At 38.9% G+C, this 68,415-nt stretch overlaps 1 protein-coding gene across 1 annotated transcript; it reads right to left on the bottom strand.

Annotated features, from left to right (window-relative positions):
- Positions 1-9,568: 9,568 nt before the first annotated feature.
- sema3d (sema domain, immunoglobulin domain (Ig), short basic domain, secreted, (semaphorin) 3D) lies at positions 9,569-35,915 on the bottom strand (the record flags this gene model as incomplete). The annotated part of the gene is made up of 17 exons (XM_079257810.1): positions 9,569-10,303; positions 18,899-19,038; positions 19,351-19,415; positions 21,481-21,638; positions 22,305-22,346; positions 22,630-22,718; positions 22,972-23,194; positions 23,814-23,958; positions 24,042-24,111; positions 24,301-24,415; positions 26,259-26,395; positions 28,851-28,979; positions 29,690-29,783; positions 29,906-30,025; positions 30,162-30,224; positions 32,171-32,331; positions 35,783-35,915. Coding segments are annotated over 17 exons (2,343 nt in total), but the record flags the coding sequence as incomplete, so codon positions are not given.
- Positions 35,916-68,415: the final 32,500 nt, after the last annotated feature.

Below are 68,415 nucleotides of genomic sequence, written 5' to 3'. Positions count from 1 at the left end.
TAATTAAAATAATAATGGCATAACCAAATACAAATAAATGCAATGTTAAAACATCTATGAAATTCAGCGGTCTCTTGCCAGCTCCAATTTACTAATAAATCGTTTCTTTTTCTTTTTTTTTAAATTTCATTATTATTTATGAAACACAATTAATCAAGAAAATAAATGGCTGTTAAACAGAAATTGCAAAATGGCTTTAACTTTTTTCTTCTTGTTTTATTGCCTCAGTCTCTTCTGTTCTAATGATGAGTGTATTTGTATTTGGCTGACATGTGAAGAACTCTCCGTAATAACGGCTTTCAGGAGGTTTATTTGCAACACCACAGGGTGTATGAAAGATTTTGACTTTCTCTTATATCTGCAAAACATACACTAGTCAGATGAAATCTCAGATGTGGAGGCAGCTGCAGCTTTTGGAGCCAAGCTACACAACTGCTCTCCAAGAACTTCACAGCCTTATGAAATGAAATAAGAGAAAGACTTTTCCATCGTTAATATTTATGTCAGTCTGAATTCCTTCCTTGTTTACTCCTCTTTAAAGTTGTAATGATTCAGATATTTAAATAGAGCTATTTAACAAATATAGCAAATATCCTGGTAGTTGAAATGCAACATGTTCAGATGTAAAACTCTGTAAGTTCATATATCTGATGTAATGATCACATCTGTTTCTTTTCTGCTTTATTTTAACAATGTAACATTTTTTTAGGTCGGTCCGTTCTGCTTATTTGCTGAAAAGATCAATCTTCAATTTTAATTGTATTAATATAATTTGATCAAATTAGGCTAATAAGTCACATTTGAAACAGTATTCTGCGAACAAACAAATATGTAGTTCTCATAAAATTAGTTTTAATTTGTGTAGCTTCCTACACAGTTGATCATAAACTGTCCTGCTGTAATGATTGCTTTTCATGTCAGCCTGGTGTTGCTGCTACCTGTTTTCATCTGTTTCACGTGAGCTGCATGAATCCATAAGAGCTCAAAGCATTTCACCAGAAAAGGGAAGAAAACACGTATGTTTCCATCCCACGTATCACATTTCCAGCATTGCAACTTAGTGTTTGATTTTCAGTTGACACTGCAGATTTGCATTACGTGGGGATACACCCTGATATTATCCCTTGGGTTGTCACCCTACTATTAAAGTGGCAGCAGATGCAGGTATGACATGAAAGGGGGAATGACATGATATGTTTGTAGTAAAGAAGTTTCAGCACAAAAAATGGACTTAACCCTAAAAAATCTTGCCAAACTCCATGATGCGCACCCTTTGTTTCTGAACAGTTTAGGCACCCGAAGTAAAACCATGACAGGCACTTACACGTTTTAAGTAAAATAAAAATGGTTTTAAAGAGAAAAAAAGCAACAAATCTTCAACAAATGTTCAAATCTGTTCAAAACAGAATGTATTTCTCACCTACGAGTCAAACAGAGGCAGCAGAGGTGTTTGGTTTCATCTGTCAAACTCTCAGTGGTGTGATGAGGTGTGATTGATGATGGAGGAGCTGCCATCACATGCCGCCACACAGAAGAGAGATACTTATTCGATTCTACTTTTTCTTTTTTTCTACTCTGCTTCACTGCTTCCTTTCCATCCTAACACCTGATAGCCATGACCACTTGCCAAGTATCCTACTCAGTCTCCAAGATCAATATGAGGGAAAAGTCTCTTTCTGGACTATCAAGTTGCCTCTCTTTTTTGTCCTGTCCATTCCGCATCCCTTTGCTAATATGCTTTTGTATGAAAAATACAGAAAACTGACATAAATATGTTTTTCTTTAATATTTTCTGTATATTTTGAGGTCTTTAAGTGCAGCAGACACTGATGTTTAAATTTCACCACCATAGCAAGACCATCAATGATCAGAACAAAATAGGATTAAAGCTAAACACAGTTGTGATAATATGATTTTACCAACACTTAACATAAGACTAGAGCTGACTGAGAACATGAGAGTCAACCTGTGCATCTCGTGCTTACAATTGATATCTGTTATATAAATCAGGGAGATGTTTTTCCAAATGAGATAAGGGGGGTCCACTGCAGACCAAAAGAAGGATAAAGTAAAGATATGTGTCCAATTGGAAAAGCAGATTAAAAGGCTAAAGGTCAATGAGGTGTGGTATCAAACTGTACTGAAAGACATATCTATTTCATGCTGTGTTTACCCCTGAGATCTGCAGATGCCAGCAGCAACATGAGACACACACACACATGCAGATACACAAATATGCAAAGTCACATTCCCATACTGAAACACACACAGTTGGGAATGTGTTCTATCCTTATGTTGCATACACACAGCAATACTAACTCGGTGCAACCTTAAATTCAATAAGCCTCATGCTGATGCAGACATCTGCCTCAATATGTTAACACACTAAGCATGTAAAATTTAAGTGTTGCCTGCAGATCACATGATTCACACGAGTCCTTCTGCCCACATATCCACATCTAGGATTTCAGATGAGATACAACAGAGGAATCTGTCATCAGCAGACACAGTCAGTCCCCATTAATGTCTCTAACAGGTTTCTGAGTTGGGCCTCTGCTATTTTTATCACTGCTTTTTTTTTTTTAAATCTGCTTAAAAGTCTCAAAGGAAAACAGCTGTTAAGTAATGACTTTAAAAAGCCGGAGATTTCATCTATGCTCATTGTCATACAGTCTCTAGTCTATGAGGTTGTTAATGTGTCAAATAATATAATAAATATGTTATAACCTCCAGGAAATTCACATGGAATGTAAAATATAAATATAAACAGTATGTATTGTCAGCACTTTTTGATAAAACATGATGCAGTTTGAAAGTGATTTGAATGTCGAAATATCTACACCTCAGCAAAGAAGAGCTTCTTAGACTCTCAGGCATCTAAATTTCAATATAAACTAAATGCTGTCCTTTACGATTTGGGCAGTGATGAATTAACCTCTTAGTCTCATTAAATACTCTGTTTTTACACCCTGAGGTGAAACTTATGTGTCAAATTTAGATCAATACAATATTACAGCAGACGGCAACATCATGTTGGAATGTGTTAAAGTGCGCTGAGCAAAAATGGCAAGAATCTCAAGCTATGCACACATGCTGAAGATATTTTGACAGAGCTAAATTCATAACACAGACAGCCTGCCAGGAGGATGGGCCTGGAAGCTGTTTGTAACGGATATTTTGAGAAAACAAAGTGGAAAATGTGTGTGCTGATCTTTGAAATCAGGCTTGAAATTTGAGTGTTTCCTTCACACTTGGACATGGAAAATAGCTGGAAATTCTCTCTGGACCACATGGTTCTGGAAGATTTCCATGTTTACTGAGCTCATTAACCTTCATGGCACGTTGATCTCTCTTGTGGTTTTGTGTTTCCACTATATAGCACAGCCACAATGGTTAATACTAGTCATGTACAGCACTTCATCATTCTGCAATATGTCCTTCCTCATTTACATCTTCACTTTCTCAGCTCTTAGTGTGTCTTGTCTCTTAAAAATGACAAAGCAGCACATATAACACTTCTGCACTTTGCAGATTACAGTATGCATAATTGTGGCAAACATTAATGTAACTATAGAAACTACAGATTAAAGAGGAGAGTAGAAGGCCAAGAGGTTATTGAACCAGGTCAAAGTTCACCTATGGAACGTCGGTAACCAGCAGAGCTTATATAAACCAGACTTCCTTTAAACATGAAGTATTCTGCTTGAGGAAGCAGAATACACTTTTTTTTTACTTCAAAAGCTCTTTGAGTAAAACTAAATGCAAGTAAATATAAGGTGTTTTTCCAATTAAAGTTAGGCGGCTATCTTATTTTCAGACACAACATTTATGTGTTGATTGAATGAAATACTACTTTTTCAACTGAAAGGGAGCAGGATTAGGTAGTTCACATGCATGTTGAGTTAACAATTTGTTCCACCCTCAAAACAGACGTTGATCTCAAATCACACAGGTATTGCATCTATGCGCCAACTAAGGTTCATTTTAGCAATAAAGACAAGGGGGATTAGTGGTCATTGAGGACTATTTGTGAGTTTAAATCTTGCCGTTACATTTAAATTTTCATTATTAAGACTAGAAACAGCTATTATTGAAATAATAGCAACTGTGAATGCCCATTTATTGAACTATGCTGAATGATTGAAATGAAATTGCATAAGTATAAGAAATTGAAAAAAAAAAAAAAAAAAAAAAGCACAACTGACATTTTTTCAAATTGCCCCACATTGGGATTAAACCCATGAACTTCTGTATTGAAAGCACACTGACTAACTCAGTACACCACCAGTATACTTTTGGAAAAAGCCTTAAAAAATTTTCTAATTGGGACGGGAATGCCTTTTTTTCACTTCCATCAGGGTGTAATTAGCAGGATTGCAAAAACACCTGCAAGGTTGAACTAAACTCCAGTGAAGATGTCAAAGACTTTGTTCAATGTGAAAAACTTTTTTTTTAATAATGTGTTTAAGATTAATCAAAGTGTTGAAATGTTGCAGGGAGCATTGTTGGAACAAATCCTTCATATTTAACTGTGACATTTGCAAATAAATTCCTTTGCTCCTTGAAGTGCACAGCTGAGACCGATAGTTCACATTGCCTGCAGAACGGCATGCCATCACACAAGCAACAGCCAACAAAAGACAACGGAGCTATATGTTAAATGCTGCATTTGAACCCGTGCCTTGTATGCGTACTGTGTACCGCTGCACAAAATGGACCAATCACTGAGCTGACTTCTGTTTTGTCCAATCACTGGAGAGGATTTTAACATTTGGCAAAAATGTGAATAACTTGAAAAGTTTACTTGCTAGAAAGACCGAAAGTCATCGCACGTATCTCCCGAATGAGCTGAACAGTTTGATATTTGAATGGTTGAAGTGAGGCAAAAGGTGTTGGAGGAGTAGCGTGCCAAATATTTTGCAGGAAAGACAATGAGGACGGGAACTTGACAAACCAGACACTGCAAACCGGTGCAGAGCTCCGAAACCCTGTTGAAGCAGTTTTCAGCTCATTTTGCAAAAACCGACCAATCGCAAAGCTGAATTTTTGCAACGTCCAATGCACAGTGGGTTTGAAAGACTTTCATCCAATCACAAGGCCGTATTAATTTTTGCAAAATGTTAAATATCTCAAAAACTACAAAGATTTGAAATGACAAAATTCATAGCTCACATCTCCTGAACGAGCTGCAGGGGTTAAGATATGAATGGCTGAAGTGACTTGAACGGCGCAGGAGGAGTAGCACGCCAAAGTTTGGCAGAATACAAAAAATGGCCGAACAGGATCTCAATAATGTGAATGCCCCCTTGGGCAATTAATTAATTAAGCAAAATGAAATCCAGTTTAAACAATCTTTCATGGTAATGAAGACAGGACTTAGCATAAATATAAAATACTGGTTTGTTTTCTTTGAACTCCCTTTTAACTCATCATTCACATGTTGATTCATTCTGATAAGTACTATTGGAAGCTGCTGTTTTTTCTATGCACAATGCTTTATAAGTAAAAGATGGAAAAAGACAAGCAAGTTGAACTCATTCTGCGTATAATATCAGAAACATGTGTTTTATGGCTCTGTGTCTGTGTCATTCCCAAATGACTGATTCATTTTCATTTCAAGGCTTGTAATTAATTCGTAATTAGGAATGTTGTTTTATGTGAAAGAGAACCTGCTTGGAGACAAAACAGTCGCATTAGGAGCAATAATGGTGTCATCATAATGATGCATATACAGACCAAAGAAAATACATTTGGTAGTTCCATAAAGGATTTTCTCTGGAGACTGAAAATGCCTGGCTCAGTTTGTGTGGCTGATATTTTTATGTCACTTAAATTGAGGAATTTTTCCATGTTCCAGTAGAAAAATATTAAAATGAGCATAACCCACACACTAGGCAGACAACATTAAACTGTCACAGAGATGAAGGTCAGCCGTGTATTTGGAAGGGATTCAGCTCAAGACGCTCATAAGAACAATCAGTGTGGCTCCTGCAGACATCTTGGAACTTATCTTTACTTTTGATCAAATTTGAAGGAGCTTTCTTTTCTTTTTTTTTTTTTTTATACTTGCACACCTCAAAGACAAGTGTCTTTTGTGACCTCTGACCTATTGACAAGAACTCCTCAAAATCTTTCAGACAGAAGGTCTGCATGGACACACAACACCATTCAACACCAATTATCCAATTCGAAGAGATCATCCCACAGCAGTTCAAAAAAGATTTATCTCTGGATTAAGTTCCCTCTACAGAGCTCCAGAAAGAGCAACAGAACCTTAAAATGTCTCATTTTGATTTAGATTTTCAAAGCCACCTTATTCGCCACAAATGAAAACATCTATCATAGGGTGTGTTTAGAAATAACCACTTCATCCTGCCTGCTCTGTCTCAAATCCCGGAGTGATGAGAGATCACTTACATCCATAAATTAGGCAGAAGGAGCACAGGTAGTCATTACTCTGGTTGCAACAACTGTTTTTTACTCAAACACACATACCTCCCTCTTTCCTGTACCCTCAGGCAGCCATCAATACTGCCCAACCCGACAGCTCCCATACAACACTTGGCTGTCTCCATTCAGGCCCAGAAGTTCACTGTCAACGCCTTACAAACACGCGTCTGCACAGCTGTAAATACCCTGTAATGTTGAAGCAGAAGCAGCTCTGTGGTCTGACATCTCAATTCCGCTCTTTGCGCCTTTTTCCCTGCTCTGGTCTTCCTGTCGTGGTCTTTGATAACATCATTCTGACATGGCAAAGTGAAAAGCGGTTACAAAAAAAGAACCCAGGGGTGTTAAAGTAGAGAATGACAGACTTGTGTAACCTGATGTTACAGTGGGTTGTGACATCACCAGGGAGAGATGTTTCCAATCGAGACAATTGTTTTTAGCTGTATTTTAAATTGATCCTAACATTTTTGCATCACAAGAAACACTTGAATGTGTTACTTAGTCATGCTTAAAATGACCCAAAGTGTGAAAAACAACAAAAAGAAAAGGAAAACAAATGTCTGCGGTGCAGTCCTTGTTAACTGTTTTATAGTGACTGTAACAGCCTTTAATTATTATCTTTTTTGAGTCTTGTGGTGGTGGAAGATCAAGTAAATTTATAATAATATAAATAAATATATTTAAATATATTTTATCACAGGCCACATAAATGACAATTAACTATTACAAATACAAAGTTTGAACCATTTATAGATTGTTCTTTCTATAAGAGACTTCGCTGGTATTCACAATATTGGATTTCCTTTGATTTGTGTCTCCATTATTTCAATGGACACAATCACATTTTCTACAAATGAAAGTAATTGAAAGGAACTATTTTGCTCATGTGCCTTTTGTCTCCTCTGCAGGGGTTCTTAAGCAGTCTCGTTTGCTCATTGCACCAATCACATCAAATTAACTACTTGTTTCTAAAAACCCTGTGATTTTTTTTCCCATAATTTCCACTTCCTTGTTCAACCCCCGCTGCTTCTGTCTGCTTGCCAATTGCAGCAAGTCATCTTCACTCATTGGTTCTTCTCCAGCCAAATGTAAAGGTCAAATTACTTCTGTGTTTAGTAGTATGATGAGCAAATTTCTCACAAATAACAACATACTGAAAGTTTTCCCATCTGACAAAAGCTATCTTATTCCTCCACAGGAATAAAAAATATGCTGATGAGTAGCTTGTCGCAAATTATAGGTTGATACCGTTCAACATCAACAGTGTTTACTGCAACAGTGTCAAAATATTCATTTCTTATTATTTTGCTGCTAATAGGTCCTTAAAAACATTATATTACAGTTATTACAGTTAAAGCTATGATCCTACCAGACTTCTTCACTGCCTTCTTTCTACATTAAGCTAATATTTACAGCAGATGAATGAGCAGATGAATAAATGCGAGGAGGCAGCACTGAAATTTTGCCAAAAATTCCTAATTCAATTATATTGATAATATAAAGCATATAAAGTTGCTTTCATACAAAAAATATACTCTTTTACATGTTGGTATACATTAGCAGTAACTTTAATGTTTAAGCATTTAGGAGGGGCTTCATTACAGCTTGTTCTGCTGTCCAGGGGTCCCCTTTCTGTTTCCTTTTTTAAGAAGATGCGTTTTGTTCTTTACAGTTGACGAATAAATAAATTATAGACAAAGAGGAAGCATTTGAAATATTTATCATCTCTGTTACAACAAATAAGAATTTTCTATGTGGAGAAACATGAGATGTGTACACTGCTCAGAGTAACATATTCACTCAAAGGGCAGGTGAGCACAACAGAGTGGTTTCTGCAACGTCCAATTCAGGGTCTCAGGAAGCAGGGCCCTATCCCAGCAATCACTGGGCAAGAGGCAGGGTACACCCTGGGCAGGTTTCTGCAACATTTGGAGGAAATAAACACCCAGCATGGTGGGAAACTGTAAAAGCTCTTAGTAATGGAGGCAAAGAACACATTGATTAATGTGATACATATTTTGCTCTGTCATATATAATCACATTAAGAAGTTAATTCTAACCAGTTAAGCAGTGCCTTGTGATTGTAGTCATGTTTTGCACAGAAAGGATCCTTGTCATATTACAGTTAGATACGTATATGCCGTGCAAGCACTCTGTAAGCAACAATCTTCGTTATAATGTAAGTCACAATGCATAATTTAGGTCGGGGTGCAACGAGTTGCATAATCAGTGATTTCTGTGCTAACTTACACTCATGTTAGTGCTTTTTCAGCTTTAATTCCATTAAACCTAAAACCTACTTAGCTTTGATCACATGCTTTCATATTTTGCTAGATTTCTCCTGAAGTTGCCAAATTCGGCTGTCTTACTTTCCTTCTCGTGCACACACACATGCACACAAAACAACAGCAGCTGGTCTTGAATCATTCTGACATCTGTATAGCGCGTACAGGGACTTGTGTTACTATATCAGGAGAGGCTCAGCTGAACTAACATTCACCCAACACGGCCACTGTATGCCTGAAACTGCCTGAAACAGTACTGGAATGTATCACAGACTTATTTTGTCTCTTCACAGTGTAAGTAAGCAGTCACTTCAGATGTGTTTGAGATAAATGTATTTAAATAACTTTAAGAAACAGTAAGAAGTTACAAAATCTATTCAAACTTCAACAGACAGGAAGGAAGGCATTGTATGAAGATATGTTATTCTGTCAGCCAAACCGGATACTTTATTATTACTATTATTATTATTATTATAAACAGAATGATAGTAAGACAAAAAAAATGAGCATGCTGTATCTCCTGTACATGTTATATATTTATATATATTTACAGTCATTCAACATGAATGCAATGTCATTGCCAAAGGAAAAGTTTGTTTGTTTTTTTTTTATATGTTTTGAACCATTCCTGTCAAATATTCTGATATTATAAAACGTTTTATCCGTAGTTTTGGGTAAAACGTTAGAAATGAAAGCTGCTGAAGACTAGTCATCTTGCAGTCCTTCACTTCTCGACTGATGACGGATTTACTGGATAAACAAAATGGTTTTTTGCTCACTGCATAATTCAGCTTTTCACTTAAAAATCATTATGTTTAGACAAAGCAGAAGCATTTTCATTTTTAAAATGTTTTATATTAAAAAAAAAAAAATAAGAGCAGATATTCAGAAAAAAAATTCATCAATGAAGAGGTACTTTCCATGTCTTCTAACCTGGTTTGCAGGGAAAAAGTGGTACATCCGAACTCAGACACAGTAACACATTCACTTGCTTGGTGTTAATGTTGTAGATCTTGCACTGTTACTTCATCTCAAGTATGCAACAGATCTTTGTTCAACTTCAGCTGCATATCTGACATTGACATTTCACATGAATGATACACACAGCCAATTCAGCGTGCTGGGCCGTCCTGCTTACTCCCTCGCTTTTTTCTGTCTCTTTCTTCTTCCCTCTCTCTGTGGTGTCTCCTGTTCCTGCTTTTTTTTATTTCATGGATGTGCTTCCATTTCCCGATCCCCAAGCCTCGTCCTCGCACTCTTGAAGACCTCTTATCCAGCCACAGAGAATCACAGTACTCTTCCAGAGAGTGGAAGGGAGACTTCATGACTTTGAGGTAGTCTTTGTGACGCAGGCGAGAGTCTGCTCCGAGGTGCGGCTCCAGCGCCACATCGTCGATGTGCTTGGGCTTTTTGTCAGGTTGTGGAACGAGCTGCAGTGTAAGACGGAGGAGTGTGTAGGTGAACTGCGTGTGCTCCTGAGCTACACAGACATAGGCACCAGCATCAGAAGGGTGGAGGGAGCGGATCAGGAGTCCTCGGTCTGTGTGGACAACGCGGTCATCAAGTCTGACCTGAGAGACAAATGGAAAGATGCAGGAGGCATGTCACAAATAGCAAAATGAAGTGATTACATATGTTTTCAGTCAGACTAACCGGCGTCATAGTTTGTTAAAAGGCTTCTGAAAATCAAATAAATCATCAGATTCTTTGCTGCTGTGAAGATAAAAATGTGCATCTAAACTGTGAATGCCTAAAGTAAGTGCATCCAATTATACTTAATTATTTTTCATTATGCACTAATCCACTGATCATTTTAGCAAGTAATCAATTATACATTTAGTTTTAAAAGTGCTACAAATAGTTAGAACTGCAGTCTCCCTATAGTCAAAGTAAACATTTTTTTTATGAATTAATACACAAATCAACTATTTCAACAAAATTGTTTAGTTTGTAGTTCTTTAAAAATCTTTACACTGGCTTCCAGTCAATCACAGAATAGATTTCAAAACCCTGCTGATTGTTTACAAATCCCAGAATGGTTCTGGACCAGAATACATCTGTGATATGTTCACAGAATATAAACCAAGCAGAGCGGGTCAACTAGTCCAGACCAGAGTCCAGACTAAACATGGAGAAGCAGCATTTAGCTGTTGCGCTGCAAACAAGTGGAATAATCTGCCAGTGGAGATTAAACTTTCACCAAATGTAGAAACTTTTAAATCCAGATTAAAAACATTTCTTTTCTCATGCGCCTATGCATGACATTTGCACAGTAACTTTTACTTAATTCTGCTTTTAATTATTTTAATATAATTCATGATTTTATTATGATTTTGTTATTTGTATTTTCTTTTATGCTTTTTTTCCTGTAATGCTTTTAATGTTTCATATAAAGAACTTTGAATTGGCTTGTACATGAAAGGTGCGATACAAATAAACTTGCCTTGCCTCGCCTAATGTACAGCACAAAAGCTATAATGCAATTACTATAAAAAGCTGCATGACAAATGGAGTAAAAGAACGATACATCGATCTGAGAGGCCTTGTACCATAAGTAGAAGGTGGCAACAGAAGAAAATTTTAAATCTAAGTTGAAGTTTATTTAGTTCAGTCAGAAAAGTGAAGTAAAAAAAAAGCTTCAAGCTGCACTAAATTCCCAAATAAATGTAACTAGTTAGATTCTAACAGAGGAAAACACTGCAGGAGTACAGAAAACATCATCCATCCTACTTCTCAGACTAAATCCATCTAAACTTGAACATAACACCAGTCTGACCAACCTCCCACCTCGTTCACACATACATTTTCACGCTAGATTTATATCCAAGGTGTGCTTAACAAGGTAATGTTCTCTGAAACAGGAAACATACTGCGCTAGGTGTGGTGAGAATCCCCCACAGCCTGTGTGCATGTGTGTGAGTGTGAGGGGGTTCAGAGGTCAAGTGGTGTGGGCAGATCTTCGGATGCATACTGAGTATTTGGAGAACGTATGTGCTTGTCGTTAAGGTTTAAGAGTAAGTGGCATGCTAATGTTTATGGTGCTCTTTTCATTTAGCATCCTCAGTGATTCATCTGGTCATGTGGCTGCTGCCAAGGTTTAAAACAACACAGCTGTGTCGAAAAGGGCATTATAATGTGTGTGTGTGTGTGTGTGTGTGTGTGTGTGTGTGTGTGTGTGTGTGTGTGTGTGTGTGTGTGTGTGTGTCCAGTATGTGTGGCTTCTTCAAAAGCATAACTCCCAAAGCCTTGCTCTGACCTTCTCAAGGTATAATGGAGAAGAAAGCTAGAATATTACCATGAATTTTTCCATGTGTGTGTCATGGCTTTGTATTCCCTTTTCCATACACATGCGCGCGTGTGTGTGTAGTGTGTATGCGTGTTTCTGTGTATGTGAGAATGTTCCGGTGTTAGGGTCTGACACTGATGATGTATCATTCAGGGAGAAAGACTTTAAAGCTTCAACCTGTCTGAATACTGCTGCATCACTTCATGCCCTAACGTGACAAAGTGTCTTCATGAAGCACATAAAACACACATTACTCACGTAAACACCTCACTTGCACCACTCTATTTTCAAATCATACATTCAGTATTTATGTGCTTATTTGTGAGCCTCATAAGACCCCCTCAGCTATCCAACACAGAGGCATCTGTGACTAAACAGCAATGCCAGATATTTAAATTTATCCAGATGGTGTCTTTATTTGTGTGCATGTGTGTGCAATTGGCATGCGTGTCTGGGTGTGTGATTAAGTCAGCATCCATCTGCAAAGGATAGCAATGCATGTTTGAAAGTATTGAAAGGTTGTTGTTTTTTCTTTTATTTAAAGGCACAATTAATACACATTTATATATTTATTTGCATACATGAGGAGCAACTAAACGTATCAGTGTTTTTTTTTTTCAGTTAATCCTAAAGTTTATGTGATGTTTCAAGCGTCAGATTAAGATCTCTCCCATGCCTTTTGAGAAGATTTGGTTTGACATTTAACATCATTTTTTTAGTCGTAATTTCCTAATGGGCCAGCATTCCAGACTCCAGGAGATGAGTGCACACTCACACACTCACACACACACACACACACACACACACACACACATACAAATATGTTGTGAGAAAGACAGCTCCACTTTTTTGAGCAAAAATATTTATTAGCTTACTTTGACAACAGGATAGGAGTGAAGGGGAGTAAAAGGAGACAGAGCAGGTGCCCTGAACAGCTGGCTGAAGTTGCCTTCACTAAAACCGGAAAACACAGAGAGGAATGAGCTGCGGTGAATTGTGGAGACAACATAAAAGGTGTGAAAAAAAACAAAGTGGACAAACATGAAGGCAAGAAGTGAGCAGAGATCGGGGTGGGACTGATGAGGGACGGGGGAAAGAAAGGGATGACAGACAGAAGGAAACAGAGTGGGAGGAAAAAACAAAGGGATTGAAAGAGTGAAATGAGCCACACAGTGAAAAGATCACTTGCTGCTCAGCTGCAGGAATCAACTGACAAACAAGGACATCTTACAACTACAAGCCCATAAATCCAGATTCTTGTTTCACACAGATTAAGTTTTAACTTCTCAGCAAAGAAAAAATATAAAAAAGTCCCATTTCTGCAACACAAAATGAAATGCCCTCCTTCAAATGCTGCTTAGACACCACATTTGTACTGACAAGTGGAGGGGGGAAAATATTGTTAGCTAAAGAGGTCAAATAAAATAAATAATAAGATTGTTGTTTGAATACATGCAAGGATTTGCAACAATACTTAAATCCTGTAGTACTGGGAACAATACAAGTCATGCTTTCCAACAACCATAAAGAGTTATGAGGTGGTGTTTTTCCATATTTTCATATGTTTCAGAAACCCGTTATCTGAGATCCAGATGGAGAGTGTCAAGGAATGGGTGGAGGTGTGGACCCAGATGCAGGACAGGAGGCAGGAATGCAAAATCAAAATGTTTTACTCCAAAAAATCAAGGCAGACGACTAACTCAAAAACTGAAGACTGATGGTCATTAACACAAAGAAGCAAACTCATGAAAATAACAGAAGCAATGAACCAGCAAACTAGAACAAGAACCAAGGGCTATAAATACATACATAAACAGAACAAGACACAAGTGTAAGAATTCAACAAACTGAGTCCAGGTGAATCTAATGAGCAAGAAAAAAACAGGAAACAACACACAAGGAAAATAAACAAGGAAAACTACTAAATAAAACAGGAAACTAAACCTAAAGACACAACACAAAACATGTAATGTCAGAGAGACCTAAAATCAATGTGAGGATAGACTCATTCTGCAAAAAACCAAAGCTTTATTCCTCAACTATTTTCCATTGCTCCCATGCCAGATGTTGAAGGCCTTTCTGATGGTGGTTTTTAATCAGTTTCAAAGTACATACAGTTGGTACAGTGAAACTGCGAATGGCTCATTAAATCAGATATGGTTTCAGATCCACCATGCCAGGCAGGATCCCAGGTACAAAGGAGCCCCTGAAGCAATCCAGCACCTCACAGCAAGGTGCAAGATACTGGCAGGCAAAGAATACATGGAGCGCCATAACCAAGTAGCCGGCATAGTGTACAGGAACATCTGTGCACTGGACTGGAGACCCCTAAGTCCTAGTGGGAAACTCCCCCCATGGTGGTGGAGAAGGAGAGGGCTAAGATCCTCTGGGATTTCCAGATCCAGACAGATAAAATGGTGGTGGCCAACCAACCGGACAAAGTGATCATGGATAAGCAGCAGAGGAAAGCCATAGTGATCGTTGTACCCATCCCTAATGATGGTAATATCAGGAAAAAGGAGCATGAGAAACTGGAGAAGTACCAATAACCAGATGGCGGTTCTCCCTACCTATTTGTTGGCAGAGACAGCTGCAAGATTTAAAATTGTTCATCTAGAAGTTGATTCATGTCAATTTTACAATGAATCTAACAATGTGGAAACTTTCCAATTACAAATATCAATAAACCTGCTAACAGTATGTCATATTGTGTATATTTTACTTTGTGTTTACCTTCTGTTTGTTTAGCATCAACTTCTACAATAAGACAGTCTTGTGAGTGGAAGAAGCCCTGCATTCAGTCCTTCACCACTTCATCTACAGTACAGCAGTTCACATAGGATTGCATGCCTAGACACACAAACATAGAAAACACCCTATTGTGTTCATTAACCTAAAACACATGGCCGTCCCAAGGGAGTCCACTGTTATGATTTCCGTAGGAGGTACATAAAGACACACGCAGCCACACACACTCATGCACAAACAAAACACACAGGACTCTCTGTGGTGTGAGCCTGTAAAGAAACACATGGGTCTTTAGTGGTGTCTGCACCTGTCAGTGCTTACATTCACCCCCGATTGAGAGGACAGGGGACCATGGTGGGAGTGAATTAGAAGGGTTAGAAGTGGAAACACAGATGAGGACTGAGTGGGCTCAGCAGTTCGGGGGCTGTTCCAAGTGGGTGTAGGATGGTTTTGAATGTTTTGATAAAGAAGGGGAGGGCACTGAAGAGCTGAGAAAGCATGTCTTTGTTCTTCCATTCAAGAAACTCATCAATGACTCTCTTTTTTCACACTACAAACATAATCACTCTTTTGTTTTCTATGTCCATCCTCTTTTCTCCACAAGTTTTCTATGACTAAGTGGGTTTTAACACAAACATGAAACAGCAGCTAAACGGATTTTAGTTTAACGACGAAGAAAGCAAAAGCGGTGATTGTGGACTTTGGGTGTAAGCCAATCATTTGCAGATTCCAACAATATTTCCTTATTGGGATAATTGATGAAGATGGCTGGAGGCTACAAATACCTGAGAAGTCAGCTGCAGAACAGCATAGCCTGGAAATTCAAACACTAAGACTGTTTACATAAAAGAACTGTACTTCTAAAGTCATTTTGAATCCTTCAGTATCACCACCAAGATGTTGCATATCTTCTTGAGGTGTACAGAAAGTGCATCTGTTGGTGTAGTGGCATCAGTCGGTTGCTATAGAAACAAAACAAACTGATAAAAAAAAGCTGGGTCTGTGCAGAGGACAACTCTGGAGCTCATGGAAATGATTGTGTTGGTAATCATTTGCTGTGGAACTATCTCTACCAGAGTTTTCCAAACTGGAGGTTCTGACCTCCTGGGGGTCATGAAATGATTTTCAGAATTCTCTCAATATGACCCTAAAGGTGTTCATGACAGACAGTACTAGTTAAGAGTGACAGGTGACTTTAAATTACCAAAGTAAATCTGACAAAAACCACCATGTAGCCTACCAGTACACAGTTCAGATCAATACAGTAGGCTTGGAGCATGTTATATTATTTTGCATATTGAAACACCGGCTGATACCTACCAAAGACAAGGCAGGGGTCAGCAGTGAATGCAACAGAAGACAGCATAGGGACTGCCATCAGAAAGGCATTCCATTTCTGTTGTCACATGATGAGACCATCAGGGGCTTCCTGAGCAGCTGGACCTCCAAAAATCATAAGTATCAAGAAGAATATATCCAATATGGATTCACATGCGTTGTTACCCATTAAGTACAACACCTACTGTGTATAGTGGGCTCTGAGGTGCACATGAAAATTTCCAGCCCTTAAAATGCTAAGACAATTGCAAACAAAGCCTCCCTCTTTTGCAGCTAAACTAGCAGATTTTTTTCTACCAAAAAGTGAGAACTGAAAGGCCAAAAAAGGTTAATCCCTACAAAAGCTCAAAAGGCATCATGGCAGTTGGCATGCTTCTCTCCACAGACAAAAAAAGCCACATAAAATTGAGGAAATCCAAATAAAACCTGCTGCTACCGTTACGAGTTGGACAACGCAGGGATAGAAGGCAGTTTCTCTGTGTGATGGGACATCATCCAGGCGCATCACAGACAAGGCCCAGGATGTCACGGGTCAGTTATGAAAGGGAAATATGCTTTAGATGAATTCACCGACGTCTCAAACGCTGCTCATTTTATCAGATAGAGTTTTGATAGAAACCTTAGCGAGGACATGCTGTTTTGCACCCTTCTGAAACTGAAGTGCACAGATAAGGACAATGTCACACCACCTGACAAGAAACTCAAAGTACAGGGGCTGTCTTTGAATCAGTGTAGCAGTGTGTACACGCACTGCGCTGCAGCCTGCTGGGGAAAAATTAAGGACTAAAAGAAAGAATTTCTCAAGTCGTTCCACACATAAACTTCACGCACTGTATTACTCACAGAGATGTAGTCGCTTGACTCAGAGCCTAAAAGTGTTCTTTACACTGCTATGCAAATTTTAAACAACATCTGATCACGTCCTCTCAACACCAGGTGATTGGCCAAGTGGGATTTGAGCATCAGGGGCTGCTGTTCTACACAAAGGTTGGAAGGGTTTCACGTCTTCAGCTACCTGTTTGAGCTCGGGGGTAAATATGCAAATTTCTGCTGGAGCGTGGATCTCAGCTCACAGATCACCTGGCTGAACCCAACTGGTTAACAAGGCTTGCTCATTTGTCTTAGATATATGACAGGTTCAACGGACTTAACATGTAACTGCAAGGTGAAAATACAAATGTAATATTGCTGAATAATAAATGTCACATGCAGGTCATCCAACATGGAGGACACACTAGGTTAACTGTCAAGGTGTCACAGTGAAAACGGCTTTTATTTGAAGATGCTGCATTCTGGATTTTCATTAAAAAGATCATATCCACAGCTATCCAGGGATGCAAAGGACATACTGATGCTGTTTAGCTCCACATGCTGTTATCCTCTTTCAGCTTGTCCTCTGAAGGGATCACCACAGCGAATCATTGCACAGGTGAACTTGCATACGTTTTACACCGGATGCAACCTTTGCATTCATCCGGGCTTGGGACCGGCCCTCAGAGAACATTCGTGGTCACTGACCAACAGGTCACAAGACAAGCAGATCTACCACCAGAGCCACTGCGCCCCCCCCCCCCCCCCCCCCCTTTGTTTAGCTCCACATACTTATGCAAAAGAAACTTGTTCAACATGGAAGTCAAATACAAATTGACACATGATAACAATGTTCACTGATGTATTTTGCTTCTATCTGGGAGTAAAGTGTTAAGTGTAAAAGGTTTGTCAGGCCGTTCTGTTGCTTTGCATTGTCATTGTGCCTGTATTTCCATACATGAGTCTCATGCACACATCTTGTGTTTTACTTGTCTGAAGGGATACTGGGGGAGGTATGATGAGCGGTAGGATTGTTTCTACCTTTTACTGCAGATACTGCGCAGCCCTACATACATGTTATATACTATTTTACACAGTTACAGATGGGGACGGAGCTCCTCCTAGTCAGTATGTCGGGAGACGCCTCAAACTGGCACCACTTCCTCACAGTTCTAACAAAGACAAAAACTTTGCCACATCCTGCTGCTGTCAAAGTTCCACTTACTCTAAGTGTGTACACACCAGTTTTTCCACCAGCCCAACCCCTTTTTATCAGGATCTTTACCAAATTCTTCCATGTCTGACCGTGAGTTATTTCGCCTATCGCCCTACACACACGTGTGTTTTGATTGAGTTAAGTCGCGATGCCATGCACAATGCACTTTGTGTTGTAGCTCCTATATTTTGGTTCACTTAAAACAAGCCTGCATTTGTAGGCGGACCGAGTCTGCATCTTTTATCCAAATCAGAGTTTGTTTACACATTCATGCATCCCATATGCCGAACAAAGCGGACTTGGTGTGACTGTGCCCTGATTCTGCCTCTTCACCATCCCTTTGGTTTGACCAGATTTAGTGATTTCATACTTCCCACAAAAACAAGCTGCAATTTTCATAGAAAACCATGACAATTCATAAACCTCAGCAAGAAAAGGCAGTGACTTGATTTGTTGCTGAAGGGTTAAGGCTCAGGCTTCAGTGCCAAGGAGGCTTAAGTCTAGTATGATGTTTTTGGAAGCTGCGAACCCCTTATGTAATACATTTTTGTCTTTTGCTCCATAACATTCTTGCTTTATGAACTATCCTTCAAAACACAAACACCCAAAAGTAACAAAACCTGTTTTTGGTACATGCCAATAACAATTTTCACCTTCACACATCAGAGAGACAGGAGTAAATTTAAATCCTGGGAGAAACAAATGATTCATACGAGCATTAAGGTAGCATGTGCAGGAAGATTTGTGTGGATGAACAGGAATTCTGACCTCCTCCTTGCGCTCAGATCCTGGTCTTTGTATGTACCACCGAATCTGGGCTTGTTGAGATTTAGGGATACATTCAAGGAAGGTGGAGTTGTTCTGCACTCCGAAGAGAACCTTGCCCTCCACTTTTCCCCCAGCAAGACCTGAAAAAAAAAAACAGGATTGTTGTTCATCTGAGAATCTTTTCCCATTTTCTAATAAACTGCTGGTTTCCACATGTGAAGGACGACACAGTGATGTGCAGAAGTTTTATGCACCTCTCATCTCATCTATAGAATGATTTTCATGCTGCATATCGACACTTCCTCTTCACTGCATGAAACACATTAAATGTTTTTCATCCACATTGAGCAGCACTGTATCTGTTGACTGGATGTGTATTCACAGATCGCAAATCAATAAAGGTCTCCATACAAAGGCAGGAAAAATGTGTTGCGCGGAAAGAGGTCACATACTGTCTTGTGTGTCCCAGCACTGTATGGCAGGATCTCCGTGCTTGATGTCTTGTCTTCTGGCTCGTCTGTAACACAAACACACACACGGATTAGGGATAAAAGGCATTCATATCTTAATTTATAAAGTGTGTTGTGAAATACTGATCATGTATCATAACTTGATCAAAGGAATCAGGAGGACAGCTTTCCAACCTTTATTTCATAACAGCAAAAAAAACTGGTTACCAAGCCGTGAAACCCTCACCAAGATATCTCTAATTTGTTGGAACTGATGTTGTTTAAGAGTTTCAAAGATCACTAAGTGATCGCTAAGTGCTCAAATGTTCTCACGCTAAGGGAAGCCAAGATCAGAAACAAGCCTGATCATGATGCCATGCGATATTAAAATGGTGATGAAACTTATAAATAAGTGCTTTGCAGTTATTACAGTGGAGATTTTGGTCTGCATGATGTCATGACAATTGAATTTTTATCTTTAGTTGAGTGCATTATTGTTTAAAATGGACTGAACAATAGCCCATCATAAGAATGTGTTTTATTTTTTAGATATATATGCATGTGTGCACAGTGCACATTTTAGACAAAGATTTAACTTTTTATAGCAACTCTTTAAACAATTAAATAATGACAATAAAACATCTTAATGTTATTTTGTTAATTATTACTAGCACTTAATTACATAGTGATTTCTGATGGCTTCTTGTTTACCAGCTTAGTATTCTATTCTTTTTTTTATTCTGTTCTATTCTATAGTCATTTTAGCAGATACTTTTCTCCAAAGCGACTTACATACAATATGAGAGTGAGAACAACACAAGCACAAAATCAAACAGTAGAGAACATCATAGGTGCAAGTCGGACTCCAGTTGCTCCTTGAAGCACCGAGTCTTGAGCTTGCTCTTAAAAGTATACAAGGACTCTGCAGATCGGACAGAGTTTGGCAGGTTGTTCCACCACCACGGAACAACACGGGAAAAGAGTCTGGCTAATGATTTAGCCCCACGTAGTGGTGGTAACGCCAGTCGTCTTTCACTGGTAGGGCGTAACTATCGAGAGAGAGTGTAGCTCTGAAACAAGGAGCGAAGGCAAACAGGAGACGTTTGAGTTACAGTAAAGAGCAACTTAATGGCTTTTTTTTTTTACCTCACATAGATCCCAGGGGAATGTTTTCCCACATTTCTTTCTTAAATTGTTTGATTATTATTCCTAGAAACAGTGATGATTCAAACTGATAACTCTTAACTCTTTTATTTTTATTATCCTATTAATGAATTCTGTATAAAAAAATATTGTATTCCAGGGAACTTAATTATGCCTCTTTCTGATTTCTTTCAAGGGCACAAGTTTGTTTACCACATATGTGGTGTTGCTCACTTGGGCTCCATTAGTTTATATTGATTTCTTCCTCCACTTCCTCGTGGTCCTCTGTGATGGGACATCTGTAGCCCATATTCACTGAAGATCAGCTTTCAAAGAGCACCAGAGACCAAAAGCAGGTCCTCCACTGATGCCAAAACAATAATAGCATCCCCGCTGGCAAATAGTATGGCAGTATGACCTACACCCACAGGGTATATGTTTTGTACAACTTGGATACGTGCAAATAAGCATGAGACTAAAGACAAACGGAGTGTTTGCACCTCCAGAACTATGCAGAAGGAGTGAAATGACAGTTGCATTTATCAAGTAAAGTAAAACCAGCCTCTCTAATTTCTGCCCCCTAAAAGTATACTAACAATTAAAAGAAGGAATGCACCTGGCAAAGAAAAATGCTGAGCAGGTCAAATGAACCAAAAAAGAAAGTATGAAACAAGAACTATGAATTCCCGACAGCTCTGATTTTATAGAGCTACAGATATGTCATCCGTGTGCTTTTATGTTGTCTTTTTATTTGCTTTTTGATCACTAATATTAAAGTTCATTGCTTTATCATACACAATGTTGCACTATATTTTATGCTAATATGACTTTTTTTTTGTTAATTTTACCTGACCTAGTTCTATATTTGAGTGTTTCTCCTAGAACTGGTCATGTGTGGAAACAAGGACTTTGTGAACAACTAAAATACAAAACAAATACAAAACAAATAAATTACTGCAAAAAGAGCAGCTCATTTATGATTCACCCTACCTTTTAGATGCAGGGATGTATCGTGAGCATGTGTGTCCATCCCAGGCACAGTAAGGGTCTCGTGCCAGGCAGCATTCAGCACAAGCCTGACCGTACAGATGACATCTGCTGAGTGAAACCTGGGCTAGCCCTTCACTCGATCCCACATAGAGCTGTTGCTATGGTGAAACAAAGTATCAAGTTAGTAGGGCTAAAAGTTGGGCTCAATAGAGTTGCCTATGTGCTGTGTAGACATATACTCCGCTCTCCATTATTCAGGGTTTTTTCTGCTCTGTTTTATGCATCATACATCAAAACTAAACCTAAAAGATTTTTGTTGTGACTTTTTTCTTCCTTACACTTTCACATATTAAAGTTCCAGCTCTGAAGTTAAGTTTAAGAGTAAGTTGTAGTCAAAGTATTTATTCATCCAAAATATCTAAAGTTTAAAATAGTGTCTGTCAGAAGGAAATGGTAATTAGCAATTTCTTCATTTAGAGAATGTTCTCAAATCCAACCCTGATGATCTGGTCTGACTTGCTTATAAACACAAGGGAGCAGGCGCACACATGCATTCACAGGTTCAACAGTGCCGGAGATTAATGGAGGCTGTGATTGAGGCTGAAGTGTCTGCTGACACCCCATGACCTTCAGTTAATGAGGTGGAAGGGTGAGAGAGCTATGAGAAATCATGGGCAGCTCTAAACAAGGAGGAAATTTGTATACACATGTGAACAAGGAGCAAATAAAGCAGTATGTCTTCTGTCACTTCAGGCTTGTGCACATGTCTGAATGCATGTGGCTTGAACTAATGAGTTAGAAAATTGAGGAGAACACGGACAAACCTGTTTAGAAGAAATTTCCAAATGATGGATGGGAGAGGGCACCTATAAAAAAAAAAAGTTAAACTAGTTTGAATACCTTCATAAACATAAATGAATCCACCATCATTTGGAAAAAGAAAGAAAGAAAAGGAAGGAAAGAAAAGTAAACTTATATTAACTCACTGATTAACACTATAAAATGCATCATCCTTTTAGAGTTTCCATCACAAAACGGTGCCAAATATTTCAGTTTTATGAAGCAGCTGTCTGACCATCAGTTAAAAAGCAAACCTCACAGACAAATCTGCACGCGTGTTTTTGTCAGTGTTTATGTGGTGCACCGCACCTGGAAAACCTGAAGCTCCTCAAGAACCACTTCCTCTGTTGACCAGTTCTCCTGGGTGATGCTCACCACCTTCAGAACTGAGCCAATATCTATAACAAAGACCAGCGAAGAGGACGTTGAGCCTTTACATCATCAAAGCTTGAAGACCAGACCAACATCAGACTGGGTTTGTAAAGAGTTTTTTTTTTTTTTTTTTTTTTTTTACAAACAGGTAAAGATGTGCATGTGTGTCAGTGCTGAGCACGTCTCTTTGGGGAAAACTGAATTGAATGTGTAACTACTGCCCTCTGCTGTTTGAAACTGAACTTTCAAGAGCCAAATGAGAGAAAAAGACTTTCTTACCTGTTCCCAGGAACATCACCTCATACTGTCCATCATCTGCCGAAACGCTGTCCACCACAATGTGAGTCAAGGTGTAGTCTACTCGGACACGTGTGAACACAGGGCGACCAGTGAGCGGGTACACAGAGCGGTACATCAGAGGATGGAAACGAATGAAACTGATGACCTCATCTGGAAAGTCTTTGGTGGTCTTTATCCTTGGATCATATGTCCTGCTGGGACACTAGGAGACAGAGCAGAAATGTGTCACACCCTTAACTTTATTAATGTCTTTTTTTCCCTTGCATTTCTTATCAGCTTTTCAAATATCAAGCGGTCTCTCCAGAACATTTACTGGAGTGTGTCTCCTTCTGGTGGTAAATGTACAAACTGCAGGAAAAAAAAATCGTGTGGAACATCTGTTGAACTCCTGCCCCCTCTTTCTGCACATACAATAAGTCAAACTGAGATCTGGCTCAGCTATGCACCTGAAATTTGTACAATGTGTCCTTCAGGCATCCGTTTACTGTCTTGATTGCATTTCTTGAACAAATTAAAATGAGAATCTGATGGAACATGTTTAGTAACTTCATCAAAGCCAAGGCTATGTCATTTATAATGAGGCTGCCTGCGCAGATGATGAGATACCCTGCAGCATCTTGAGCTTTTCACCCTTGAATCCACCTCATTTCAGTTACGTCATGTTTATTATTTTGTACTCTGAAATAAAACTGAGGATGTTTTCATAGTTTAGTTTCTGAAAATAAAGTTCTCTGTAGCTAGAAGGTGTAGAGAGCTGGTGCTTTTTTCATCTTTTGTCTTGATTTTAATGTCTCAGGTCCTCCATGAGGTAATCAACATACCGTTCCAGGACGGGGATATGGTATTCGGCCCTCATATTCTACCCATCTGTGGTCAGGTCCCTCCTTGTGGGCGTAGGCTCCATTAAACACAGCCCTTATGTCTGCCATGCTATACACACAGACTGCAGAACCACGGAAAATGGAACTGGGAGGAAAGTAAAAGCAACAAATCAGGATAATCCATGGGTTGGTGTGTTGGAGGTAGATGATGGCATGATGAAAACCTACCTGGAAGTCGTGAAGACTGCATATACAACAGGGTTTTTGTCATCTCTGGTCGGCAGCAGAAATATGTCCTCTTCAAGAGAAAGGAGGGGGATAAATTATTTAAGTTCTTTATCACCTTCTCTGCACAGTAAAAGATTTATCTGCACATTCATCCTCATGCTTGGTTCACACCATCATTTTCTCAAAGCTCTCAGGCCACTACAACAAGATATAAGCCATTTCATTGTCTTAGAAAACTTTCAATCTCACAGTCACTTACGGAGTTCATTAAAGTGTGTATCCACACCGTCCGGTCCAGGAACAGAGCATACCAGCCTGGCTTTGAGGAAAGTTGTCCATTTATTGGTTAGACTCCTCAGCCCACCCACATCATTCTGCAATGCAAGCACATATTCAGTAACAAAATCAGAGCAAGAAAAGTGCAGCTGTCCAACGCGAACATGAGACAATAACAATTAATAAAACACAGTTTGCAGTTAGCCCCAGCTCGACTGTAATCTGTCTAATCGACTCGCACGCAGACAACAACACACACACCGTCCCAGCCTGACTCAGGTTTCTTCCATTAATTAGGAAAATAAACAGGTGAACCACACGTCTCTAGCTTAGCGAGCACAAAGGAGACCGTCTACGTAAAATTATGTGCAGGAGAACAAGAAAAGGGAAAAAACAGAGAGAGGGGGAAGGGGGCCAATCAGAAAAGAAGATGAGAAACCAGATGAGGAACAGCATGTTTTAGGTTTCTGCGCGACAATCAAGGCTTGACCTAACATATAAAATGCTTTTGTAAATTACAACCTTCCACTGAGCTATGCAAAAAGAGTTCAAGTGGATCGCTTTGTAATACCTGAAAAACGTAGGAGAAGCCCCTTGTCGAACTCAGCCGATATATGAGTGGCATTGAAAAGGTTGTTCGGGTTAAACACACACTAAAACACACGTATGTTTAAGCATACACTAAAATATGCAAGCACTTAATGACAATGCTTCACATGGTGACAATCTTCAAAGAGCATTGATCTTAAGTGCCCCCAATCCTTTTACACAGAGAAAAACACACTGGTTGATAATGCAAGTAAGAAAAAACACAAAGTGCACTCGAGACACAGAGAGAGAGAGAGAGAGAGATGGTAAAGAGGAAAAACAAAACGAGCGCTCTGTAATGTGGAGGCATCTTCTTTCAGGCTGCCTTACAGCTTACTCCCAAGTCATAAACACGCTGAAAGCTTTTCTCGAAGAATTTAGCAATAGATCTCTGAATGCTGATAGCAAACTGCAGTGTCAACTAATCCCATTTCAAGTGAATAATGGCGAACTGTAGTATACACAGGGTCCACAATCATGCTCTGCTTCTCTGTCCATCTTAACTGTGGGGAGAATTCTGCAAACTAAAGAGACGTGGAGAATCAAATGAAGGTTGCATTTGATGTGAGCTTTTGGACAGACAAGCTGTCTACATCTAGGAAAGACATTGTGTTATCATACCTGTAGATAAGCAGGACCAAGTTATTTGGGCCAGTCTGAAGGATAGTGTGTGACAGCACAGTCACAACATAGATACATTTTAAAACAGAGCAAGAGCACCGCATACACAATCAAGGCAAGAACATAGAAAAAACAAACTTTAAATCAGTTTGACATTTTGTTAGAAAGAATTTATCTGCATTGCAACATGATCAACAAACATCTTACAGCTTCGATCAACTGACCAATGAAATAGCCTAAAAGGTTAAGCTCATGTGTGCATTTGAGGTTTAGTAATTGTGCACCTTTGAATTATGACCTGTAACTTTTGCCCCATCGTGGTTAAAATTCTAAGGAGGCAAAATCATCCTTTATTATGGAAATGCAAAACATGCCAGCAAGCATGCACACTAAACCGATTTAAAGCAAACATTTTGGTGCAATTATTTTTTTTTTGTCTTTTCTTTAAACATCCTGATATTTGTCCTTTTTATGTGTCAAACGCTATTTTGACAGCACTTCACATGGAAATACATTTTTAGATACCTTGAAAAAAATAAAAAGACATATGTAACAAGGATGATCCCTACCACCTTTAGCTGATCAGATCACTGCAGAAGTCACGACTGTTTTGTATGTTTCCTAATAGTAAACATATACATGGTCTCCTTCCTGCTCCCGTGGTGGTTATATCTTCTCTTTGTCCTTTTACACCTCCCACACTGTACACCCATTTCTCGTGTAATATCTCACCTTGCACACACGAGCCACTCGGGAGAGGATGCTCTTGTCATTACCCTCCCACGACACCTCACGGAAGAAAAAGTATATCTTATCATCATCTGGATTGTACGTGTCAGCAATTGGATGGGCAGAAATAAACCTGGCCTCTGAGGACAGAGAGAGAAAAGAGAGACAGTAGCGTTTATAAAGTGTAAGTAATGGCTTCACCATCAACAGCAGTCTCGTGGTAGCTTTAACACATCACTTAACATGTGTTTATTTACTGTCTCTCACTACTTCGGCAAGGAGCTGTGATTAATTACTGCTACGTTTCTGCAAGTAAAAGCTTAGCTGGCCTGCATGTAAATATCCAGTTTGTCCTGCAGGTTGCAAATGCAACCTGAAGTAGTGTTGTTGACATTTACATGATTTTCTGTTTGTCTGATAATATACATTGAAGTGTGACACACAGATCCTGAATGATTCAGAAACACCCTGGTTAACACATTTGTATTGAATTTAAACACATAACTTCAAGATTCAAAATATTTTCAAAGTAAAGTTAGCAGTCGGTCCAAAAAAAAAAAAATCAGATTTTTTTTTTTTTAAGTCAGAATTTAAATATTTTAACGTTGTGTCTGCTTTTTATTTCCATACTCTATGACAGTTATTCTCATTTTAGTAACCAGATTTCTGATTTAATAGCTCAGCATGAGATATCAAGCAACATGAAAAAAATAAAACAAAACCAAAACACACACTAGTCCAATATCTATATGTTGATTACATTTTAAAGCAACTTAAACAAGCTTCCATCTTAAAAACTCCAGGCTTCTGACACATTTTAATTGTATGTTTGACATTTATTATGCACATTCTTGTAGCCATCATCGCCCTGCAGTGTCCCGGGGTGGAGCTAACACACCTCACAACTTTTTTTTTTTTTTTAAGCCTGGGGCTTCAAGTGACAGCTGTGTTTTGTTTTACAGCACCATGTCACACACCACCAAACATTATCAACACACTGGTCGTTTTGAACACATACTGTAGGCGCTTCAGCAAAGAAAAGAAAGTGGACATTGTAGGGGAAGGCGAGAAAAAGAAATAAAGAACAAGAGATAAGACGAGTTAAGATGGGACTGACTTTTACTGGCTGGACAGAGTCATAAAAGGAAACAGGATGCAAGACAAATGCCAGACTGGCCTTCATTAGGCGGTGTTAAAGTGCAAAAGTTCAGTCGTATCACTTTAAGCTACCAATTAAGGATCGAAAGTAATGTTATTACTGATAATAACACATGAAATTTAAAAATTAAATCACATCAAATATGTGATTTTAATACCTTAGATTTTGGCTAAATGTAATGCCACACACTCCAACAAATGCTGGAGAAAACTGCAGACCACACTTTGACCACCAGACACATGTACTCTGGCCGTGCCCGAAATTAAAAATTCAGAAAAGATGTGATGGTTGATTTAGTAACTTTTATTCTGTTTATAGGTTGGTGTGCCATGGACACCATTCATCAGAGTGCCTGGCCTTAGTGGACCTGAATATAGAAACTCAGGCTCTCTCTCTCTCTCTCTCTCTCTCTCTCTCTCTCTCTCTCTCTCAGTTTTCTATATACATATATATATATATATATATAATTTATTACATGTTTTTCTCTCTAATTATACTTAACACAAATAGTTTTTTATAGTATAATTTATACCTAAAGACAGTCTGGTGTGATGTAAATGGTAAAACAAATGAAAGTAATTATTTCTTTTTTTCTGGCTTTGATCAGCACGCTACAACAACAGAGGCAAACAGCACATGATGTAAGAAAACAGCAGAAATGAGAAGGACGCCAGAAACAATGTATTGCAGTGTCCTGATTCAAGGGGGAGCGAGTCCAAAAGCTTCAAAGTTGCAGTGACATTACATCAACATTAGCTCTACCCCTAAAAGCCGAGCCAAACACCAGAAGGTGATTCCCCAACTGCAACAGCTTAATAAACCACAGAGCTCGACAGAAGGTCATTGTTAGTCATGCAGCAGTGGAAAGATGTGCCACAGGCTCACAGGAAAAGAAAGAGCCACAGAGATGCTGTGTTCTTCTCTCTTAACACACCCTGTTTATACACACCAAGAGACAGGGAGACAGAGAGAGAAATAATTACTCCAGACATCTCTGACCGTGTGGTTGTGAAATGTGAAGACCATGTGTAAGGATTTAGATCCTGGAGACAACTGTTGATACACCACAGCCCGTCAGTGGCTGTAAAACACTTGAGGCAGAAGATGCTTGCAGAGAGGTCTCCCTCGAGATCACATGTGCGTGCGTGTGTGTGCGGAAGTGCATGCATGTGGCACTGTGACTAAGTCTGCGAACTTTGTGGTGCACTGTAAATTCGCTTGTAGGTGTGGTCCCTGTTCGGCCATAGCATTCATATAAAAGTTCCAGCTAAATGAATAAGTGGACTGTTTCCTTCCCTCTGGAATGCCAATAACCCTCCGAGGGCACAGAGAGGCTCTTTGTATCTGCAGAGAAGCTGGAAGTTTTGTGAAAAAGCAATAACAAATTTTGAGTGCACTCTGCGTGTTAATGTGCACATATGCAAACATGTGTGTACCATTGATCCAGTAGTCTTCAGAGATATCTGTGCGAATGTAGTGCTGGTCAGGAGGGGGGCCAAGGGAGCGTGTGAACGTTGTATCTTTTCCCAGGAAGTCTGAAGATGTGCCCGCATACAAGTGTTCATCTGCAAAGATGTTAGGGAGTTGTCACTTAGAAATTCACAAACACAATTATTGCTATTAGCATGTTCTATTTATAGAATTCAGTATATATCTGTCCATTTTCTATGCTGTTTATTCCACTTTGGAGTCATGGAGGAGCTGGAGTCTATCCCAGGAGTTACCCAGAATTACTTAAAAACAATCTGACATTTCACCTTTTGCTTTCATGATTTTATGAAATGAAATGAAAGATACTTTATTAATCCTTTCATATTTTATATTCAACCCTTTATTATATTTAATATTGAATATATTAATAATTTTATTTATTTATTTTAATTGATAATTTAACATAATTACTATTCAATCCTTTGATACTTGATGAATTAATAAAGTATTAAAAATACTTTATTAATGTATAAATTTATTCATCACTTCATGATGTCAGTGGACTAAAAAGAAAAACTCATGATGATAAAGAGGCTTTAAAACACTTGCTTCCTACAGATATCTCCACAAAAGCTGTGTTGTTACCTAAAAACTTTAGATTCTTTGATTCTCAACCAAAAGTATTTGGAGTAAAAAGCTTGGGGGGGGGGGGGGGGGGGGGGGGCGGTCTATAAATGCAAATTTAAACAAAATAACAGAGAGGAGAAAAGCATTTATTTCTAGGAAAGCTGAAAGTGTGCTGCAATAAAGTTCCAGCAAATTTACCCACAACGTGTCATCTTACCTGTGAGAACGGAGGTGAACGGCTGCAAGGGATCAAAGGGGCATTTCAACCTGCCAGAATCAACTGTGTCAGACAGCAGCTGGAACACACCCCCCTACAGGATGAAGAGAGGGATTATATTTCTAAATATTTAGGCCTATTTATTGTCAGTATTTAACCACTGACAATTGTTTGTTTTTTTTTAATCCAGCTCCTATTCACTCATATGCATTTTACCTCCCTGTGGCCAGTGATTTCAATGAAAGCGCAGATGGGGTAGAAGGCTCCTGTCCCACAGGCATAGACATGTGTTCGGTTGTAATTGTGGAGGACTCTGATAAAGTTAGCACATTCCAGCTGGGACAAGTAGGGACAGAAAGAGAGGAAGGATGAACTATGATGGAAGACCTGATTGAACAGGATGGTGAATTTTTATGGCATGCAGATCCACTAGAATCCATGGACGAAGTGAACTTTTCTCAGATAGACTTACATTTGCATTTTTTCCGGCCAGTTGGCATGTTTCAACTCTTTCCCTTGGAGCAGGCCAGTGGATCTAGTGACAGAAAATAAACTGTAAATGTTTCACATTTTATGTGCCAACAAAAACAGTCATTCAAATAATAGAAGATTTTATTCAATATAATTTATTTATATTCCTGTCAATGTTAGTTATATTTATAGAGCCCTATACATTTGTGTAAGCCACAAACAGGGTTAGAACTGACCTACAAGACAGAGCGAAAACAGACTCAATCTGAAAAGCAACTGTTTATTTTGTGTCTTCTTTACTTGTGCATTGAAATGTACATGGTTTTATAGAACTTGTTAAAATGACTTCTGTGTAAACTCTTGACCCCACAACCTGATATTAATGATAAGTGCAGGCCAAGAGTCTTCAGAACCATTTTTAGTGCCTTTTTAAGGCTTAAAACAAGAGTAGACCCCTCAACTCTGGAATCAACAAACAGACAGTCTGAAGCCAGACACTTTTTTTAAGTGCGTGCGTGTGTGTGTGTGTGTGTGTGTGTGGGGGGGGGGGGGGGGGGGGGGTCATCTTAGCCAGGACAGGAAGCAGAAAAAATTAGGTATGCTGTGCAGCAAAGGTTCACAGCCAGAATCAAACCCCTGGGTACTGAGTAAATGGTAACTTTGTCGGCAAACATTATAATCATATTTTTTCTTTTGTTACTTTTTGTTTCTTTGTAACCCTAACCTAACCCTTGTTATATGCATCTTTTGCACATTTTGGAACATCAGCATTTTCCAGTTTGTTTTTATTGAATGGTGCATAAATAAATGTTGAACAAGAAAAAAAGAAAACAGATTTGTGTTTCCCATTTCTACCCATTTCTAGGCGACTGCTGTCAGGTCATAGAGTGATTAATACTTCCAGGTGCTGGTACGAGAGATCACTTATCCAGTGTTGCTTCAGTGTGCTCAATCATGTTCATACATGTGTTATAACAGGCTTATGTGCTTAGTGTGTTCCCTCTACTAAACCCTACCAAGGAGCGCTATCGCCAAAACTTATTCATGGATGAGGAATTCATAAAGAAAACCAGCATGTTTCAATGTGAAGTGTTGACTTAGTACAGCGTGCCCATGTAAAGGATTAAACAGGTTGTGAAACACTGAATTTGAAATGAGTGACCGGTTTAAAATAGCAAGCGGGCTTGTATGAACAACAAATGTTTCCCAAAGAATCATGGTTGAAACACCTGGAAATGCGAGCCTATTATTTGTCTCTATTGGTCCAATCCCAGTTATGCCTCTTTTCTAACTCGTAAACACCAGGTCTGCATGTGGGGATCGTATTCACTGTCAAGGCTGGTCCCAAAAGTCTCACAGAGTTGCACTTTCTGTGCATATCTCTTTTACATCAGTATCAATGACCCAAGAGGCAGCAGAAAGGCAACACTTTGAGCAAGACTATGAGTTAAAACAACTAGATAAAGATCAAATAAACAGTCTTCCCACTGATGGATCAACTTCAGCTGCATAAACACACACTCACATCTACAAACTTTAACATGTGGCATCCATCCAAATGCATGTGTTTGTGTAAATGTGTAATGGTGAGTGTGTATACTCTGCAAATGTTTATGTGTTCAGTTGCCTGCGAGTGCGTGCGTGCATGTGCCCTCCAACATGATGACCCTGACCTTAACAGACAGACGGCTTCAGACTGCTGGTGACTGAGAGGTAAGCGCTTCTCTAAAACAAAACATCCCTAAGTGCCTTTCAGCAACGCAGTAATGGAAAAAAACACCTTACGTCACCCCTCTTAATGGCAGAACAGGTATAAGTGTCATGAGATGAAGTTAAATGACTCTACAATGCACTCTACAATGGACCATTCATGGTGACTATGAGGTCAAGTGTCTGTGGGCATGTGTGTAATCATGAGTTTGAATTCACTACATTATTGGTTTAGTTTTCCTACACAATCATGTCATTCTTTCTCACTCTGTATGTCACTTCCACATTGTGCGACTTTACCTTTCTGGGGGCTTTCACCAGGTTGTCAGCATCAAAAAGGTAGATGTGATCCCTGGCTCCCAACAAAAGACGACCCCTCTCCTCGTCCAACAGCAGCGAGTGGGAGTGCAGGCCATCGGCAGGACCCAAAAACAGAGACAAACTTCCAGCTTGCAGCAATTCTGCCCCAAAATGAGAGAGAATAGGGGTCAAATACTTTGCAGAATTTTAGAGGGAAATAACTTACATTTTTAAAAAAAAAGCACCATCTTGTCAAATTGCAATACACAGTTTGGTAGGATCCTGTTGTTGTGACAAGTAGAAGGCTGCCTGCTGTAGAGAAAAACACAGTACGTCATGGCTTAACTTGAACTGACTTAATCCTCAGTGGTTCAACGCCTCATTGACTCTTGCTGATAGAGAAGAGTTACAGTAGCAATGATTTGGACTGTATTATACCCATATAGGTGCACTATCAGATGTCTACATCAGGGTATTTTCAGTGGTACTTTGTTCTCTGTAAGTACCATGCATTAACATCTTGCAATATAATATCTTGCGGTTAAAAAGCAGGTACATGTTTTCTTCGTCCTTGCTGTTGCTCTACTAAACCCACATGAACCTCATTTGCAGATGACTGAACTTAACTGCAAATATGAACTCTGCTAGCAGAGTATGCCATGCGTAATAAACATAAGATTATATTATGAGGGTATAGAAATTCCTGGTGTTAAGCTATTGCATGGGAAGTGGATGTGGAAGACCATGAAAAATAGGGAATTCAACATGCATGTTTTCTCCAAGTCTGTAGTTAAAGAACTTAAATCATTTTAACTCCATGACGGTAGTTTGCTCTGGACTTGCATTTACAGTTGTAGCACTCCTCATTCTACCGTATACAAAGAATTGGCACATGTAGCTAGTTCTGACCAGCTGGCCTTCCACTCTGTGTCCAGGGATCATATTAAAGAAGGTTTTTCGGGGAGCTGAATGTAACTACATTCTCAGCTCAGCACTGTGTCCTTGATCTCCTTGATCTGAGGAAATCTTTTCCATCAGCAGGCTCTTTTCAGTGCACCAGTATAGCGCCATGCCTTGAGTAAACACTGGGTCGGAGCAGGAGAGTCCTGTGGGAGTCACTCTGAAAGGATTGACATTGTGATTACCCCCTTGGTGTGAAGGATTGGAGGGGTTAGCAACCTTCAATATTTGAACTTCTGAGACCACTCTACACCACACAATCTTGCTTAATACCTCCTCCTATACACATGCTTTCACACACAGAACCCCCACATGCTGATATCTCTGTCCTTCATACACATCATACCCAGTAGACTCCTCAGAGAGAGATTAACCCCCTCCCCACCTCCTGAATAACAGTAATCTGTTCTGTACACAGTACTATGAGTCCATAGGAACAGTCTGCTTGGATGCTGCTGCTCAGCATTGTGCTCCACACCTTTACTTAAAAAAAAGGGGCGAATCTTTGACATCTTGATTAGCTTTTGATGAGCTTCTCTGGAATCCTAAGGATCTGTCAAACACTAGAGGCCGACTTGATTTGGATTTTTTTAAGCACTGCTGAGGAATATCTAAAAAAGTGATGCATAGATCTGTAATCATGCTGTTGTTGTCTGTTGCAACTAGTCAATCTTTTGTGCTTGTAAAGAAAAAATGGTCAATTTTAATCACAAAGGATGTTTAAAAAACTCTCACAACGCAGATGTCTGCATCTGGTTTTTGTACATGGGTTAGGGTTAGGGGGTCAGGGTTAGGATAAGCAGCCCAATTCACAGGTGATATTTGACATTTCTATAATAAATTTTGGTCTTTTTAAAACTGCAAGCCAGTGTTGTATCCATGATATCAATCTGCCACACGAATTGATTTGGTGCAATATTAGTTAGAAACAGCCTCACTGTACTTGGTATTTAGATCAGCTGATTGTCTAGTTACTAAACATATCTGTTTAGTTATGTAGAAATTAACATGAAAATGAACTTTTTTTTTTTATAATAAAGAAAATAAAGCCGCAAGAAGATAAGAGTTGTTTCATTGTTTTCATTTCATGTCAATCCAAATGCAAGATGACAATTTGACTATGCAGCATGCAAAAACAATATATGTAGTCAGATCTTTTTATTGGCAGAAGGCCACATCTCCTTGTCTGTGAGTCTGATTTAGTTCATTATTCAACATGGGATTTTACGGTAAAGCTAATGCAGTGGAGGGTACTTGTTTGGAAGGTGTTAACTTAATCAGGGATGATCTCACTTTGATCATTTCAGCCTTCACTCAGCGAGGCTGTGCTTTCACACGAGGGGGTGATGTTTGAAGAGTGGTCACTGCTGGGTGGTGTTGCTTTTGAACAGTGTGCACTGATGAGATGATGACAAGATGTGTGCACTGGGTTGAGGATTCACTTTTGATGGATGTTTTTCTGCCTCAGTCATCCTGACTACTAAAGCCAAATATGGACATTGGTCTGCCGTTGTTGCGCCGGGGTTCACAGGAAACCACATTATAGTCAGATGACCATTTGCGTGAATGAACAGTAGAGTTTGGTTAGCCGTGATCATAGTCAAAGCCAAGGGGCACACCCTGGTAAAGTACAAAGAAGATGTCTCACACACACAGTCCAATTAAAATGCAATCAGAAATGAACTACTTTGTGTTGGAACGAACATAAAATGAGACAGAGAGCTAAATGTTACCCTAACTGCTGAGTAAACACTGACCCACATAATCATTATTCCTGCAGCTACTTGAACTTATTTATTTTGGACACTGAAAACACACGTGTATATCTCTTTCCAGCCATGCTGGGCTTTGGAAGTCTTTCCCAAAAGAGAGCCTTTAGAGGCTAAAGTCAGACTGAGTTTAGTTTTGGGTCACAGTGGGGATTCAGTTTTATGGAGCAAGACTGAAGTTCATTTGTGTGGTTTCTTGTGGTCCATACGCTGCACTAGGGATGGGGACTTTGAAGTGAAGTTTGCACTGGAGTTTAAAGTGCGTTTTAAGGGTGCAATAATGTTACTTTCCCCTAGCGGCACAAATCAAACTGACTTAGCTGATGCAAAGCAAAGCACATAGACACAGTACACAGATTCTATACATGCAGGAGTCTGAAATAAAATAAGTGCATCAAAATGTTCAGCAGGCTCTGCAGTGAAGATGACAAAACTGTAACAATGCAGTTTTTAAATTAAGTCCAACATTTGCATTTTCAGACTGCAGGCACTTTTTTTCCCCTAAAAACCTGGCTTTGGTTTTGCATAAAAAGGATTTATGCTACGAGGGGGATTAAAAGATTGTGTTCATTTTTCACAAAAAAGCAACCAGAAAAGTAACAAAAGGGACAAACAGAATTAGGATGGGGGCCAATGGATCATTGAGTTTTAAATCTTTAACTCCACTTTACTGTGATGTTTTAACTAATGTTTAATTTAACATGAAGGCTAAAAAAAAATCCATGTTTAAACTCCTTGTAAACACATAGCAAGTATAGTAAATAAAATTAGGCAAAGATAATAATGCCACAAACAGACTAAAAGATGATAAAGACATTTTTACAGAATCTGGAAATAGATTACCTCTAAACCTGAATACAAATGTTAGCATGTAAGATCTTACCTCTGTGGCTGAGTTTGACCCTGGGCACACTCTGTTTGATGCTTGCTCCAACAGGGAGGATGGCCAACAAAATCAGCCCCACAAATGGGAACCCTGGATGGGACAGAACCAAGGTCCTCTTCCCTTTGCCAGTATAACTCCAGTCGGACCAGCAGAACAAAACCCTGGCTTTATCCAGGCTCCTATTATCACAGTCGTCTTCCTTCATGGTGTGTAGTAGTCTGTTGTGACTCTTCTCTGTAAACCTGAAGAGAGACCAGTATGAAGAGTCAAGCTAGGGAGGAGCAAGCAAGTGTGCATGAGGGTGTGTGCACTCTCATCTAACTTCACAGAGGATGTGTACATTTGTATCTGCTGTGGCCATTCAGCTGTTTCTCCATGGAGCCTTAGAGGCATGTCCCCTTCCTTTGCCTGCCCTACATCAGCTGTTGCCTGTTGCTGGCTTTCCTTTTGTGTTGCTTTTAAATCTGTTTGCCCAAAACAAAGGTCACAGTAACAAAACAGCTGCATTCTACTATCTTTCTGCTGGGCGTTACTCTGTCAGGTTCTCCCACTCCTTTTCCTTTTCACATGGATATCTTATTTAATTCTTGGCTTAAAAGATCCAAGCCTATAGTTCCAGCAGTGGCTGATCAAACTGTCACTTCTTCTTTTATAGCATGTAAAAAATAAACCATATCCTTTTTAGGACTTTACAGTGAATAGAAAGAGGCCTGTGGGATAGGCGTTCACACACACTGAGAAGTGAGCTGTTTGAGCAAGCCAGCATGCAAACATCAACTTTTCACATTGAATATGGGGGAAACTAGTATTACTGTCACAATTTATTAAATTAAATGATTGAAAACTAGAAACTGGGCACTGAAGTCAAGTAGTTCTATGTTTAGATTCATGATGTTTTTTCATCTTTTTTAATGGAACAGGAAACTTCAAATAAAACCAAACAACCAACATTTAAAGAGTGACCTTGGATCTACTTTATTTCTTTTAAATGATTCTGTTGTGAAGTTATAGTACCTAACAGAAGACGCTATAACGTCATGACATCCTTACTTTAAATGACAATGTTTGTATGTAGCAAGTCATACTTTCAAAACGCAACTTTTTACCACGAGCATTTTCACACATGCATTCCAGCATTTTCCACATTCACTGGGCTACTAATTAACCCAACATTAGATGAAAAAAGTAATGAATGCCTCTCCCTGAGACCTTATTCCTGCCCTCATTACTTTTCTTCCACCCCCATTGCAGATAACACACATCAGCCTGTCAAGCGACATTGCAAACACTGTCAAGATAAATTAATAGATCAGATGTTGATGCAGCATACACACCAAAATATCTCGTGTGCTGCTTTCAAATACAGGAGCTGGATATGCCAGCAATAGAAGGCATATCTGTCAGCTAAAACAATGTTGTTTTTTTTTATGTTTGAAGCAAATGAGATATCATTTATGTTGAGATTCTGAGCATGCAGATTTTCATTGCATGCTTCAGCTTAAGCAGAGATTTTCTGCAAAACTGCATCTTTAAGTAGTTCATTCATCTTTCTTTTTTTTTTTTTAAACTGACGTAAGTGCAAAGAATCATAGCATGCTGGACATCCTAGTGGTCTGCAGCTTTAAAGCAACTAAGATTATTCCCCGATAAACAGACTGCTGTTTATTTAGGATGACAAATTGTGGTACCTTCACACCTTCAGGGTTAGAAACACAGATACAGAGTTCTGCGTGAAGGATGAGCAATCAGCAAAGAAAGGTGGCAAAGTGAGGTTTAAATCCATGTGGTCTGCAGCACTTTGAGTGACAGTGATAGTGCTGATAGCAGGGATTAGACTCCCTACAGTGTCTCCAAGAGAGCAGCGACACAATTTCACCCAAGTGAGAAACATTTGAGTAATGTATCCCTCTTTACAGCTTGAGTGCCCACATCGCTCAGCAGTGTGGGCCTGTGCAGCCACCCTCTGCAAGAATGCCCTGCAAACAAAGAGGGAAAAGCATTTGGTAGAGGAGCTTTATCTGCCGACAAAATGACACATAATGGAGAAAGTAATACTTTGTAAAATGTAAAAAGATTAAAAAAAAACATGAAGGATAGGTGGGAAAGAGGAGAAACCGACAGCATGTGCCATGTGGGTTAAGCTAACACCCCTATTTCCTGGCGACTTGAGTCCCTGTTGTCTTTGGCAGCATGGCGAGCACATGGTGTGTGGGGTGATGGGAAGCAATCCTGATAGAGATGGTGACAGATTTAAAGCTAGCAGCCAAGAGCTGCTGCTTCTGATCTCACATCAAAATATAGCATCTTTTCAGAGTCACTAAAATAAACTGGCTTCTCTAGTTTGGGCTCGACATCAAACAAACGCACTGTTTATATGATATAAAGCATAACCTCATTAGTTTCCATTAATTACCGGTGATGTACATAATCTGGAAGCTGGGATGGTTTATAAAGATGTTTGTAGTATCTGAAGATTAAAAAGTTCATCGTGAAGACATCACATTAACACCAGAAGTTGCCAGCAGACATGAGAAAGCAGCAGATGGTGAAGAAATGCTTTGGCTGTGGGCATTTTCACATAGAGACCACCCCTAATGAGGCATTTAGCAACACCCAGGTGCCCTGTAGAGTCCACTATTATCAAATCCCTCCATCTCCCCAGAACCAAGTGCATTAGCAAAGCTATTTGTCTTCATTCCCTGACCACAGGCACTGACCTGGCAGAACAACATAGGTAATTGTTTCTAGCTCTTGAGACATTAGTTGTTTTTTTTGGCAACAGTCAATCATCTTTTTTTAGCTTTGCATTTAGGCAAGCATGTAACTCCCCAGTGAGTCTGTGTGAGTTCATGTCTCACATGGAAAATACAGGACCGCCACCAGGACATAGTGTTTGTGTACGTATACAGGAGGCATTAAATATAAAAGTGGAACTGCTGGCTCTAACTCTTGTTGTGGGCTGTAGTAAAAAAAGAAAAGAAATGGAGACAACATTGTTCAAGCACAGAACATTTATAATCTTGATGTTTAAGCACATTTACTGTACTATGTATTTTGGAAAAAAGGGTCAATTGTTTAACTTTTAAAAACAAAGTATTTCCAAAAGCTTTTCATAAAGTTGACCTGAAGGGTCCAGGATTTATGTCAGCCTTGTCAAAATAATGCTCATGCTGCACACATTTTTGCAAGGGCGCCAGGAATTAACTGTCAATATGGAACAAGTAAATATGAAACATGTGATCTTTGTGGAAAAGTAAGATCATAGACACAGATCAAACGCTCCGACCCTTATTTGATTATGCTAAAAGATTTTTGGCACCTTTTACATTGTGTAATTTACTTATTTTTTCTCTAATTTGTTTGGTCAGGTCATAAAATAAACATAGAGGCCACAAGCTGTGATTTGTTTCAGATTTTAACCACAAACATTACTTATCAGATTGAAACACAGTACCTCTCAGCACAGCATGACAATCTCTTGGGAAATTATACCTTGCCCTAAAAAAACTGAATGCAAAATAAATTGCTAAAATATCCCCTTCCACGCAAATTCAATCATCTAAACACGCTGATGGAGACAAAGATGAGCTTTGAAGTAAAAAATACTGCAGGAGATTACCCTTAAATACCAGCTGACTACATCACGAACAACATTTTAGGTAAAGATATCTAATACTCCTCTAGGGACGAGCATGCGAATTATTTGATCCTTTTCCTCAAGGAAAGCGAGTGTTTCCTACAGCTATTTGTCTTCTAATAAATCCAATATATCTTCAAACATCTGTTGGCAAAATACCTCTCTAAACTGCTCTGACGATGCAAAACAGTGCACTCCAGCATCTTGTAGTTAACTCGTTAAAGTCTGACCCATGAAAAAGTGGTAAGAAAAGTCCAAATTTTTGAATATGTGGCCTTTACTTGGTGCAAAAATCGACAATTGTTTTGGGAGGATATTTACCATTTATTACTATGTCATATGTCAAAATTATTATAGTGTAATCTTCTCCTTACTGGTATATATTAGGAGGCAAACGACTAGTATCAGATTGTATTCAACAGGATTTCAGACAAAGTTTTAATCATGATGATATCCATCACAGTTTTATCCACCCATCTCGTCCATCCCAGACATTTTGCATCATGGATGCCGTATGTATCCAATATGATATGTTTGGCTTTGGTTGATAAAGCATGTGACTAAATCTGAACTTTTAAAAAAAAAAAGGTCTTCATATTAACATTAGAAATATCCAGCATCATGTAAAGATTGCATGTTGATTGAAGTCACTTTACATAAAAGTTGTGAATGGGAATGGCCAACCATGAGGAAATCCTCCCTTTTTTCTTGGCTTGTGTATGTTTGTTAGAAGAAGACATGGATAAAATTTCAACCTTGAGGCTATGGCTGTCCAGGTTTTGTAAACCCTTCAGCTGTTATCTCAAAACAGTGGTAAGAGAATATTGCAGGAATCTGCTGGTATGGTAACCAAACACAACAATGATAGATAATGCTGCTTGTACACTCTTTATTTAGGTTTCACTTTATGCTTAATGTTGTGATTTAATCCCCCAGGCTTCAATTGCAGCTGGGCCAGTGCCAGTTCAGGTCTGCTGTCTCACAAAAGGGTTCACGAAAGTTTGGGGAGGTGAGAAGTGATACTTGATCTCTGATTCAGCTCTTCAATGGGCAAAATGGGGGGAAAAAAGTGGAAACAAAGTCAGGGTCGAACCAAAGCAAAGAACAACCCACGTAACTGAGCTGGTGACATACAGATAAGCATACAGCCATGACTTTTTGATTATTGATAACAAAACAAGTAATTCTACACATCTTGAACAAAGCATGACCCGGACAAGCAAATCTGAATGTGTATGAGTTTCTATCTGCGAGGATGTTTGTGTGCATGTAAGCTAATACCATCCTGAGGTAGGCAGATGGGAGCAATAGGGCATGAAACAGTCTGACTGACAGATAGAAGTGCTCTCACTTGTCCCCTGATAGCCTGAGGATCTAGGGATACACCCATGTGTGCTATGCAACAACTCCTCTCAAGAGCACTACTGGTGTCTACAAACTTGAGAAGCTGTGTTAAGATTTCCCAGTGAAAGCAATTCAGTTTAAGCCCGAGCAAAGTTAATTTACTGACAGAGGATACAGAGAGACCACAGAGCTCCAGGGCAAGCAAACCCAGCCAAGCTGTCTGCCTGCAAGTCATTGGCACCTAGCCGTTATTGTAGACTCTCTAAACATGCTAACAGCATCACTGCAGGAAAGGTAGCATGGTTGCTTTGTGTGTCTGCACTGAGGGATTCTGGACAAATGACCATATTTGGCAAAGCAAGTGCACAGCATGGGTTTAGTATGTTTTTATAACACTTTCCACAAAAAAACCTGTTGAGTTTTGATAAAAACACTCTTTCAGTTTTTAGTTTTCATCTCTGTCCAGGAAAATTCTTCCACTTGAACTGGATGACGTGTCATAGAGAGAAGAAACAGTGCTGTGGGCCAACTGAAACATATGAATACTAATTTTTTTTAGGGTGCTTCTGGATCAGTCTAAGCATGCCATACAGAAAACGGAGTCAATTAACTTGCCCAAGAGGCTCAACATGGGTTTGAACTTAGGGCAAAACTGCACATACTCAAAACAAATATCCCTCATCTGGTCTTTTATAACTTACGTATATTAGGTGTTCTTATATTGCTAAGGTTTCAGCAGTAGTCTATAGTGTGCTCCATTTCCAGTATAAATAGCAGCTGGTGTTAAGTATACCTTGCACCCTCTGAGCGACATGACATTTGGATAGTTTATATAGGAGAAAAATCTGACAGTATTTTCTGAGGTGTCTTCCGAAAGCAGAAATAATTTATTATCTGTGTCATGCAGATCGAAAGCCCTGAAACACAGTCTGGGAAATCAATACCCACACAACAGCAGCCTTCTTCTACCTGCCTTACTTAATCAGTTTCTTTGCTTCACTTGCAGAACAACTCTCAACTCAAAGCTCCTTGTAAGGAGTTAAATAAACCTTCAGAGAGGCTGTACGTAGAGAAAGAGTCGCTAGGACTGTTTGATTTACAGGCAGGGATTCATAAAAAACAGCACAATTTATTTTTCCCTTCCAGCTTAAAGTTGAACCCCAGAAAAATACATTACTTGTGAGTTCCATAAGTATAATATGTTAGCAATAATCTGAGGTAAACCCACTTTTACAGTTTTCCACATACACTAGTACTGCTTCATTACATTCTGAGTTTTGACTCTTACCTAACCTGGAGTCATCTGTGTCTTAGTGCATGAGACTGCATACCCAGATTCAACCGATTACAAGCTTTAATGGATGTTGCACTTTAATCTGATATCAACAGACTGACTGGGAGACCTGGTAAGTTTTGTAATACAGCACTTTATGCTCCTTCTCGCATAGCATGTAGCAGAAACGAGTTAAACAGCAGTGTAAAAAAGGAGGAACAGTGGATCATGTCCCCATATCACATTCTGCATGACCTTGCACATAAAATCTTTTCCAAACCATGTCAAGCATTTTATGTTGTTATGGCAAAAATAAAGTTTTTTAATTGAGAAAAGTTGTTGAGAATTTTAAAATGCTGAGATTTTACAGATTTTAAAACTGATGAAACTTTGACAGGTTTATAAAGCTTTAAGCTAAACAAAGAATAATATAAACATAATTCAGGACTTCCAGATTAATATCTTCTAAAGAATGTCTTCTATACAGTAAATCATCTAAAGCATGTCTGTGCTCAAACCACAGAGAACATGAAAGTTGCATAAATGACAAGAAAACCCTTGAAGTCTCAAACCCGTTTACATTTACATGCCTCAAGTCATATTTAACTGAGTTAAACACAGCAACATCATCTCAATGACACCCGAAGACACAATAAATACAATCCTTGTATTAATTTAGCGGTTTCACCTCACCTCCTCGCGCTGAACTTCTTCTCCGCACGTGCAGCATAAAGCCAGCAGTGACTCGTGGAGAAGCGCGTCTCTCGTCAAGAAAGTTGCCTGCGGGATGCGACACCAGGCGCAGCCTCACACCCTGCACTGAAAGTAGACAGATAATTCTGAAAACTTCCCCCAGATATTTCCACTCGCTCCAATGTGAGTCACACGGAAAATAGCGCTCTTGAACTCTGAATTCACCCTGCGTGTTTGTGTGTGTGTGTGTGTGTGTGTGTGTTTAGGGTGGACGGGATATTCTGTGGCAGCTCTCCCCGGGAGAGACAGACGTCAAATTCTCAGTTATGCTGCCGCTGGATGGGGAGGGGTCCTCAGCATCTGCACCGCTGCCAGCAGCAGCAGGATCGTCTTCCAAAGATTGCAGTGCGTTTAATTTGCAGATATTTCACTTGTGTATAATATTTTTAAAAGAAGGCAACCAGTTGCATGCAAATATAGCAACATAAACTTCTTTTCTGCAATAAAATGTTAAATGTTCAATGCTTAATGATTAATAGCTCATAATCTGCTCCTATATAATTATAGTAAATTCATCTTATACCAATGTATGTCTATGTGTGACCTATAAAGAAGTTTTCTCATCTATTTTTAATGTAATTAAAAAAGAAAGGGGACTCACAATGACAAAGAATAGTAATAAGGCAGAGACAGCCTTGCATGCCTGTCTTCCAATGAAAAGGAGTGACTCACATGAGTTTGAGCAGGAAATGTGTGTCATGCCCCTGGGATAATCCTATCATTTTTGAGCTTATAATATGTGTGCATGCATGTCCAGTCAAAGGTAGTTTGATTACCTTCATAAGCCTCAGCTCACAGAAGTTCTGGAAAGCAGGGACAAACAAGAGCTGAACACTGATTTAGGCAGCAAGTCGTGCAGGTTGGGATATTCCGTGACCACATGCCTGACAAACCACAGTGTGATCTAGCAACTGATGTTGAATTAAACTTGACACCCTCGTGCACTCAGACATGCATCTTTCCACACTTCCTAAAGTCAAGTCAGCAGGTCACTTTTACTCAAACTCACAATGCTGCAGTTGGACTCGGAAAAGAGAGCTACAATGTGTCCAACTTACATAAAATAAGATAAAATATGCTTGTTATTGCACTCATGACAGTCAACTTACTGCTCCACCAGCTCCAGTTGTTTTTCTTCAATCCGCGATTCCTAAGAGGTTTATAGGTGATAGGTTAACAGGTTAAAACTGTATCCTCCCTCTCTGTTGGGACAGTTCATGTCAGGGTGTGCACTTCCTCAGTATAAGTCACATGCAAGAGTAAAACTATGTGCAATGAACAGCACTGATGACATACACAATGCAAACCTTGTCTATTTCATCCAACTCCCCTCTGCAGGGAGTTGTGCTAAACATTGTGCAAGTTTGAATATTGTTAGAATTACTTTTTTTAATGGAATCAAACTAATCCTAAGGAGCAAATCTATAAAATGGTAAACTGAAAATATGAACTTTCAATTCAAATAAAGCTCTGTGGAACCAGATTTGAAGCTATCATATGGCAACAGCCATTTATGTTGCACTTTAACACACTTCTGAAGTGAATTTACTTTTCACACAAGACGACTTGATCCATATTGCATCTGGTGAAAGGATAAGGCAAATTGAATTTTATGTAACATCCTTTAATGCTAACTGCGTTTGTGTGTAGACACCTGTAATTTTAGCTGACCACATTGTTGCATGTTAGTACGATAAAACTTCTCTTAACATTTTCAGAGCCCCGTGTGCATGGAGCAGTTTGGAATGAATGCCATACAGAAGAGCTTTGCACACGGAAGCCCCTGTCCTAACACGTATCATACAAAAACTCAGCTAAAAGAATCTACTATGCATTGACAACCAAACTAAACAGGGCTCAGACTCTAAGCAATCACATGGGCAAGCATAACAAAAACTTTAAAAAAAAAAAAAAAAACCACCACGGTCCACTTTAGTGCTTCTTCTAATTTCACACTTTCCAGCAAATCACACAAACAAGGAATCATCTGAAAGCAGAGACTGTTTCTGCAAGCTGATTCGAAAGATGCCTGACTCATCACTGAGTGAGAATGACTCTGACAGCTGCCAGCAAAAGGGTAGGAAACAAAATAAATCAAGTATGTCTTCTACTGCTTTATCATCAGAAGTTTTACTCCACCTCAAACAAACATGGCAAGTGTGTTCTTATATGGCACTGCGTTAGTTTGAAATGAATCAGCAGTGTGCTGGTTTACATGATGATAAAGGGCCTTTTTTTTAGTGAAGTATTGACTCTTTCTAATATACTATCATAGGGGGGACTTCTTTCTGGATCCTCATGGGGTTTCTAAGATCAGAGACTATCCTTTTGTTCTCTGACAACTGAAAAAAGTGTCAATCATCAACATTGGTAGATTGGTTCCTGAGATATTAACTTCTGTTAGACATTTATTATAACATCTGTAACACTGCTCAGGTTCATCCATCCATCCATCCATCCATCCATCCATCCATCCACCCACCCATCCATCCATCCATCCATCCATCCATCCATCCATCAATCCATCCATCCATCCATCCATCCTCCCGTTGGGACGTGCCTGGAACACCTCACCAGGGAGGCGTCCAGGAGGCATCCTGACCAGATGCCTGAGCCACCTCAACTGGTTCCTCTTGATGCGGAGGAGCAGCGGCTCTACTCTGAGCCCCTCCCGGATGACCAAGCTTCACACCCTATCTTTAAGGGAGAGCACAGCCACCCTGCAGAGGAAACTCATTTCAGCCGCCTGTGAGTGAGATCTCGATCTTTCGGTCATGACCCACAGCTCATGACCATAGTTGAGGGTAGGAACGTAGAGCGACTGGTAAATTGAGAGCTTCGCCTTCTGGCTCAGCTCCTTCTTGACTGCTCAGATTATTTTCTTTATTTATTCAGCTTTTGGTTTTCTTTTGCTTTGTACATTGACACATCAGACATTACTTTACTAAAGACAAGCTGGTTTGCTTTGTAGTTTACCATTTAAATATTCTGCCACATTTGTGGTGAATTTGCACTACTGTTGTTATCTTGCATGCCTCAGCTTTCTTTTGAGGTCAATATTAAATATAAAGCCCTCACAGTTGTAAAAGACATAGTTAATTTATTTTGGTTATTTAATTTCAGACAGGAGACTGAAAAATAGGCCTCGTGATGAAAAGGTTAAATAAAATCAGGGATTATAAACTCAATGTAATACAGTAATACTTGTTAAAATCACAAGACATTATTTTGTTACATACTATCAGTGATGAAGGCTTTCGAACTGAACTGTGTTAACAGGCCAGGTGGTCTCTTGCTTCCTGTTCTGGAGGACATGATTTCCAAAACACATTCCGTATTTCAGTTCTTCTGACCACAGAACAGTTTTCCACTTTGCCTCAGTTCATTTTAATGTATTCAGACTCAGAGGAGATGATGACATTCCTGGATCATGTTCACAAGACTTCTTCTTTGCATGATCAAGCTTTAACCAGCATTTGTGGATGGCACAGTGAACTGTGATCACAGACCGTCATTTCTGGAAGTATTCCTGTGCCCAAGCAGTACTTTCCATATCAGAATTACACCTTTTTAATGTAGTGCTGTGGCAGAGTAAGAAAACTATATGCAGTCCTGATATTTGGTCATGTGGTTTAATCCTTTGATAATATTTTGTCCAGTTGATGATGGAATATTCAGTCTTTAGTATTGTTGAAAATTCATTTTCTGAAATTGCTCCATATGTAGAATTGAGGTTTTTTTTGTTTGTTTGTTTGTTTTGTTTTTTTGTTTTTTTTTTACAGAATGCTGCCTATCTTTCTTTCTGAGAAACTCTACCCATCTAAGGTGTTCTTGTCATAATTCTGACCTTGCCAGTTAACTGAATTAGCTGGATCAGGAACGTCCAGCTGTTTCATTTTACCACCTAGTTTTAAGTTTATTGTTGCCATTAGAAGAAATGCCGCCCTCCAATCTATGAAATTGTAAATCGACTCACTTTTACCATTTGATATGTTTTCTGTCAAATTTATGAAATCAGGTTTGAATTTGGTGCGTCAGTTGTTTTGAAGGTTGTTCAATTTTATCCCCTTAAACACAGATTTTGAGAAAACAGGTATGATTTGGCAATGTGAGACCAAGCAAAATAATAGCCCTCCAATCCTGAATCATTTCCACAATGTTGTCACCCAGTTCTTCCTTCTAAATGGAGACTCAACTTTTCAGTCTGGATGAGGTGAGAGGTAGAGGAATTGAGATGTTGGTGGTTTGGATAATGATAGTTATTATCCTGGAATATAGTGACAGCACTGGCAAACTGTAAACAGGAAAAGATTACAAAGCTGAAGGAGCAGAAGTTTCTTACAAAGATTTAAAGCCTTTGCTCATCCAAAGTAAAATGGAAAACACTTTCACTATAAATCAGGCTATTTTTTTTGGATATGCAGTGGTCAATATATGATTTCTTAATACGGTTTATATTCCCCATTTCTTCCTGTCGAATGCTTTCTGAAACACTAAGTATAACATTTAGGATTAAATTAGCCTGCAGGAGGCTAATATGTTCTGTGAAATGAGTTGAAAGTGCAGGAATTCTTCTAAACTTTGGCATTAACATTCTATCAGTCCATTTTACATGCTGACTTGTTTAGAGAAGGAAACAGCTTATTTTATATTCCTGTGGTATTCATAGAGGGACACAGCCTTGTGCACAGTCGCACACATTGTATATATTAGGGTGCAGAATGCAACGCAATCTGCGAGTTATTTCCATACTAATCTAGCAGATCTCCAGCGCGAGGGCAGTCATCCAGGCCTGGTCACCCACAGAGCTTCCACTTTACTGAAGACACACACATAGAAACAAACACACAAACAGGACTCCAAGCTTATGAGTAAGACTTGAACTGATAAACTAATCTTGATAACACGAGCTGCCACCAGGGTTGCTGTACTCTAAAACATCTGGAGCAGATCTAATTTTCAACGATTGTTACTTATCAATAATTAGGGATAAGGATCATTAATTAGATCTCAACTATACATATCAACAAGCAAGTGGGAGATCTGAGTATTCCCACACAACACAGATGTAAGGCAATGAAATGGAGAAATTTATACAAAGCATAAACTGATTTAGAAAACTAGCTGCATTAGATTTTTCTTGGTAAATGAGTAAGACTTGGAAAAATGTGACTATGGCCTTCAACACATAGCTGTGTAGAGATAAACACACTGAGCGTCCAAATGTCTCTTACTGACCTGCATTTGTCCTGTGAAAAACAAATGAGATAGGTTGAGTTCACTGTACAAACTTTAGGAGCTCTGCTTCTCAACCATAGTATCCACTTCTGGAATATCTTGAATTTATGGTGAAAATGTAATATTTTAAAATATATGTAAATAAGTGGACTGTGCAATATTTATCTGTTTATTTATTTTTGTCTCCAAATCAGAGGCAGATTCCAACAAAGTGACTGTGTAAACATACTGTTTCCTCACAACATAAGAAATAAACACACACACATGTTGACCTACGCAAAACACCACAAGACTGCATTTTTTTCAACTGGAAGGCTAACATCACATCAAACATCCCAGTCTCGTATAAACAATACGAGCCTAATTAAGTGCATTTTCCAAATACACACAGCCATACTTCAAAAGATGCATTTCAAAATCAACGAAGTCACGCAACCAAAGGTAAATACTAAACATTATACCGAAAACTGCTGCAAAAACACACACTTAGAGAGTCAGAAGGTGAGTATGCCGACAAAATTTGTTTGTTTTTCACTCTGTCTCCACTATGTTTACTTCTGGTTCTGAGCTTGTTTTTGAATGGCACGTGTCTGAGCGTGCAATTATTTATTTATTTTTAGCAGGGACACACGGTTTTGTGGTTTACAAAGGGACACGCAGGCCCAAGACGTAAGGTGAAGAAAATATGGAAGGATGGAAAAAGTGTGAATCACTAAAATATACTAAAAATATGTTTTAAAAAATACGTAAAATAAATCCAAATCAAAGATAAAGAATGAAAAACAAAACAACACATTTTTAACTACTGTGATAATTATTTTCCATGTTGTCTAAAGAAAAGTTAGAGAAGAAAAACACATTGAGTGTTATTAAATGTTGTCAGAAAGTTATCTGACTGCTGCATCTGTTGAAAGAAACACAGAGTGTTTGCCTTATTTCTCATGTTGCATCCCTTCTTCCTGATTATCTTCACTCTCAGGTTTCCCTGCTGCTGAATTCTGCAACGAACAAGAAGCAAACTGAGAATATTAAATCTTTCCATTAAACAACCAAAAGGAAACGCCGATCTCCTAGATAGTCTGAAATGTTTACCAATGCTGTAGAATTTCCAGTATCAGCATCACTTTTACAAGGAGAGAGGTTAAGAGTATAGATCACTTGGGGAGGAGTGGTTTTCCTTTGGGAAATGAATGACTTGTTATCTTGCAATGACTTAGAAAATATTCAAAAGAACAGTCAGGTTAAAAAAAACTTGGCTTTACAGATATTAATGTATTAATGTTAACCATCAACAGGATGGCCAGTTGAAAAAAAAACCAAACACTTTTACTGTTACGCTACTTTGTTAAAAAGTCAAACCCAGACAATTTGTGGAAAAATGGTCTTTGTGTTTGACAAAGCGCCCAGACTAAATAGTTGAGCTGATGTCTCTTTGAGATCTTGATAGGCCTTTACATTCCTCTCTAGTGAAATAAACATCTGGGGATCTCATCTGATTAGCCAATAGTGCTTCTTAGGAGGGGGAGGAGACAGAATCAGAGACTAAGAGGGAAAGAGTGCAAATTAGACCCTCAGGGGGGGGCGGACTGACATGCAGCCTCAGTTCATCTGTACTGTAACTCTTTCAACAAAACACATCTAACAACATTCTCCCTTGTGTAGATTGTGATTGCAGATGTGTGTGTGTGTGTGTGTGTGTGTGTGTGATGTGGCACAGCTGTGTTCTGTGTTAAACAATCACAAAGCCCTCCTCCCTCCATCAGCTGTTTGCACTTAATAAATCAACAATCCTCAGTGATGGTTCAAAAAAAGGTTTTATATTCTAATCTCATTATCTTTGACTATTAAGCAAAAGAAAACAATTGAGCAAAAATGAATGTGATAGGAAAAGAAAAGAAAACTATTGCAAAGAATCCACATTTCATGAAGCTGGACTCCCATCAACACTTTGTCAGGTGGGATTGGAAAGGAATAACAGTTTAACGTCTTTCTGTGATATATCGCAGTATTAATCAGATAAATTAGAAACACTTTTGTTTGTCAGCAAGATAATCCCTTATTTGCTGGTCAGGTGAAGTATCTGACTCTTCATCATGGGGGTCAGATGTTGACAGCAGTCATAGACAGACAAAGGAAGTGGAGACAGGAAGCGTGTGCACTTAAGTTCCTGTTAGGTGGTTTAACTCTTGGAGACAGCAGACGTTTGTAGATCACTCTCACCATTATTCATTTTCCCCCTTCCTAACACATGTGATTCATATCTACACTTACGAGCAATCAAAAGTGGGAGGGGTGGGGGTAGATAGAGAAAACCCAAGGGGCGAGACAGGATGGAGGGAACTGCAGATAGAGACACAGCCATGCCTGTGGCCCAACTTCACCGCACAGCTTATCGAGGATCGAAGCTCACTTAGTTAGGGACTCATCCCCTGAGGTGGTCCCACATTCATAAACAGTGAGACTGTAAAGAAAGAGCATGGATTTGACATGCCAGAGTAAACATTTATAGGCCTGATTCCAGTAAGTAAATATTACATGTAGTAATCCTGAGGAACAAAATACAACTAATTAATTTCCTCTAAATGGCAGCTGTTTACACAGTGTGTTTGGAGTAAATTGTTGCTCATCTATATTTGTAATTTTTGGTGGGATTTGAGGTGGTAATGGGTATATATACTTCAGCTGAGGTGTTGAGGTAGGGGTTCATGTTTAGTAAGGGCCTTTTGAAGACAAGGACCCACAAAAGACCACTTTTTTTTTTTCTAATCAACTATTGTCATAGTGAAATTCAACGTGGATGAATGAAGTGGTCAAAAGACTGAATATTGCATTAATAATAATGATCAACGTAGTCTGAAGCTGCTATCACCCCTTTAACAGGGAGCAAAATGGTTTGAGTCCCACCTGCATCCAGTCTTTCAACTGAGTTGATCTGACAGTCAGGCAAGAAAAAAAGTGGGGTTTTTTTCCCAGGAATATAAAATGTACACCAAGTACAAAAAGAAAGAGAGGGAAGTGAAGCGAAGCAGCTGCTCACTTATTTCTTTGAGAAAAGATGTGAACAACGCAACTTGAGTAAAACATGGCTTAACTGATATCAGCAGCAGTTGTTCCAGAGTGAAGGCAGCACGTTAGGGCTTCTTTAAGGACAACAGTCATTAATTAACATCATAAGTTCATCACATTTAAAGTTATCAGAATCAGATTTATTGTCAGGATGCAAGCACAGCAAAATTATACCAGTACAACCCATCCATGAGTAGACAAATAATATACGTATAAAATAAACAGGACCAGGCAGACTGAGGCAGCAGCCACGGAGCAGCGCATCTTTTCATGCAGGATGAGGAGAAACACGTGAGAAGAGGATGGGTAAGGGAAAAAAGGAGGCATCTCTACACTGCGCCTGAAGGCCATAGACCTGGTAGTAACAACAGTTTAACTTTGTATACATTAGTCCTTTCCCAGTGATCAGTCATGACATTTGTAATCCCAGGCTTGTGAAGATGTCACTTTCATTGTGCTATCTGAAAAATAGAAAACACAAGACCTCAGAAAACATCATCAACAAATGATCCACTATAATTATAAAGTGAGTCTAATTATTATTTGACTTACTGTTGATGTTTGTGAGTCAGATTTAATACCTTATAAAAGTATCAGATCTTGAAAAAGGCCTGTCTCATTATTATCGCTTGATTCAACGCATTAAGTAAAAATATGAGCTTCTCAGGGAGTGTCATCTTCATAAAGGAGCCCAACCTGCATGGGATTAGAAAACAGAATGGAAGAAGTTATGACTAAGGCAGATGCTACAATACAAACTATGACTCGTGTTCATTTATAGGTATAGCCTAACAAATGGTTTATTGCACTGCAAAAATTAGCCTTTCTGTACCCCCAGAGTCAAAACATAATATATGTGAATTATGCAGCTTAAATGTAAAAATATTTTGATTTAAACAAACAAATAAATAAATAGATAAATAAATAGATCAATTGTAACACACACACATATAGCTGGCTACAACTGGTTGGCTATAATTTTGAGTTTTCTTTTTGAAGAAGAAGAGAATTGCAATTTTGTGACTCTGTTCCAAGTTTTAGGTTCGTAATTAAACTATTCAACTTGTTTACTATAAATCTATTTTTTTGCGGATGTTTTCTCTTTAAAATAAAACTAAGTGCACCACACATACACACACATCAAACATCCCACTGCTTATCTAAAAGTTAATACGAAATCATTTTTGTCTAAATTTGCTGCCCGAGGTCCTTTAAAGGCTCCGGTCGGCCTTATAATAATCTAATATATAATATATCTAATTATCTAATATGTCAGTATTACCAAAGCTTAACATTATGAACCACATGGCAATGAGTTACCACCACAGCAGCGGCAGCAGGTCCCTCCTCATCCCTCCAAATGACAGGCAGGGGATGAGAGACCAGGTGAGTAGTCAAGGTTTTTAATTCAGCCTTTTCTTTAGTTGATTTACCTAATGGGATCTTTTCAAAATTTGAATCAAGCAGCTTTTTTATTGTACATTAGATTAAAGTTTTAAATCTGTGGATGAATAACATTTCCTATCTTTTTCCAATACCATGGAAAAAATTGTGTATCTTGATCAGACATTGATCAAGAGAAGATGCAGGTCCACCAAGATAGCATCATGAAATTTGTGTTTTGCTCTTGTGTTTCTTTTTTTTCTTTCCATTAAGAAGAATTTTCAGAAGACACTGACCTCCACTAACAAGCTGACACATTCTTGCACACAAAGGATTTTAGATTTGTTCATGCACAAGGCGAGCATGCCAGTAGAAAAACACAATGATAGTCTGTCACCTTGAAACTACACGCAAATAGCACTAACACGGAATGAGAAGGCCTTTTCCCTGTAAGTGATTGAGATGCCAGAGGAGTTCAGCAGGAGAGGCTTACTCGCCTGGCAAGTTGGAAAATCTCTTCAAACGAAACGTTCATTTAGGAAAACAAGAAAGCATGCATGTGCAGCAGCAACGCAGGAGCCATTTTCTCTATCATCAAGAAAGACATAAAGGACACTTAAAAGTCAACATGGCCAAAAAAAGAGGATCAACATGGTGTTAGCCTTCCCAGGTAGCAGCTCAAGAAGCAGAAAGATTTTAAAGGGACGCTGAAGTTGTAGCTTTTTCCTCGACAACTAAATCAACTGCAAAGCCTAAATTAAAAAATACAAGCTAACTTTTTTCTTTAGGTTAGCCAGTGTTTAAACCTCTGAAGTGCAGGATGACATGGTTTTATCAGTGTTGTTCATGCTTTTTGATACACTGGGGCTGCCATCCTTGCAATAGCTGTTTGAAAAGGCAAGACACTAGAATACATTATTCATTGGAATGGGGGTTTAACATTACATAGTACATAATGTCCCTTTAAGTTATTTTAAATCACGGCCACATCCTGTGCTGGCCTCAGTTTGTGATGAATTAAGCATAAAGAGAATGATGGGCAGAAAATAAGACGAAAAACAAAACAGAAAGAGATCAATTTGATACTAATCTTACTTCAGTCCTAAAAGAACATTTCTTATACAGAACCATCCCAGTGTCTTTCTGATGTCTTCTGAAAAATGGTCATTTTATTTCTTAACTGTGATGCGGATTTAATCCTTTCCAAAGAAAAACTAGACATCCAATGATATATTTGACCCTCACATGAACCAGTTTACCTCTGATCCAGGCTGCCACCCTTCACAGGAAGTTGAAGGAGACATGCCAGCACAGCAGTCAAAGTTGGACTATATGATCAAGTTACTGATACAACTGGGCTGTTAATTTTAATCTTCTTTAATGCACCACTGAACTCACTATCCTCCCCTTTGTTATTGGGCTTGTATTTCTGCACCTATTCATTATAACAATGGAATGCATTTACATGACCTTCATTGGGGCTCAGAGGGAAGCACTGATGATAATGTGCATGCCAATGAAGTGTGACCTCCATATCCCAGAAGTCTACCTCAGGTGTGTTTTTAATCTACTGCTTTACTTTGGGGACACTCGGTGTGGATGTCTGGTGCTGTCTGGCCTGCTGGAAGCCATAAATCACTTTATTACAGTGCTTTAAACAGTTGAGAATAATTAAGAGCAGTTAAGCACCCAATTACCAATACATTCGGATCAGAGTGCGGTCCCTGCACCTTCACAAAAAAGTTCAACTATAACATGGTCACAATCCACTCAGAACTGGTTCAGTAACTCATGTTCACAGCGAAAACTTTGATTTATCTGACCAACATGGACTAATTGGAAACAATTCACAGCAGTTTGCAGTCTTAATAAAAGTGAAGTTATTTTTCAGCAGCTCAGTACGGGGTCTGAGTTGGAGACATAACATGGTGGGTTGAACAGTGAAAAGCCTTATTTTCTTGGAAAAGTAGCAGAAATTAGTGATTAAAGGTGTGTGTATGTGTGTACATCTGTAAGTATTTGTATAAGACATATGTAATAAGGCCCTCGGAGAGGTTTGAATGGCACCTGACAGGCCGAATGGGCCAGACTGAGCCATTAAAACACCTTCACCTCCATTAGACCATAATGAGTGCTGTGTCAAGCTGCTGTACACTGCACTCTGGCTGCTACCACACAGTTCAAGCCTTCATTGGGGAGGAAATGAGGAGTGATTGGTACAATGACTCACTGTAAAGTGAAAGCGTCAACGGGACAAACCAGAGATATGTGCCAGGAGTGGTGGGCTTCCGTCAACTGTGGCGCTCATTAACCTGCAGGGTGTAGGTGCTGAAACAGGAAATAACTTGAAACCCTTGTGTTTGCGTGCATGGGACTGCATATGGGACAGATAAAATCTGCAGCACTGTGCTTTAAATGTGGTATTTCACTCCGTCGTACCAATCTCCCCTTTGCACTATGGTAGCACACCTCCTGCTTCCACACTGTCACAGACTGGTAAAACCAAATCGTGTCATGCCACGATAATCTCTAACGGCTCATTTAATGAATACAGATTAAGTACTGTGTGAAAAACCATAGGAAACACGATGTGAATGAACCTGAATGGCGAAAACCCATACAATGACAAACATTGACATATGACAAACATTTGCTCTGAGAAAATTTCAAAGATCACCCATTTGTAATCCTAAAAGTAGTTTCCCAATGTATGATTATTATTTCCTTTGTTCTGCCTAAATACAGCTTTGGTATCCTTGGCACTTTGACACTATATGATGGTTGCCTTTGACACCCATAACATGAGAAAGTGGCAATAAATAGGAAGGAAAGAAACAGAAGGAGGGTATAGAAAGGGTAACACAGTGATAAAGTTTGGAAAGGAAACCCTTTATCTGCTTTTCGTCTGCTGTAATGGTCATTAGCTGAGCTTGCGCTAGCTTGCAGTAAATTTTTAACCTTTCAAATTACAGGGTCAGTTCTTAGATTCAGTTAGGAGACTGTTATAAATCTGGAGTTTTATTTTCTTCCTCATGGGATAGCTCATTATGCTTAGTGCAACTGAAACCAATACCATATGGATGTGAAACATAGAAACTCAATTAGGAAGTTAACAGGGTTATTTGAGGGCATTTGAGTCCCAACAGTGAGATGAACAAAGAGAATAGAGCAGACTGCAGGCCGCAGGCTGCTGGACCAGAATATAATGAGACGCGGGTTCTGTAAAACCAAGTGTCACACAAGTCGGTGAAAGATTCAGGTAATTTCTTCTATTGATTTGTTTTATTTGTGTAAATAAATAAATAGTTGGATTGCAATTTTGCTGAAGCATCATTACTCAACAGAAAAACAATATAATCACTGTGCATCATTTAAAGGGCTGTTTAATGTTTTATTCTGCATAGTGCTTGCACTAACACACAGCAGCGTCTTCAAATGAAGACATGAAACAGTATTGTACCTTATTGATTTTTTTTCTTTTGTTTCTGTTTTATTTTCCCTTTCTTGCAAGAACTATAGTTAGGAGTTAGACTTGGATCAGCATAATATCACTGTATTTTAGTCTGTGTTGTAGTTTGTATTGCTTTTTTTTGTTATTGTAGTAGTTTGTGTTTCTTTACTTCCTTCCTGGGAAGACAAACATATGATTTCATCACAACCTTAAAATGGTAGAAACAAAAGAGATTCTTACAGTTAACTGTAGAAGTATAATAGCTCAAAACTAAGATCATCTAATGTCCAATAGGCAAAAAGAAAAAGAAAAAAATAGATTGTCTTCCCTTAAAATAAATACTATCATTCTCTTGTTTAAACCTATTTGAGGCTGGTTTCAGAGTCAGATTAAAATGCAAGTTGTAGCTGATTTAAGTCACAGTCACTTCCTGAAATTTGGCCTAAATAAAAAACAGCTTGAGCCTATACTAGATTGACATGAACAATTTAAAGAACTACAAGAGAAGCTTTGTCGGCTTTGCTCGGTATCAGGATCAGTTGATGTGCCTACAGATGAGGCAGGCAATGATTAACGAGGAGTTGCATTCAGAGATACCATTGAAGATATTGTTTGCTTTATGACTAATTTTTCTTTAAGAGTAGCAGTCAGACCAGACACCAGGGATCACAGCTAACCAAGCAGCACTTTTTAGAGTCTAACCTCAAACCCCAATAATAGTTTTCCTCAAGTCCACCTATAACTCATCTTTTGGCCCCTTTCCCTCCATTAGAAAGACCACCTGGATAACTGACTCAAGCCTCTCGTCTCCCTCCACGAGTCTGAAGACCATAACATAAATCATGACCTCACTTTAGTGAGTTAATCACATCACAAAAAGCAATGATCCCTGCAGGAAGCAAGACTTAAAAACCAGGAAGTTCAGAGAGAGGGATTGCCTGAGGCTGGTAATCAATCATTAGGTGTCTAGCACGAGGTCACCTGCATGCATGTGTGTGTGGAAGTGTTGCAAAAGTATTCATTGTTTCCTGCTTATGGCAATATGTTCCTGATAATTTGTTAAATCTGTAACTATCTGAAAATTTGTCCAATCTTCATAAAATAGGAGTGGCGGAGTATTACCACTGGTTCAGAAAGATCTGGATTCATTCCAAAGGAGAGCCTCTTCATGACTGGCATACATTAACAGGAATAATGCTGTTAACAGCATGAACCTTTTCTCTTGGATTATTATTGTGACATGACATTTCATTGCTTTGGTTTGTGAATGTAGTATAACCCCTTGTATCCAAGGTTACAGCATGGCACAATCCAATTAGTGGCAGTGTCTTGACTGACATATTGACACACTGAAAGAGTTGCTATTTTCAAAGCTTCCCAACCTTTTTTTTCCTTTTAATATTTCATATTTTCCTCCCCTCTTTTATACTTAGAGTCTTTTTTGGCATAATTTTTAATTACACTCTCATTGTCAATGTGCTACTTCTGATGTAAATGTCAGTGGTTCTATTTGATGGTGTGTCAGATTGGTTGATTAATCGATCCCACTGAATTCATGTATGTTTAAACTTTTTTTTAAAGACGTATAAACATGCAAGAATACAGTGATCCAGTTTTGTCTTTTGAAATCTCTATTTGCTCTTGAATGTATTCTTATGAGACATTATTAGCGTTTCTAATTTCCAGTAAAAGCAGAGCAGACTTCTTCAATCCTGCAAGTTGTCAGCAAAGGGGAAACAACTTATCGCAGTGCCTGTGGCATGTGTCATTATTTAAAAATGAAACAGATTAATTTCCCCTGCAAAAAGCCTGCAAGATCAGATTTAACCGTCAAAGCAGTAATATATCACATTAATATGGAATGTTTTCTACTTGATTAGCTTCCTGTCTGTATGTGCATGCACGCACAGCACACGGAGGCATGTTTTAATACACATCACTAATGGGGGGGCAAGATCCTAGATTTTCTCAGGGACTGGGAGTTATTGCAGCCTTCATGTGAAGTCACAAGTGGCTTGATACACCACACCTGTTCCACTGACACATTGGTTGAATGCAGGAAGAAGACAGGTCTGTAAATGCACAGTCCCCTGCTGTTTATCACTCCTTAAGTTTACCGACTGCCCCTGTGTATCTCTTTTTTTTCCTTTGCCAGATCTTGGATACAGCTGACAGTCACAGTAAATGGACCGTGTCAGTGTGTGTGACACACCCAGCTTTCATCATACCCTTCTAAAGTAGAGCAAATGTGTCTATGTTATGTGCTTATGGAGGAGGTTGTTTTTCTAATGTTGCCATTGCTGTCAACTCTTATACAGGTCAGAGGAAGTGTGCTGTCAATCCAGCTGTCCAAAACGAAGTAAATGGGTGACATGTTAGACACTGATCGGTATGCAGGTCTAGTTCCTGCTTTTCAGTTTGACACACAAGCAGTGAAACTAAGCATACCATGTTGCAGAATTTTTATGCCGAGATGACATTAGCCATATGTATCTGTCTTTTATAAACTCGTTCAGCCCTAACATGCCTTTATGTATCCTCATTTAGAGAAAAATGTCTTTCGTCAGCTATAAATTCAACTCTATTGAGGCTATAATATGTGCAAAACCTTTGATACATCCACAATTTTGTTGAAATTGCTATGAAAATAAATATTTTCTTCAAGAGTGTTTGTCATCTCGGCAGTGAAGCAGCATTCTGTCACTCTCCTCATTATTCAACTAGCACTGAAAATGTTTTACGGCCACTTTTCTGTGGGAAAACAAATAATTAGTCCGATAAGCATAAGTCAGATTTAATGGCTCATTGCTGCTGAAATAATTTAGATGATAATTGTGAAATTGGTGAAATTATTGCTATTATTTGCAAATGAAACTAATGGCAAACTTGCCTTTTGTATTTCATATATAGATTTTATTGATTTTATCTTTGTCCTGTAATGTAGAAAAACGTAATACTATGGCAAACTACTAACTGCACCTTGAAGTCACACCAAGTGTTTTTATTTACTTTATACTTACTGCACTTACAGGAGGGCTCCAACAATTCAAAAATACGCTTTCTGTCTGTCTTTGTTAAGAGTCCATTGCCTACAGCACCTCAACACTGATTTATTTACAGCTGATGTGTGTCCTATCTGTTTGAGCCAGCTATAAGAAATGGCAAAGCTTTAATGTCAAATGCAGAGACTTTTCTTTTTCTTTTCTCTGCTCAAAACAACATATTTTTCTTTTTCTTTTTTCTGCAGATATTGTTTTGTAGTTTCAAAGACAGACAAATGAGCTGTTTCCATCTGTTTCCAATCTTCTAGTTTCAACGATTGCTGTCAAGCTGCCTATGCTTCTTGTATCTATTGGACAGCCATCACTGTATCATTAAATTCAAATTTTTTATATTTCTGGATGTTATTTTGTGACAGCATGTATTACTGTGCTTTTTAGCAAATATCTTTGGCACTTTTGAGCTCTGAACTTTTACAGTTCCATAGAAAAAGTCAAATTTATTCAAGTGTGGCTATGCATCATGTGACTGAGTAAAGGCGTAGCATGTATTTAAGCCATGCACACAGTGAATAATGTAACATGTGCAACTTAATAGCAGCAGGTTTAAATATACAATCTGAAAAGAGAATTCATAATTCTTTTCTTTGCTGGAATGCAGAATTTAAACTGAGTAAAGCAAGCTGCTACTCTCAACGAATTTGATGCAACTTGTTTGAACTGCATCTGCAGCACACACAGTTTTTTCACTCTTCTATTTCTCAAAGCCTGAATGTCATTAACAGCAGCTGCTTGTTCTTTGCCAAGCTACAGTATAAAACTTGATCTTTGTAGCCCCCCATATGGCTAGGACAACATTATTCTATAGGCTGCATTTTATTAAAGCCAAATTAAAAGCTGAAATGCAAGCAGCAGCTACAGGTCTTTTAGAAGCAAAGTTTAAATGCTGCACAGACTAAAGAAAATGTTGCCATGGTTGACAGCTATTGTTCAGGGATCCTTGAGAAGAAGTCTAAAAAATGTCACACACACAAAAAAAAAAAAACAACACACACACACACACACACACACACACACACACCTCCACCCTGAGTGTTGTAAACCTGTTTTTATGAACTCTGTCTCTTCTTTAGGCCAGTTAATTTTACTATTACTTTTAAAAGGAAATGGTCTGTTGACTGCTTATCCTAAAGAGTGGCAGGGTCTCCGTATCTGGGAAGTGACTAAAAGGAATGAAAGGACAGATGGGACCAGAAGGAACTCAGACCTTTGATGTGTGGTTAGTGAAAGAACTGAAGATGTGTTTGATGTCTGCAAGTTGGGCCAAGCCGGGCAGGTCAAACAGTCCAGTTCTAAGCAAAGGTCTGAAACAATGTAAAATATACATTTCAAATTCATGGTATTTATAAAAGATCATTTAGCCCATTTAACATTATTTCACATCTGTGGATGCCAGATGTGCTCTGTTTGGGTTATAACACTGAAAAGAAACAGAATATAAGTGTGTCCTTTTATTCTTTACTATATTCTTACTTACACACTCCAAAGTGTGAAAGCCACTTGTGTGGCTGATAGTTCACATGCAGCTTTTGATAAGTCACATAAGTTTACCCATTATGTTCAAGCAAGGCATGAAGCTGTGCAGAAAACACAGCTGAAGTCCTGCTGCTTTCTTGTTTTGGTCAGGTTTTCTGCTTTTGATGCAGAAACAGTGATGTTTTTAAGAGCATTCCGGGTATACACACTAGGGATGAAGAATTTTAAAATCCAGCATCTTTTGTGCAAGTCATAAAAATGTTTGGCTAAGTCTCTCTCACAGTAAAACAGTGGGACTTTCTATATGGTTCCCTATCTCTCTCACACACACACACACACACACACACACACACACCTATGAACACACAGAGACATACAAATTCAAAACTCCCTCGATAATGCCCTAATTAAACCTAACCACACCGAGGCCATTGACTGTGAAATTGAAAACAGGGATGGGACACTATTATTATTTCACTGCTCTAACTTCATAATGGCAGTTTAGCATAAGATCAGATAGTGCTCAGGCAGGCCGTCTGAACCAAATCAAGGCCTCTAACACATGTCAAACACTTGAGATGATTACTTTTCAAGCTCATGATATACATGGTGATGCTAACAGCTGTGAAACCAGCAGTGAAAATATACTGCATGGCAAAAAATTTAAAAAAAAAATTGCCACCAAAACAAAGATCACAAAGATGTTTGTGGCATTTGCAGTAGCATTGTTTCAATCCGCTTCTGAAATCTCACAAGATTTATTTCAATCCAGTGTTGTATTCATTTTTTTTTTGTTTGTTTGTTTTTGTTTTTTTTAAAAACAAGAACTTGTGTTTGATGATAGAAGAACTGCACGGCAAGCATCCCCCAGATTCTCAATGGGGTTAAAGTCTGGACTCTGTGGGGGCCACGCTATGTGTGAAAATGATGTCTAATGCTCCTTGACCCACTCTTTTATAATTTAGCCAGATGAATCATGTTACGACCCAACTCTGCTGAGGAAAATGAGCCGAACAAAAGGAAAAACTGTGGCAAGATGTTGAAAGATGGACTACTATAGATTTATTGTTGTGTTGGGAAATGAGGTATTAAAAAAAAAAAAAAAATAAAAAAAAAAAAAAACTGATAAAAACGGTAATAAAAGAAGTTGGTGTTTACAATGCTGCTTAAAACAAAATGCCAAAATCAGCCAGTAAAAGGAAAACTGAAAAACAGGCCAGCAAAAGCTTTATAGTTACAAACAAAATCAGCACCAATAACTACAAAGAATACAAACAAATGGTTTTCAACTCTATAATGGCCAATCCCAACTCCACACTAACCAAACTACCGAAAAGAGAAGCCATAAGGCCTTTACAATGACCATGAAACAAACATATCAGTTTAACCTTAGCTCAAAGCCAAGTAGTTTTAATATGACAGGTGACAACCAAAAAACAAAGGAACTAGACTGGGAAAAATAATCTCCAATGGAAATCACAGCATAGTCAAAGTCCAAACACATAAGCATGCTGCGAGCAGACTGCTACTGAGCAAGCAGTTGCCACTGACTGAAGGATTCCAGGTGTCTTTTATTTCCAGGTGGTTTGTAGGACCAGCAGTGATTGGAGCATCAATTGTCCATTAAAAAGGGTGGAAATGAAGGTGTGACCCGTTGCACAAGTACCAGTCAGAGGACAGCAAGCGGAGATTTGAATGAACAATGGATCACAGGTGTAGACTATTAGAGAATGAGCAGCCAGCTGTGAAAAATCATGACATTATAATCTCGGAATATGGACATGTCAATAATGCATCATACATTGATGGAATAACCTGCTTGTTCACTTTATTCAGATCATCAGCTCACCTTCACAGGCTTCCACAGTAGGCAAGGCAGAGTGGCTGCATCACTTCATCTGCCTTGCTTCTTACCCTGATGCTCCCAACACTAACTCAGAGTAAAGCTGGACTCATCAGACTACAACTTTCTTCCATTGCTCCAATTGCTCCAGAGTAAAATCTTTATGTTCCTTGGGAAATTGAAGCTTTTTTCCACTGTAAGCCTCACTGATTAGAGGCTTTCTTATGGCTACACAGCTGTTCAGTCCCAATGCTTGAGTTCCCTTCACACTGTGCTAATGGAATTTTTTTATTATTTAATTTTGTTTTGTTGATTTTATTTTTTTGTTTTGTTTTGTTTTTTCCATTTCATTTAATCATTTTAGCAGGATTTTTTTTCTTCCTTGAAGAGGAGGATTCTCCTCTATCCTTCCAGTTTTAAATAATGCATTGGATGTTTTTTTTTTGTTTGTTTGTTTTTTTTTTGTTTTTTTTACCCAATTTTAATAGTTTTTGCACATTTTTTGGAAAGGGGGGCAGCAAACTGTGTGTATCTATATATCACATTTTAGCACAGCAGTAACAAACTCCTATATCAGGCAATACAATAAGTGATACTTGAGCGAAGAGGCAATTGCCCTTAAAATAATGCAAATAGAGCTGCTTTACCTAAAGTGGTTGATATAAATACACAGAAACAGCTGCTGTTGAGCCATATCTGCAGTCATGAATAGCATAGTTTGAAGTTAAAAGTGGCTCTGAAATTAATTAGACAAATAATTAAAGTCAAGGAGAAAGGGTGAAAGTTGTTCCTGGTGAGCTCCATGACCAAATCAGAGGAGAGAAGGCACTGACAGAGACACTGAAGTAAACAGAGCAAAGCCGTGTGTCTGATGGATTTCAGTTGAAGCAGATGGTAGCAATGTAATTTAGTAGGTTCAACAACATATAAACAACACACATACACACACACACACACACACACACACACACACACACACACACAGGCGAAAAGAAAAGAAAAGAAAAGAAATAAAAGGAAAAGATTGTTTTTTTAAGTGCTGGGAAAACAATAATCAGGTTTAGTTGTCTGAGATCAAATGATAGTACACGACATGATAACTGTAGTTCATATATTCCTGCTAAGCTTTTCCACCTTTTTTCTTTAATCTTACATTTTCTTTCTGTTCTTTAAAGCTTTAAAGATTATATTCTTCTCTGTAGTCCAAAAGCTCCAGAAAAGCAGCAGTGACATCTGACTTACCTGTGGAAGTCAGATGGATAGTTACATCTCAGGGGGTCAGACTATCTCTTCTGCTTTGGTCTACAAACAATACCCACGAGAACCACAATTTTTTGCCTCTTTTAACCCTCCTTCCCCTCGTTTATCTCAGAGTTTGTCTGCTGACAGCGGACCCAGTGCACTGCTTCACATGTGATATTCCGCCCAAAAGGTTCACATCTCGACACCTTGAATCTACAACTTCCCAGATCCTTGCTTATTATCTGGGCTAAATTAACGTAGTCATCACAAAGTCACAAAGGTGTCAAAATTGTTATGTCTCCTCTATATTACTTTCTAGGATTAAACCAAAGGGAGGGATGCAGAGAGTTAGTGCTGTCTGTTGGGATTCATGAGGCCCAGCATTGATATACCAATCTGTCAGCTCTTTCTGTCTTGTTCTATTCCATCTGCCCTGTAGGGGTTGTGACATCCCCCCTAATGTGTATTTAACGTCTCGTCCACCCTGTCACCACACAGTTAAGATGATGTCTGCCTCATAGTTGTGCTGGACGTGCTGTTTTGATTTGATGACAGTGAAACCATGGTTGTATGCTCCACCGGGGCCTGTAGGCTCTGTGTCTGTCTGCCCTTTTATCCCAACATCCATCCTGCTCCTCCATCCCACCACCCTTCCTCTCCTGGGGTTTATGTCTCCTCATCCCCCCTTTGTCACAGCTTGTCCTGTCATTACTCACGCTGCCTATCCGATGACACAACAGCACAGAAGAGAAAGTTTGTGTGTGTGCACGTGTGTGTGCGTGTCTGCATGTGTACACTCAGCATCTTATTACATCGTAATCAAAAGTCTAGCAGCCGACCGCAGAGAGCAAATCACATTAAGATAATTGAGAAACACTTCATGTTGGACAGCTGGGGCTGTGGAGAATTGATTAAATAAATTTGATGTCACACTGTTCCCCCCAAAAAAAGCAGAAATAGAGCCTTCTCAGATTTAAAGATGCACATTTATAAGCATCTTATACACATAAGTGTGTGTCTAAGCCTGTTTGTGTATACATGTGCATACACGCAGAGGTAACAAAAAAAAAAAAGAGAGAAAGACAGATGAAGACAAGACAAGATAAAAGAACATTGCTTGTAAGTTAAAAAAATAAAAAATAAAAAAAAATAAATAAAAAAGACAAAGAGCAATCAGAATTTTAACTCCACAGAATAGGGGAAAAAAAATCCTGAGCTTCCTGTGAGATTGAGTGGTTTGCAAAGCACTTCTGTAGTATACAAATTGACCAGTAGATGTCCCTGTTATCTCTATCTTATACTCCCATTTGCACTTTCTGACATATTTAGCCCACAAAGATGACAACTGCCAAAACTGCTGGAAGCATCAGAAGGCCATTTCATCACAATACCCTAAATATGTAAATCACTTTTGTTAAAATGATCAATTAGTCCCATGATTAGAGTTGCTAAGGGTTCTGGCATGTCTGCACACACAACATCAGGCCAGAGCGGCAAAATGATGCCGCATACAGATGATAAATGTGTCACTTATGCCTAAAGTTTAAATTTCCTCAAAGGTCACCTCATTTCTACTGGGGAAAGGACAGATTGGCTTAAAACAAGAATATTCAAATGAGCTGCAAGTAATCAAAGTTCAAAGTGAATTGTTTAAGAGTTCATTGAACTGGAATAAAAAGACGTGGGGGAAATTACTTCAGTTTGTCATCACTGTGGTAAATTAAGCAAGGACTGAATAAATGGATAAAAAAAAATGTGTGTGTTTGCTGGTTGTCTGTTAGAGAGAGAATGAGTGTGTGTGTGTGTGTGTGTGTGTGTGTGTATTTTTACTGGTGTTATAACAGCCAGTTTCTGTGCATTTCTATGCTATACTTGAACAAAAATACATGTTTTTGCTTCTGCACTGAGATGACAGACAAAGATACACAACACTGCTTCCATCTTTTTAATAGCGTACATTCTACTCCTCCCAGTGTTGTCATGGTGATGTGTCCCTTCCCAACCTTTTTTTAGATAGGTATGCAGGGTTTGTTCCTGCTTTGCAAACTGACACAAATGTAGCAGAGCTACTATGAAGGTATACCATATTACAGGCTCATTGAATAAGAAGACAGGATGCAGTGCTGGGGAAAAAAAATTCCAAACTTACTTATCCTCACTTCATGACGACAAGCTAAACTTATACTCACTCTTATTATACACATGATGCTAAACCTAAACAAACCTTGAAGGGATTTAAATTTTAAAATAGCACCTACCTTTGAGTCATTTTGATTCATGTTTTTTTTTTATGTGAACTGTCCTCAATTCTCCAGTAAATCCAAACACTGAACCACTCAAGTTGCAGTTGCACCTTAACAGGACAGAACTCTTCAGCCAAGTATTTATAATAGATTAAAAGAAAATGTGACTACTTGATCGCTGCCAAGACATTAGATGCCCGGCTGATCTTATTTAGATTTAGTCAAGGAGAGGAAAAGGTAGAATGGAGAGGTGTAGATAGACAGGCTTGACTGTCTTATCTGCAGCCTGTGGTCACATCCGTTTTTCACACCTTCTGTTCTATCTACTGCCCACACAGACATATAAAAACATTCTCTCACACACACACACACACACACACACACACACACACACACACACACACACACACACACACACACGCGCGCGCGCGCGCACGCACGCACATGCACACATATTCACTTGAGGACATGTGAAGTAATAGAAATGTTGCTGGAAGATTAATTATCATATTTATTGAAAATTATTTTGCTGAGTTAATACATGTACCAGAGCACGAGGTGTTCAAGGTCCCCTATGTAGCTTAACATGAGAGCAACACAATGATTTGATCATTGCTGGGGCAGACAAAAGAAAAATGATTATACTAATGTTCGTATGTGCAAAATTTAACACACCTGCAGCAGCTTTATTATGTCCATCTGTAGCCTGTTTCTTGTTTTCAATTTCCATTGTTTCTTCCCCCTGAATAAAGCTTTTGTCCCATAAAAATACACACAGCCACAGCGAGCAAAACCCCCTTTACACATTATTATAAAGACAGACAAAACAAACCATTTTCCGATGTGAGTGGTTTCCCATTACATTTCAACAGGAAGCAAATTAGAGAAAGGACTGTTGCTGATGAGGAGTGCGCGCATATATGCCAGGTGCGGTTGAGAGGTTGTTTTGCATATCAGAGAAGTGTGATTATGAGTAGAGCCATGCATGCTCTGCATTAGTGGATGTAATGACCAAATGAGGGGTGACTAAATGAAAGGTTACTGTACACACACACACGCACACACACAAGAATGCACAGATAGGTACAAGAGCATAAGCACAGGTAGCAACAAGCTCAAAACACAGTTTTGTGTACTGTATGTAAGTACAGGGTCATCTTTAATGGAGCAGAGCACAGAAACAAAAGTGACAGGAATGGATCCACATCTCCATAAAACCTGTTCTCTCTGTGCAGCCTCCATGCATATTCACATGGACTGACTGAAGCCTTGCCACATCGTTAGCAAATGAAAAGTAGTTTAGCATGAGAATGAGCCCAGGGGTCACAAGACGAGAGATGCGCAGAGACAGAACTAATTCCACTCAGTCTGTAATTGGCACATGCGAAAAAAGACAGGGAACTGATAAGGCAAAAAGGAACGTTTATTTAATCTATTTTACAGGCGTTACAATTGCAGAGCTGCCTGTAACTGGATCTATTCTTGTAAAGGACATCTGCTTGCAAAATAGATGTTTTGTTCTTGGACCGAGCCATCTGATATTGAAATCAGAGTTGGCATTGCAGGATTTCACATGAGGTAGGGTACACATTTGCATAAACAAGGGTTATGAGCTCTAATTTGACATGGTGGCGTGCAATAGATGCACCTTGCAGATATAGAAATGTTCTTATCTTTTTTTTTCCCTTTTCGCTTTTTGAGTTTCAAAACTTTGTTGTTGCTGATAGAAATTCATTAGGATTGATCAGGCAGCTGTAACTCATAGCTCTAAGACCTCCACATATGTCCCGATGTGCAGTGTAGTCATATCTCCCTGTTTGTAGTCCTCTGGTTGATGGCTTTAATCAACTTCCTTTAATGCAGCTCTTTTTGTCCATTCTTACATATGTGAATCAACCTTACTAAGCTGAGTTTGGTTAATTATTTGACTGGTTCTTAAAATCTGGGAAATGTTGAGCTATTTACAGGCTATTGAGCTTTGAGGGTTTGAAACTGCTGCCCTAAAAAGAAATAGGTCAAATAAGACATCTATCTTTAAATTGGTAGTAAGCAGAATCATACTTTTTACAGTTTATTTAACTCAATTATGTTTTATCTTCGCCCCGTGATAAACTGGTGATCTGTCCAGTGTGTACCCGTCTCTAGCCCAAAGACTGCTGACATAGGCTCCAGCTTCCCTGCAACCCTTAATCGGGCTAAACGGTTCAGACAATGAATGAAGGAATGTTTTTATGGGTCTTCCTAAAAAAATCTAAAAAATCTAGCTAAGAAAATGTGTCGTTGTCTACATGATAACTGTGTCTAAGCAAAGATGCACAAATTGTTAAATGTCAATGCAGCATCATGCAATGAGTTTCCAACCTGTAACCACTGATATCTGACTCATACGCAAATTTCTAACCAACTTCAGCTGACAGTGAAGTTGAAAAGTGGAAATACCTTGGACAGTATTGGGTCAAATTGGTCCACATTACCTGCGATGGACTGGCGACCTTTCCAGGGTATACCCTGCCTCTCGCCTAATGATTGCTGGGACAGACTCTGGCTTCCCGCAACCCTGAATTGAACTAAGCAGTTAAGAAAATGGATGGATGGATGGATCGGTCTACAGTCCAGTTCTGT

The sequence above is a fragment of the Telmatherina bonti genome (assembly GCF_933228915.1).
Source record: "Telmatherina bonti genome assembly, chromosome: 2".
Classification (NCBI taxonomy): Eukaryota; Metazoa; Chordata; class Actinopteri; order Atheriniformes; family Telmatherinidae; genus Telmatherina; species Telmatherina bonti.
The sequence above is the reverse complement of the archived record's forward strand: the minus strand, read 5'-3'. Positions and strand labels throughout refer to the sequence as shown.